Here is a 71230-nt window from a genome sequence, read left to right on the forward strand (position 1 = left end):
AGTAGCCTGAATTGGGACATAAAGCCATTGAAAGAGCACAAAAAAAAAACCAAAAAACAAAGTACAAACCACAGCAGCCACGACCCACACAGCTTGTACGTCGGATATGTTTAGTTTAAATGATGTAGACATTTTGACACTTAAAAAAAGAAAGAAAAATAATATATAGATGACAAGTAAATATATGAAAAAATGTGTGACAATAAATAGTATCAGAAAATTATAAATTAAAACAATAATGAGCTATTGTTACAAACTTCTGGTTGCTGTGTGCCTTCAGGTAACCCTGTAGGAAACAGTAGAATTGTCCCATAGAATTTCCTAGATTGTAATCCTAACAGGAGTAGATCGCCAGGTCTTTTCTCCTGCACAGCTTCTGGTGCATTCAAGCTGCTGATGTCTGGATTAGCAGCCAGGACTTAACTATTTGTCACCAATGCTTCTTACACACAACTATAAGATTAAAAAAAAAAAAAACCAACAAAAATCCCAACATCAAATGCTGATAAGTACGTGGAGCAACAGACACTCTCATTCATTGCTAGTGAGAATTCAAAAAAGGTAAAAAAAAAAAAAAAAAAAAAAAAAAAAAGGTAGTCATTTTGGAAGACAGTTTGGCAGTTTCTTAAAAAGCTAACCATAATTCTGTTACTAATCTTTTTACTTCCTTCCACCACCAAGGGAGGCCATTTCTCTTTATCTCCTTTCAAGGAAGAATGCTCATCTCTTTGGGGCTATAACTTTCTAATAAATCTATCATTACTATTTACCCTCAAAAAAAAATGAAGGGAAAGGCAAAACACAATGTTGGGTTGGTTAAATTTGGAACTAATGAATTATGTTCACATACTCACTCATTGCTGTTGAGTTGGAACCAACTCATATCTGACCCATCACTGGGCTCCTGAGGTGGTAAATCGCAACAGAGAAGATTGTCCACCTTTCTCCCTCAGAGACTCTGGTGGATTCGAACCACCAGACAAGAGCCACCTTTGGGTTAGCGGCTCAACTCCCTACGGGCCATGCACCAGAGCTCCCTTACTTACGTTAATCAGTGGTAATTAATGTTATAAATGTAAAATGTCTAAAATGATTGTATGAAAACCAGTATGATTTGTAAATCTTCACTAAAATAAAAAAGTATTTTTAAAAAAACTATGACTAACAAATAATTATAGTTATTTTAAACAATGCAGAAAAGTCATCTAACTCCCTTTTAAGACTTAAAAAAATAAACTTCTTTAAAAACCAAGAATAAAGTAAACAACTCAGTCGCAAAATGGGCACAGGATATGAACAGACACTTCACCAAAGAAGACATTCAAATGGTCAACAAACACATGAAGAAATGTTCTAAATCCCTAGCTCTAAGAGAGATGCAAATCAAAACAACTATGAGAAACCATCTCATCCCAGTAAGAAAAGTAAAATTCAACAGAACAGCAAATAACAAATGTTGGTGAGGTTGCAGAGAAATGGGAACATTTATTCACTGTTGGTGGGAGTGTAACTAGTACAACCACTGTTGAAGGTAGTATCATGCTTTCTCAAAAAGTTGGAAATAGAGATATCATTTGACCTAGTAATTCCACTACTGGGAATATACCTTAAAGAAACCAGAACTGCTACCCAGGCAGATATATGCATACGGGTTTATTGCTGCATTGTTCACAGTATCAAAGAGATGGAAACAACCCAAGTGTCCATCAACAAATGAATCAATAAGGAAGTTGTGGTATATTCACACAATAGAATACTATGCAGCACTGAAAAACAAGGAACTCATGAAATTATTATACAAAATGGGTGACCATGGAGGACATTATGCTGAGTGAAATATCTCTCACAAAAGGACAAATACTGCATAATGCCACTGTTTTAAAACAGGACTGATATCAGAGTTGGAAGGAACTAAGAAAATAGGGGATAAATAATGTATACTGCATTGAAACAGATGAGGGAGAGAATTGCTTAAACAGAATATGTGATAAGGTATTATTTGCATGACAATAGTCCAGAATAAGAGCTGCACAGAAAAGTGGACTGTAGTGGGGGTGGGAAAGTATACAACAATGAAAGAATTTTTTTTTCCTCAAAGAGAAAAGCAAACTAGGGCAGGGTGGACAGGGAGGGAAATGTGTAACAATGAATGAATGGAAATCCAAGTTCTCTATAAACGTTAATTAAAAAATAAATAAAAAAGAGAGAACCTAAGGAGCTAGTCTCACTTTAAAGTTTAGAGAACATCTTGGGACAATAGTCTGTAGTATTCCACTCTCAACAAGTCCAGTGACAGGTCTGTGTATATATATATTGATGTAATTATATATGTGTGTGTTTATAATTAAAAAAGTGTGTTATGTATTTTTTAAAAAATCAACCTAAAAAAAAAACAACCTAGAAATAGAGGGAAACTTCTACAACCTGATAATGAACATTGATGTAAAATCTTTAGCCAACATCATAAGCAACAGAGAAAAAAATGCAAATTTTCCCCCTTACGAACAGAAAAAAGACAAGAATGATTACTTTTCACTGTTTTTCAACATTCTGCTCAAAGTTCTCACCTGAGCAAAGAAAGAAAGCTTAAGATTCTATTCCCATCTATTAGGATGGATTTATTTTTCTTTAAAAAAAAAGCAACAATGAAAGAATCTTTTTCAAGAGAAAAGCAAACCAAAGGGGTAGGGAAGAAATTGTGCATCAATGAATGAATGCAAATCCAAGTTTTCTGTAAACTTTCATTAAAATATCAATTAAAAAAGAAAAAGAAAAAATCAAATGTTGGTAAGGATGTGGAGAAGTTGGGATTCTTCTAAACTGCAGGTGGAAATGGGATGGTGAGTGGTGGAGCAGCCTCTCAGTAACAATTTGGTGCTTCTGAAAAACGTTACACATAGAATTACCAAATGATCAGCAATTCCATTCGTAGGTACACACCCAAAGGAACTGAAATAGGAACTCAGATATCCAGATATCAATATTCATTACAGCATTTTTTTTACAATTGTCAAAAGATGGAAACAATTCATATGTCCCTCAGCAGGTGAACAGATAAACAAAATGTATTGCATACATATGGTGGAGTATTGGCCTAGTGGTAAGAAGCTGCAATGCAATCACAAAGGTACATGGTTCAAAATCTCCAAATGCTCCATAGGAGAAGGATGGGCAATCTCCTCCAATGTGATTACTGCCTCGAGAAACGTTCTGTTCTGACTTGATGGCACATAACAACAATCACAAAAAAGGAATGAAGTTCCAGTATATATACTACAAGACTTTGAAAATGTTGTGCCAAGTGGGATAAACCAGAACAAAGGGAGAAATGTTGTATGATTCCTCTAATGTTTAATCTCTAGACTAAGAAAATGCAGAGACAAAAATTAGATCAGAGGTTACAAGGGACAGGGGAGAGAGGAATGGAGATACATTGCCTAACAAGTACGGGGTTTCTGTTCGGGGTGATGAAAATGTTCTAGAAATCACGATGATGGTTGCAAACACTGTGAGTTGTCATTAATGTTACTGAATTGTACATTTTAGAAATGGTAAAGATGGCAAATTGTATGTTGTATATATATTACCACAATTAAGAACAGAAATGAAGAGAGCTCTGGTGGCCTAGTGGCAAGAAGCTGTGTTGCAATCCCGAAGGTGTGCTCTTCGAAAACACCAGATGCTCCACTGGAGAAGGAGGGACACTCTCCTCCTCTGCCAGTTGGATCCAATTGGATGGTAAACACACACACACACACATGGTGGGGGGAACAAAAGAACAGAAATGAGTTTCCTTCCAAGAAAAGACATGGAGGAATCTCAAATACATATTGCTAAGTGGTAGAAGTTAGTGGAGAAAGTCTGTGAATGGCCTTTCAGGAAAAGGCAAAACCATAGAGACAGTAGAAAGAGTAATGTTTGCTAGAGAGAGAGAAAAGGCAGGGGGAAATGGGTAGGGCACAGGGCATTTTGAAGGCAGGGCTTTCTAAGTGTACGCAATACCTATTTGATACCATGATGGTGGACACACGACATTATGCATTTGTCAAAATCCATAGGCCCACACAACATGAAGAGCGAAACATAGAATACAGAACCTACTGCCATCAACTCCTGCCCTCTCAACTCCTGGTGACCCTACAGGACGAAGGTGACTGCCCTGCAGGGTTTCTAAGTCAACCCTGATGAACGCTGACTGTGACATCTTTCTCCCACGGAGTAGCTGGTGGCTTCAAACCACAGATCTTTCCATTAGCTGAGTGCTTAATCTTGACACCACGAAGGTATGAAAACCAAACCCACTGTCTCCCAGTTGATGCCAGCTCAGACCGTCCATTGTGTCTCTGAGGCTGCAAGTCTTTATAGGAAGAGACAGCTTGTCTTAAGAGGAGGAACTAGTAGATTTGAACAAGCAGCCTCTAGGTTAGCAGTCCTACACACAATGCACTGTGCCACCAGGGATCCTCACCAGGACTTTAATTTCTACTAATTATTTATGGTTCATGAATTGTAACAATTGTACCACATGAAAGTAAAGTATTAAAAATAGAGAAAACTGTTGAGAGTAGGAAGAGGGTATGATGTGTTTTCTGTTCAGTTTTCTGTAAATCTAAAAATGTTCAGAGGGGGAAAACTCCTTTCGTTTAAAAAGGAGGGGAAACAACAATGAATGATTTTTTTTAAGTGAACTGAGGGAGGGGTAAAATGTGCAACATTCCATTCATTAATCAATGAAAATCTAACTTCCCTGTAAACGTTAAAATCACAATTAAAATAAAATTTTATTAAAAATAGAAGGAGAGGGGAAAGGTGCAGAGAGGTGAAGTCACTTGCCCGAGGCCACACAGAAAAGGCTTGGCAGGACAGGCCTTCTGGCTCCTAACCTTACATTCTTTCCACTGCCCTGCCCTGCCGCCTGCTCAGACGCCCATCTCTGCACACCCCATCCCAGGTTCTAAACAGGTGTTTCTAGTCTTTGTTTCAGAAGCCCCACAAAGCTGCCTGCCCCATGCTGGACCAGGTCCACTCATCAATCTCCCACGCAGACAGGGATGCTGTGCCCCTCCCAGAAGCTTCCACTGTGGCCAGCTGGATATTCATCAGTGAGGCAAAGCAAGGGTTAACAGCATGAACTAATATTTAGAAATAGCACAAACACAGGCGAGTCAGCTGTGGCCAGCTGGTCACAGCTACCAAAGACATGAGCCTTTATGGACATAGTGTGGAAGACCAGAGCCAGCTCCAAGAGAACAGAGGGTCCAAGAGAGGCCTCCACATCCCCAACTCCTGTCATCCAGCCCAGCTCAAGCACGGATTGTAGCCTGCCCCTGGCCACACAGAGCCCTACCACTGGTGTTCTGTCCACAGCTGGCTCCCAGGGGCAGCAAGCAGAACTTTGCAGCTCCCGAATTGTGTAATTATTGGGAGGAGCATCTCCCTTCCTTCCAGAGCCTGGCTGCTGGCACTTGGAGAAGCCCCACAAATGCTTACAGCCAGAAGCAGGAGCAAGATCACTCCTAGCTGAGGTCTTCCACCTGGGGTCCAAGGCTGAGACCCAAGCCTGGGAGCTGAGCTGAGGAGATCTTGACTACAGGGGTCTGAAGCCCAAGTCTCTCCCATAGTTGTAGCCCAGGCTCAGTGTCCTTCATAGCAGAGGGTTAATTCCCTAAGGACAGGGCCTGGGTGTCTGGAATGCACCCCTGCTGGGGCACACACCCTCCCATCTCGGGCACAGCATACACCATTTACCGGCAAGCTGGCTTTGGCCACAGGCTGCTTGGGTGGGGCCCAGTGGTCAGGGAGTAAAACACAGCTGCATTCAGTGTGCCAGGCCCAAGATCAGGCCAAGTCACAGCTTCTGTCAGAGCGAGCACTCAGTTCAGGAGGCCCCGTGGGTGACAGCACCCAGGAGTACCCTCAGCACGTTTGGCTGAGCCCTACTGGCTGGGAGGGGGTGTTACAGGGCTGTCATTGTCTTTTCCTCTCAGAAGCAGATAACGTGGAGAACCTGAGGTAGCACACACCACAGGTAGCTTCACCAACGTCTGAGCTCTCTTTTCACCCCTCTTCTGCATCCTTTTATCTTAAGGTGTATTCTCAGTCTCCCTCCTCCCCCACTCCAGTCTACCCTGTCCTGTGCTTTCCCTGGAAGGGTTCAGGGGAGTAGACACCCCCAGTCTAGGCGCCACAACACCTGAGCCAGTTAGAGAGTCCAGGAGACACTGGGAGTACTACAGAGATCAGTCCTCCCAGAAGCCCACTGCAGGAGAGGCAGACCAGGAGGGCTTCCTGGATGAAAGTCATTTCTTCTTGTCTGAGATGTAGGGGCAGTCAGGAGTGGTCCCCAAGGACACCCTGCCAGCACAAGCCAGGAAAATCATGGCAAAGGTCAGAAAGCAAAAGGGTAAAAGCCAGAGCCAGCCTGAGGATGCCAGGTCTTCTCAGGACTGGGCCTCATGGGAGTCTGCTAAGGAGGCTGGGAGGGGACCATGGAGGAGCAGGCACTGGCCATTCTTTGCTCTGAGACAGTGGGTGATGTCTGGAATGAGCTCCAGGACAATGTCAGGGCATTGACTTCTGCCAGTCAGCCTGGCACGATGACACTCCACAGCAGTCAGAGTTCATGCCCTGGGCTGCAGGGCTGAGCAAGGGCCAGGTCCCCAGAAACACTTTTACCCTGAGAACCTCAACTTTCTCATCTGTGAAAAGGGAACGCTGTCTCCCAACACACATACTCCTCAGGGTTGTCAAGAGACTAGCTGACTGTTTTGTAAACTGGGACGCTCCGGCAGAGAAGCGCGCGGTTATGACTGCCCGCCCGCTGGTTGCCATTATTTTTTCCAGGCCTGTGTTTCTCTCCCCAGTTAGCAACGAGGCGGGAGGGGGCTCCCCACTAATCCACACTTAACTCGGCTGTGGGCGGGAACTCCCTGTCTGGATGCTACACACACAAACGACTTTTGGAGGCAATGGTTCTGTGGGTGGGAGCAGGGAAGATGGGTGAAGAGGTGGGGAGAGTGTTTCCACCCAAGTTTTTGATTCATAAAAAAAGCAAGGCTTCCCCTCCCTTCTCTCTTCATTCCTAAAAAGAAAGAGGCTCTTTTCCTCCAAACATAGCCTTCCAAGAAGTTCCCCCAACCCTGCCTCCAGCCCTGAAAGCCCACTCTTGGCCAGTAATTAGTCCCTAACGAGGACCAGGTGCCTTGCTGACTGAAAAGTAGGAAAAACAAGGGACAAATGTGGAATCAATGGCTTTATTGCCATTGAGGCCAGCTGGGCAAAGCTCCAACTCCGGCCGCCTGAGGTGACCAGATGGGAGTACCCAGGTCTGCTAAAATCCCCTCAAAACACCAGCAACTGACTTCTTAGGCCCAGCAGGCATTTATTAAGCACTTACTGTATGCAGCTGCATCTGGAGGGGAATGTTCACTATTTGGCCCTCAAAGGGCTGACATTCTACCAAAGGAAGGAGAAGTGAGTGCAAACTGTGAACACTTTAAGGATGTCAGGTTGATAGGGAAGAGAGGGATAAATATTTATTGACTATTTATTCCGTAGGCTGACCTGGACTTGGTACTTTCATTTTCACAAACCTTGTTTCACCAAGGGAAGCTCTGATGGGCCTACCCCATAGCGAGTCGTGCTATGTCCAACCCAAAGGCTTGGGTCCACTAGCAGCTCCAAGGGAGAAAGTAGGATAATTTCCTCTGCAATTCATGGAGCTCGGGTGAGAGGATGAACAATCACTTCCTGCCCCATTAACTGTCTCTGAACACCCTCTGGATGGTCAGCTGTTAGTCAGCTCTGACTCCACAGCACACAACAAGGAGAGAGCTAGTGGTAAGAAGTTGCACTACAAGCAGGTGGTTCAAATCCACCAGTTGCCCTGTGGGAGAAAGATGGGCAATCTCCTCCCATACTATTCACTGCCTCTGAAAACCTGCTGGAGGGTCAGCTGAGTCAGTTCTGACTTGACAGTACGCAACAACAACATGTGATTTACAGTCTACAAAGCCTGCTGGAGGGTCAGGTAGGAGTCTTCAGTTTAGGCTTTATGGCAATGAGAGAATTTTACAAATGAGGAAGCTGAGCCACAGAAGTGAAACAACTTCCTCGAGGTTGGACAGCTAAATTCAGATTTGAATCCACATCTGTCTGGGTTCAAGAACAGTCCTGGTAGCCACCACACAGACCCTATACCACCCACTGCACTGAGGAAGCAACAGTACTGGGCTTGGGATCAAACATCTGATTCTGCTCCTCAGCAGTGCTGCAGATGTAATCAAGTTCCTTAACCCCTCTCGGTCTTGGCTTCTCCATCTGCAAAACAGACAGGGCTCAGTATCATGGCTAAGAAGAGCACTGTATACACATTATAGACCTGTCATCGGCCAAAGGGAGGAAGGAATTGGAGTGTGGATGTAGTGTGAGGGGTGACCTGCAGCAGACCAGCGTCAGTGGAGGGATCCGGGTGAAGACGGTGCATGGACACCCAGAGGTGCCTTCTACCCATTTGCTGGATAGAGAAACGAAGGTTAATCGAGAAACCAGCACTGAAACTGGGCAGAGCTGGGTGTTTGAAGCTCTGCAGTTAACAGCGCCCTTTCTCCTTCTGTTAGGACGAGGCTCATGTCGCCAGGGAAGGAGCAGGAAGGAGAAGGGCCCCAGCCTGAGAGCTGTTAAGGTAGGAGCTAAATCCAGGGCCAGAATTCCAGCCAGCAGCCCTGGAAGTTGAAACTCTCGCATTTAGAGACAGGAGACTGGGAGTTCCTGGCTCCGAGTGGCCAGAGACCAACTCCTAAACGGGGGTCTTGTAAGAACCACTGGCAGATCTGAGTCTCAGTTTCCTTCTCCATAAACTGGAAGAGGGCGCCTGGCTACCTCATTTCCAAGGTTCTTTTGAGACGAATGAAACCATGGAACTGAGAGCCCCTCTGTGGAGAAGTCCAGATCATCTCTCCTTGGCAGACAGGAAAGACTAAGTCCTGTGGGACGGCAGAGGTCAAGGTCGCAGTATTCGGCAGTCCTCCCCACTGGCATCTTGTCATAGCAACCTAAATGCAGCCCGTGGGGTGGGCGGGCATCTGCCCTTCTTTCTAAGCCAGTAGTGTTGCCCCATCCGGCAGAAAGAGGAGAGAGAGGGGCCCATCTCAGGCCTCCTCCCTGAGAGGTCTCCAGAAGTCTTTGGGTCAAAGCTGCGGGGGGTTTGTACCCATGACCTTCTGCTCAATTTACTCTGGGATTTCTGCTCCAAATCAGACTTGGGGGCCCCGTCCCCACTGTCCCAGGAGGAGCGGCCCAGCACTGGCCCTTTAAGGAGGTGGGAGGAGGTAGTGGGGGGGCGAGGTTGGGGGGTGCTGAAACCCGAGCGTCGGTGCCGCCCCGCCCCCCGAGCTAAGTACAGCGGCCGCCCCGAGCCCAGCCTGCGCCCGTGGAGCCTCGCGCTCTCTGCTTCGGCGAACTCACTCGGCTGCCTGCTTGGCGCGGCGACTCTCAAGTCCAGCTGCCCAGCCCGCCGGCGCGATGCGCTCCGGCCCACGGCCCCCGCCTCCAGTCCCCGTCCTGGCCCTGGCTTTGACCTTGGCCGTGCTGTTGGACCCTGCATCCACAGGTGAGTGAGAGGTCCGAGTCCCCCAGCCCCGCCTGGCGGGAACTGTGTCCCACTCCAGGCCGGGATCTCCAAGGGTTCGACTCCAGAGTGGACGCGGGGCTCCACCAAAGGCTCAAGATCCCGCCTGGTTTTCCTAATTCTGGCCATAGGGCTGTGGGTGCCCTGCACGCGTGGCCCGGGGCGCTGGGTCCGACTGCCTAGGGCGTGGCACTGCGCGCGGATTGTGTCCCGGACTCGCAGCGCACCCTCACCAACGCGTCAGAGACTACGAGCACTCTATGCATCCCTTAGCGCCCAAAAAACACCCCATGACAGGAGAGAACACGTACCCCTGCTTCAAGAGCCCCAGGACAAGCATGGGGTGGGGTGGTGCCAGGGCGGCAAATGGAGAGGGACCCACCCTGCCTCACCCTACAACAAATCCCAAATACACTGCCTCCTCTTGCAGCCTTTCCCAAGCCCTGATCCTACTGCTTCCTTCCTTATTACTAGTTGTCTGATGTCTGGCTGACCTTTGTCCACCACCATCTCTGAAGTCCTGTCATCCTCCCCTTCTCTCTCCTCCCTGACAGAGGCTCTTGTATCCTTTCTATCCTATTCTCTATCCTTCCACCCTTCAGTCAGCAGGAACTTGTTCCTCAGACAGTTTTGGGCGACCCCCTGCCTCTCCTTCCTGGCCCTAGTGTCAGTTGCCTGACTCCACTGGAGACTGAATGAAAGTCTGCAGGGCGCTAGGCTATGGCCCCCACTCTGTCACGGTGCCAGAAAGCCTACCATTACCACATTCTTCCTTTAGTTAGGGCATGGTCTAGTTATGCCGTAAGAACCTTGGCCTCAGGGCCCATCAGTCATTACTACCAATGTATGAATCAGTGCTTCAGCCTACATCTTTGGGCTGTTACCAAAAGTAACTGAGCAGTTGAGGGGCCTGAATCTCCCTTGCAGGGGCAGGGGCCACACCCTGCTCCCCATCAGATGGGGAAGCCACTTCTAATGGAGGGCATCACGAGGTACTCGGAAAGGAAATGAGTCAGTGCTGGATCCACAGCCTCTCAACTCCTGTCCCCCCAGGACCCTACTCCCTAATATCTGAGTAACAGGCTAGACTCTAGAGAAGTAGGGGAGATGCATCTAGGGTGACTAGGGAGGTCAGCTAAGGCAGTTCTCAACTCCTAGCCACGTGAAATTGCAGTACCCCCACCTTCAGGACTTCGAGAGCCATTCTCAATACCTGAGGGGCGAATACATTCTCAGCACACAACAGCGTGCAGGCATCGTGCTGGGCAGTGAGGGTTGTGCATAATAGGACAGGCCAAGTGTCGACTCATTCAGGAGGCAGTTAAGCGAAATAAAACTCAGAGAGCAGGTCCTGAACAGGTCATCAAAGATGCAGGTGAAGAGAACTGAGAAGAGAAATTCAGGCACAAGTGGGGCAGGGACAGGGCTGAGCCAAGGAGCGTCCTTAAACAAGCTGCAGAGAATGAAAAGGGAGTCAGTACTCCCTGTGGGTGACTAGCCCTGAATAAAGGCTCTGAGGTGGGTGTAAGCAGAATGTGGTGATAGAAAAACCAGCAGTCTGACTTGATGGTATATGTTGACCAGAAGAGGCCAGGAGAGCCGTTGGGCTGGAGCACGAAAACATGACAGAATGAAGGCTGTTGCCTGTGCCCTGTAGACTAAGTGGAGTCAACACAGATTTTTTTTTCTATAATTATATTTTATTAATTTTCATAAACATTTACAGAGATTTTGGGTTTCCATTCATTCATTGTTCAACACAGATTTTAAAGCAAGGGTGTGGCATGGCACCAGTGGAGTTTTGAAGCATTAGGCTTATCCCTGCCTTTGGAGGGATTTAGAGATAGGGAAGGAGGTAGGATGGCTGGTATCCTCACTCCTTCCCAAGCAGAGCTTCCATCCCACAACCCATCCTAGCCCAGCTCTTTGTTCTGGTCTCCATAGTTAGGGACCATCACCAGAAACAGACATCACTGCCACCCTCCTGGCAGGTCTCAGAGGCTCTTCCCCAGAGAGGAGCAGATTTTCTGCAAGCATTTATGTTCCAGAGCCTCCAGGTCATGATGCCTGGGAGCCAGGAACCCCTGGAGGCCATCTAGGCCAACCTTCCTATTGTACAAATTGGGAATCTGAGGTCCCAGAAAAGAAGTGAAGTGCTCTGAGTCCCACAGAGTGCCCGCTGTTCAGAGAGCCCTTAGACCTGCTCTGAGGGAACTTGAGCCTGCAGGGAGGGTTCGACTCAGGCTGTGGTGATATCAAGGTCCTTTCTGAACCCCACAGGAGGCCTTTGGCGGAGGAACAAGCCTTAGAGGAGACTGGATTTGAGTGGTCCTAATGAATGGGCAGAAGTGAAAAGAGAAGTTCTTTCAAGCATAGAGAACAGCATGAGTAAAAACCAGGAGTTGAGAATGGGCATGAAGCATGCTGGGAAAGTGGATCCTGAATCTCATCTCTTGCCTGGCATCGTTGACTCTGAAAGTAGGGCTCAGGCTGGGGTGTTGGGTTGAGGGGGTGCTTTAGAGCAGGGCTGTGGGTAATCAGGTACAAGGAATTGTACCAGAGTTTATTCTGCTGCCTTTCAGGATGGTTTAGGAGGCTCCTAGTGGCTACAGTGGGCTAAGTAAAGGATAGTCAACTAAAAAGGTCTGAAGTTTGAACCCATCAGTCCCTCTGTAGGAGAAAAATGAGGTTGTAGAGTCCATAAAGTTTTACAGCTTCAGAGTCCTGTGGGGAAGTTCTACACTGGCTTGCAAGGAATCAACTGCAGTGGGATATGATACTGTGGGTAAACTGAGCTTGTGTGTGTGCGCGCTCGCACACATGCTGTTGTCCTAGGCCTCTAGGGCAGGGCAGGGGCCAGCACCCTTGACCCAGCCCACCCAGACTGTGGAAAAGCTGTTCCAGAACCAAGTATAACTGAGCCCCCCTCCCCACATCCGCCCGCCCAGACCAGACAAGAAGGTCTTTTCAGTGCTGCCTGCCTGGGAGGCCAAAGAGGGGGCTAGGTCAAGCCAGGTGGGCCAGGCGATAGGAGTGGGGCAGTGTGGGGGGGGGGGGTGGAGGCACGTGTTGAGCTAGAAAAGGAACTATATAGGCTCCATCTGGGCTAGCTGCCCAGCAGGGGGCAGGCAGGGAAGGGGGAGTTGGAAATAGCCCTGACATACACTCTCCCTTTGAGTACAGAGTCCTTGGGTTCACACAAGTAGGGCAGGCTGCACAGCCGTTCTCGCAGCCCAGGACTTGGGCCTTGCCCCTTGCTCTCCAGTCCCCTGGGCTGGGTGGCGCCTGTCGGGCTGGGCAGAGCAGTATGGGGCGGGGGGGCGGTTACTGTTCTCTGCTTTGGCTCCTTTGCAAACAGCAAGTGGAGACCCAGACCTGGTGGTTCTTCTATCTGCTCCCTCCAGGTCCCTCTGCCCTGCCTACCACTCCCCCAACTCCTGCCCCCCTCCAGCTCTCCTGTCACCTCCACCATGACCCCTGCCCAACACATGTCTAGCTCTGTAGAGCCTTCCAGAGTAAGTATTCTTCCTTCAAACACAGGCTTAGAGTTGGGTTTCAAAATCGCTGTTGTTGTTAGTTGCTATCTAAATCTGATCCAACTCTTAGCAGCCTCATTTGTGCAGTGGAATTCCACAGGGTCTTTTTAGAAGCAGATTGCCAACCTTGTCTTCCTCGGAGCTTCTAAGTGGGTTCAAACCATCAACCTCTTGGCAAGCAGCCAGGTCCTTGACCATTTCTAGCTGCCAGGGGCTCCTTAAATGACTGTCAAACCCTTGAAATTGTATGAACGACTTTGTGCACAGTCACCTCTTGGGAAGGGCTCCTAGTTCCCTCCAACAGGAGAAGAGTTGGCACTGTATCATAACTCAACTCCTGCCATCAGCGTGGAGACCCCTCAGGTGGTCCTGCAGCTTCAGTATACCTTCAAATCAGGAAATATTTTACAAATGAAGAAACTGAGGCTCAGAGAAAACTCAGGGACTTGTTTTTATGCCCAAGAACCATCATACTCTTACCCCCACAATAACTGACTTTTCCAGGTCATCCCAGTGGGCAGCCACCCACCAGTGAACCTTAATGCCGCCAACAAGAGAGAAACAGGTCTTCAGGCTCCCTGACTTCCTGAGGATTACACTTCTGTTCTGCTCCCCACACCTGCTCCCAGCAAAAGGGCCACCCATGCCTCTCCCAACCCACCCCATTTTCACACAGCATAAGCAGATCTTCTCTTCAAGAAGTCTCCCACACCCCCTCTGACAACTGTGTGGCAGATGGAGCCATGTTTGTCTCAGATATAGGATGGTGGCTCTGGGGGCTGCCGGAGCCAGAGGCTTGTTGGCATGGTTCACCCACACTCTGGAGGTGGCACGAATGGGCCGGGCCAGGGACAGTGCCTATCCTGTTGACTATTCCTTCTTCCCGCTCTGCTCTTGCCCACGCCTGGGCTGGCTCCCAGCCTTACGAGGAGCCAACTCTGGTGTGTATTAGCCAAGTCTCTAGCCGCTGCTCCTACTGGACTGTTTGAGCCTGGGTTCCTTCATGGTCCAAGAACCATGGGGTGTCAGCAAAGCTGCCTTCTCTCTCAGCTTTTCTAATGGAGACACCCCCCACTCACCCATCTACTCAGGCTAGCCTCCAAGGTTCAAAGGCAAACAGGGCCTAGAGATGGGTGGCCACTTGTGCAGAGTCATATAGTAAGCCGTTAGCAGAATAGGGCCTAGACCTCCCTGGCCTTTGCCCTCATGCCCTGGTTTGGGTCATCTCCCATGGGACCATCTACTTTTCTCAGGGGTCTCTACCATCCTGCTGAGCCCAGGGCTGGGTCCATAGAGGGGCACAATGTGCCCTTTTCAAAATGTACCCTTAGAGCTTGCCATGACTTTGTACCTAGAGGAAACTGAGCTGAGAATAGGGGACACCTGCTCCCCAGCCCTAATTTGTGCACAGCCATTCCACAAACATCTTTATAGATTGGGATTTTGTGTAAAACGTGGTTTTGATAAAGGGGGCTATGACTTTATACTTTGAAAAAAAAACCCAAAACCAACAACCAGCAACTTTGAAAACTGGGGAAATTGTTTTGAGTTGAAACAAATTGAGATGAGGGGAGATACAAGTAAGAACTTTGTGGCTTCCAAAGAATCCAAATCAGGGCCAATGCCAAGGGACCCCAGAATATGCCCCTCCCTGAATAGATCAAGGCTTAGGAGCCTGAAAGCAGGGACAAAACCCAATTCCAGCTTCCTAGAAGCCAAGCCTGGGATGTCTATACTCTCCCCAGCTTCAGCCAGGACATTCCTGAGCATCCAGTGGTCAGTATCCCCCTGTGTCACCACCTGCAGGCCCAGAGCCACTATTGCTGTGCTACACCCTTCTCCTGCTTCTAGACCACAAGCTGGCCACCAGACAGCGTCTGTAAACTCCAGCACTCTTCCAACTTTGCTTACCCTGTTCTCTGCAACTGAACTTTCCTGTCTCACTATCCTTCAAAGCTTTGCTCCAGCACTGCCTCCCCAGGGCTGCCCTTCTCCTGGGACCTGCCTTTGTCTCCTCCAGCCTCTTTGCCCTAGTTCAGAACCTTCACCATATTGACACCCCATAGTTGTACCCTTGCACACATACACACACACACACACACACACACAAACACAGCATAGTGTTGCTAAATAGCCTGGCTGGAGCCTGACAAGAAGGGTGTCCAAACCTTAAATCAGCCAATGCAGGTGGGAAACCCCTTAAGACAAAGCCTAGCTCCATCACACTGCAGGGCCTCTGGCAAATCTAGGGAGAGACAGAGGAGACCAACTTCCTTTCCCACCTAAGAGTAACCTCTTCCCCCGCCCATATGGCAAGGGGAGCAGCTATGAATAGCAGTCGGCCCAGAATACTGATTCCCACGACACTGACCCTCCCTGCCCCACCTCCTTTGTGCACAGCCACTGCTGCTCTCCTGCAGCTGGAAGCCGACAAGGGAAGCAGGCGGCCAGACAGACAGACACACGCACACACATACTCTTTCCACTCTGCTCAGGAAAGGAACAAATCACCCTTTTTGGGTGTCTCAGAGCTGCTAGGAGTAAGCTAAATTCCTACCCCTCAGTCATGACTCAGAATCATGTCTCCCCCCTCTGAACCCTCTGCTCACAGATTAGGCTGCAGGGAGGCCAGAAGGGTCTCAAACACTCATTGCTGTCGAGTCAAAACCAACTCGTAGCTCATCCTCCATTGGGCTTCTGAGGTTGTAAATCACCTGGGAGGAGAATGTCCATCTTTCTGCCATGGATCTGCTGCTGGATTTGAACCACCATGGGGTATATTGTTAGGGAGCTCTGGTGGCCTAGTGGTAAGAATCTACACTGCAATGTCGAAGGCACGAGGTTCAAATCCACCCGCTGCTCCATGGGAGAAAGGTGGACAATTTCCTCTCATGCAATTAACTGCCTCTGAAAACCCACTGGAGGGAAGGTCATCTATGGATCCATTCTGACTCCATAGTACACAACCACAACAGTGTAGCTTTGGGGCTAGATGAGTCCCTATGGACTAGGCTACCAGAGCTTCTATAATATTAAAGAACCTGGAATTCAGCTCCGCCTCAGGGGCTCAATGGCTGGGTGACCTTGGGCAAGTGCCCTGGCCCTTCTGAGCCTCACTTTCCGATTCTCTAAAAACTCAATTGCCATTGAGTCAATTCTGACTCACCCTGTGGGGTGTGGCAGAACTGCCCCTTAGGGCTTTGGAGGCTGCAATCTTTATGGAAGCTGACTGCCACCTCTCCATCCCACAAAGCTGCTGGTCGTTTCTAACCTCCAAACTTCCCATTACCAACTGAGCACTTAACCACTGCTCCTTTCCTCCTCTCTAAATCGGAGGATAAATAGTTCTTTCTCCTATGTGTGTTAAGGATTAAATAAGACAAGGGCCAGCTCCTGGGGTGGTTTTCATTCTGTTGTTGCCATCCTCTTCCTGGGATAAGGACAGGACCATCCTCCTTGAGGGCTCCCTGCTTAGGAATGTTTGAAAAGGTTCCAAAGCAGGGAATTGTCAAGGTGACCCAGTGAAAAGGTCTGTGTGGGACCAAACACTATAGACAAGAGGAGCTACGCCCCAAGAGAGCATTGACCAGCCACGCTCCTCAGCCCACAGACCTTCAGAGAAGGGGCAGGTGGGGAGGTGAGCATCCACATCTGGCTAGCTCTCTGAAGCCCACACACCTCTCCCACTATGGGGGGAAGGGGGTCCCTTTCCCCAAAGCCTAATTGCCCGTCAGATGGAGATCGTTGAGCCTGGTGCACAGCAGGAATCAATAAGTGCACGACGATTGAATGAGCAGATGAAACTCAGCCCCTATCCCAAAAGCAGGTGGGTGGGAAGATTATAATACACAAACTCCAAGATGTTTTATGGAAGTGGAAGCTTAGAAGCCTGTCTTTCCCAGGCCAGCTGCATTGTCCACAGGCTCCCTGCTTTCTTGGGGGCCCCTCTAGAGGTAGAGCTGAATGCCGGGACCCAGTGATGTGAGATGACTCAACTCCCCAGGCAACCCAGGAGTTGTTAGCACCACACACTATGCAATGGTGGCTGCATTATGCAGAGAAGCAGCCCAGGCTGAGAGAGATGAGAGAATCCTGCCAGGAGCTACTGAAGCCATCAGGTGTGTTGGTGATGCCTAAGGTCCATGTAGTGTGAAAGCAGAGCAGGGAAGTGAGGGGAGCTGAGTCTGGGTAGTAGCTGCAGAGGAGGTGAGCCACCTAGAGGGATGGGACAGTGCCACCTAGAAGGAGGCTTTGAAGCACAGGGCTGGCCGGAGCCAGATCCCCAGGCCTTGACCCCGGATGTGACCTCCATAGTCTCAGAAGACTACTTGAACAGAGCCCGGCTGGCGCCCCGGATGTCAACTAATAGAACCCAGGTGTCCCCGTCTGAGGCAAGTCTCCAGGCTTCTGGGGCCCATGTGTTTCCGGTCTTCCTTCTGGAAGCCAGCTGAGGTCCTCCAGGGGTGGGTACTCAGATGAGAGCCTGTCCTTACAAATGTGGACAGGACTGTGGCAGGAGAGATGTTGTAAGGAGCCAGCAACTCGGTGGGGTGGGGGTGGGGGAGGTGTCCTTGGCCCTACCATGTGGCCTTGGGCAAATCCTTATCTCTCTGGAGGCCTCTGGGTAGGATCTTCAACCTCCAAAGCCACTTCTAAAATTCTGAGCTCAAGCCTCTTAGAGACAGGACAGGGGCTCTGCTTCTTTCCAGAGACAGTCAGCAACTTTTCTCAGGTGGGCTGAGCCTGAAGCAGGAATGACAGGTGGCCTAGACAGCCAGGGCTCCCTGGCATTGAAAACCCACTTCCTCAAGTTGGCACAGATAACCTCAGCTCTCCTTGGCTGAGTGTAGTGGCTCCTCTCCGCCCCTGGATCCCATCTTCCAACCCCTGGCCTCAGCCCCACCCTGCCAAAAATAAACCCAGACCACCCCGTTTTATACCAGCCAGATCCACCCAGCCCATCCAAAGCCAGTTGAGTCACCGCTTGGAGCTAGCTGCTCCTTTTTTTAACTGTCTGAGTCACCGGTTGTGGCTATGGTTCCATGACACACACACCACCCCACTGCACAGGCACAACAAAGGAACGGGTCCGGATAGAGGGTGGCAACAGGTGTGAGCGCGGGCAAGAGCCTTACCTTGTAATCCTTCTCGGCCTGGGGAGCTCACCCTCTAACAAGCCAGAGACCAAACCTGAACCAGAGTCACGGACACCCCCCCTCGACCCAGGACAGTCCTAAGGGATCTCAGTGATGCCTCCTCTCTGCATCAGCTCTGGCCCCATAGTGTTTCACTGCCTCCAAGCAGACCTGGGACCCCAAAACCTAAGATTGTGGGCAACAGTCTCCAGACCCTGGACCTGTGTGTAGGTGAATAAGGCCTGGCCTTCTGGAATGAAGGCCACAGAGATAACCTAATCTCTGCCCCCTTTACCGGAAGCCAACTCAGACTCTGACCACTGGTATCCAGGACACCATGAAAACTTTCTTTGGCATAGAAACCCCCATTTCTTTCACTCATATAGTCAGCTGACTGGGGATCCCCTCCCCATCCGTATCTCTCTTTCCATTTCCACCTCCCCAGCACTGTTCTCCCCGCCTCTCTGATCTTAATCTTTTCACTTTCCTTCAGCTCGGTCCTCTACCTCATGCTGGTGGCCGGCCAAGATTCTCCCTGGGCAGCTGGGACCCCACCCGCACCCCGAGCCCTCCTCTGCCTTCCCAGTAGACATAACAGGCCTTCACCTCCGCCCATTCCCATGAGGGACTCTAGGCCCCAAGAGACCAATCTTGGGAGAAAATTTTCCATCCCCCTTCCCCACGTCTTCCCCGCCAAAAAGCCAGCTACATCCTGTCCCAGGGAATGTCAGGATCCCACAGGCACTTCCTTGGGGGCTGAAAAAGGGGGGCAGGAGTAGGGGGCCTGGGAATGGCCCCAGCCTCTGCCGGAGCAAAGCAGAAGCCTGCAGAGCCTCAGACTCTGTCCGTCTCCTGTCTGTGGCCACAGCCTCCAGCTATAAATAGGGGCTCTCGTTCTATTTTCTTTAAAAACAAGCACCAGACTCTGTCACCACAGGCCCAGAAAAGCACTCTCGGGTAGAGGCGGTCGTCCACCCCACCCTTCCCCGGGCCTTCGTGTCTAGGTCCCTACCTGTGGACACCAGTGCCCTGGAGAGGAGAGGAGGGTCAAGCTCCTAAAGGCAGCCCTGGCCATCTGGTGAAGTGTGGCCAGTCTCCAGGCTGGTTGGTCTCTCCCTCCATTCTTCCTCTCTTCCCTTCACCACTTATAGCAGGCCAATGTGATCTCCGAGACTCACGGTGTAAACAGAGAGAGATCTAGTACCCCAACTATCCAGTTCGCACTTGAGTGTCTCTATATCCCAAATGCAAAGCAGGTGCTTAGGGCTGCAGGAAGGGTAGGAGGAAACCCCTCTCATGAAGGAGCATGAAAGCATGTCATGGGCAGAAGGTCCAGCCTGAGCAAAGGCCAGGAAGGGGGGACCTGTTGTGTACAGACGGAAAGCCTCTCCGGGTCTAGTGAGGCCAGCAAATGATGTTCAAGGGAGGTGAGCAGGAAAGCTGGCAGTGCAGAGGCACAGTGGCCCTGACGGTAATGGACGGTGACGATCCTCCAGCCTAATGAAAAAAATTGCTGTTTGCAAAAGGACCCAGGAATTCATTAAGCCAGGCAAGGGACAATGGGAATGGTGGTGGAGTTGAGAGTCAGGAGGCAAATTTGGAAAATTCCTGGATGGGATTGATTGGACATGGTGATTAGCAGACTGCAGGGTAGGAGGAGGGAAGGATCCAGAATGACTTTCAGGTTCCTGTCCAGCAGTGGGTAGGTAGGTGGTTGGTGGGGCCTTGCCTGAGACTGGGAGAGGAATGACATGGAGTCTGGTTTCTGAGAGGTTGCACTTGGAGGCTCTGCGGGAGTTCCTAATCCCCAATTTTACTGGATCTACAATCCACACCCAGGGAAACAGCAGTCAAGAAATCAAAAGACGTGTTGCATTAAGAAAACCAGCTGTCAGGGGCCTCTCCATTGTACTAGAGAGGAAGACTAAGGTGAGCTTAATTCAAGCCTTGATATTTTCAATTACTTCCTATGCATCTGCAAGTTGAACAATGGATAGGGATGACAGAAGAGTGGATGTGTTTGAGTTGTTGTATTAGAGTATTAAGTATCCCATGGATGGGCAAAAAAGCAAACAAGTTTGTCTTGAAGAAAGTGCAACCAAGGTGAGCCTTCGAGGCAAGGATGGTGAAACTTCGTCTCACATACTCTGGGTGTGTTACCAGGAGGGAGGACCAGTGCTCGGAAGAAGACATCACGCTGGGAAAGGGAGAGGGTCAGAGAAAGAGAGGAAGACCTTCAGCAGTATGCATTGACACTGACTGTAACAATGGGTTCAGGCATATCAGAGATGGTGAGGATGGCACAGGATAGGACAAGGTTCAGATCTGTTGGTGATAGAGTCACTACGAGTCTTAGTCAACTTAACATCTAACAACAATGGAAGGTCCTAGTGTTGAGGTACAGGGGGCATTGGCGGGTCAGCCCAGGGCCCTGGAGAGTTGGTCCTGGAGACCGAGATGGTTGTGCCATCGCTGAGAGGCAGTGCCCGAGGCTGTGGGAGACATGGGCAGGCGGGAGTGTGGCATAGGGGTGTCACAGGAGTCCAAGCTGTTGACTAACATTGGGAGTGCCCAGTAAGGGGGCTTTCAATCTAAAGATCTTGGAAGTCCCAACCAAGGCAAAGGACCACCAAAAACAAGGCCTCCTGTTTGTTCCCAGCCCACACCAGTGCCAGGGACTTGATATACCTTCTTGTCTGTAGTCAGACAGCTCAGCCTGATAGAAAACCCCTAGTGTGGAGCTGAATGCCACTACCACTTGATCCCTTTTTCTAGATATCAACGTTTCTTCTTCAAGTGCTTCCAGTTTGACCAGGACTAAGACCATTTAGGCCATACTGACCACACCTCTTCACTCTCTACCAGTTACTTCCGACTGGGCTGGGTTGGCTGAAGACCAGGTGTATGTCAATATACCCTTCCAAGTCCCCTTTCACAGATGGGAAAACTGAGTCTAGAGAGAAGATAAAAGCACATGAAGCTGAATGCAGTGTTTGCATTTGTGTGTAGGTGTTCTTTCACCTAAGCCTATATGTCTCTCTTCCCACTGCCCCTCAGACTCCTGGATGTGACACTTCTGTCTGGGCTCATGAACCCTTCTGTCTCCCTATATTTCTGATGAGAGAACTGACCCTGAGAGGCAGGGCTTCTAAAAGGCACATAGCCTATCTGCCCAAAACTGGGTCACTGGACTTCAAGTCCAGGCCTCTGTCCAGACCAACAGTCATTGCTTCCTCTGTCATCCTCCATTCCCCAGCTCACACACTCACTGTCTCCGGGTGCAGCCTGCTAGGTGGGGGGAAACCCTGTGACACCTCCCCAGCGGCCTGGCCCGTTAGTGATTGCTCATCGCACAACGGGAGACAGACTTGGAGATGAGCAATGGGTTTCCTGACTCTGGACTCTGCCCAGAAGAAGGTCTGGCCCTGGGAGCAGGCTTCCCTCACCTCTTCATCCTCCACCCTGGCCTCTATGCCCCCAGGCCCAAAGTCTGGCCCTTCCTGCTGGATTCTGAGACACAACAGCCAGGGAAGAAGGTCCTTCTCTATTCAGGCTGGCCCCAGAACTGGACAAGGCTGCCAAACCACCCATCGAAAGCAGATGCTCTTTCCTCCCTCCCCCACGCCCTCCCACTTCCATCCCGACCCTAATAGAGGGAGCCCCAGGGACAAGAAAGGAAGGAGCTAGTCTTCCCGGGGCAGGAGGCCAACTCTCACACCCTCCTCCCACCCGAGCCAGAGGCAGATGCTCTGCTTCCGATTCACACGCAGCCACCAAGCCCCCCACCAGCCCTCTGTGTGGACACTGACTCATGTCACCCGCAATACCCATAGCACCCAGCTCTGAGCCAGGCCTGCAGGGCTCGAGTCCCAGCCACTGGGACTGCCTTCTCTGAGCCTCAGTGTCCTCAGCTGTGAAATGGGGGCGATCTCTCCCTGCAAGTGTTGGGGAGCCCCACAGGTCCAGTGCCAAAGGGCATCCCACTCTTTCTCATCTGGGCCAGAATCCTCATCCCAGCGTGCACTTGGTAAGTTGAGGGTCCTTGTCCCACCTCAGGTCAATAAAGATGAGGAAGAGGAGGATGGGAGAGAGCCTGAAAATCCACCCACCCATCCTGCACAAGGAGGAAAATTATAAGGCAGGGAAAAGCCTCCTGGAATTGGTCCCCACCCGCAGCAACCCCACCCTGCCTTGCCTCAGGAGTAGTAGTGTTTCCACAAAGACTCCATTGAGGCCCCCTTTCCTTCTCCTCCCACCCCTCGAGCTTGGGTGGACTGTGGGCTGCCTCTTCCAGCAAAACCTCTCATTTTCCCTCCCGCTTCCTCTGTGCCCCACGTGGCCCCAGGGCTGGGACGCGTGGCTGGGAGCCCAGGGCGCCAACCCCACCCAGCCCCTTAGCTTCCCCCCCCCCTCAGTGTCTGTGGTCCATGCTCAGCAGCACATAGACCCTCTGCTTCCTCTGTAGGGCACCTACCTTCCAGAGAGTGCCCCTCAGTTAGAAGTTGTCCCCAGACTGTGCGCGTCCACATGGCCGGAGCCAGCAGCTGAGGCCTGTGGTGGGGGCCAGAGCTCAGCCAGCAGCTGAGGACTTTGTTTCCCTGTCCTGACTTCCTTGGCCGTGTGAGGGACCAAATGCTAACCAAACCAACGCTCTCCCAGAGTGAGCCCACTAGCTCGAGAGATAACCCCTCCCCAGGCCTCAGAAGAGAAGCCATCTGCCATGCGCACTTCAGGCCTGGCATTCCCCTAGTGAGCTTCCTCCCAGGATAAGGTGTCATCCCCTGAGAGGCGTGGCCGCTCTGTTAAATTTCCTGTGACCTGTCTGTATGGCAGCAGCTGTAGAGCAGGTACTCATTGGCTTGCTGGGATGGCCCTCGGCTATCGAATCTGAGTCTAGAATCAGGGACGCAGGATAAGGAACACCTGGTTCTGTAGGGCCGGCAGGCAGATGAGCATCTTCCCCCATCAGCCATCAAGCCTCACTGCAGAGCCAGATATCATGTCTCCTGGAACCTCCCCAGTGACTGGAGCTCAGGTCCTGGGCTGACCACCATTGACTTGTCCTTTCCACAAGTTTTAGTTGAGCCTCTACTCCTGGTCAGTCGTGCTGGGTAGATGAGAACACCACCATCCACCTCCTCCAGAGAGCTCCCCATCTACTGGGGAACACACACACACAGAGTGCCCACAGGCAGTCACTTGCTTCGATGGGAGACCACTGGGATGTGACAGGAGCATGATGATGGCAGAATGGTCCTAATATTAGCTAGTGAACGTGAGAGACCAGAAAGAGGTATCTGAAGTGAGAAAAGGATGAGGCATCGGGTGAAGGAAATTAGCATGCTCCGGGTGGAAGGAACGGCATGTGTGGCTGTTTGGGGAATGGTGGGTATAGAGACCGTGGGGTAGAGGAGAGCAGACAGGGCTTTCTCTTCTGTGTTCATGAGCCCACACCTTGTCCTAAGGGCTCAGGCAGAGACCACCCTTCAGCATGTCCCCTTGAACAACAACTCTGGCTGCCCAGTGGAGTGGGAAGAAGGACGATTGGAAGTTGGGAATCAAGAGGAGGTTACTGCAGCTGCCCAGGCTCGCGATGGCGGTGACTAGCGTGGCCCCAAGCAAGGTAGACCCCAAGTACGATAAAGAGGAAGGGACAGCAAGCCTTTGGGGCAGCCTGGCTATGAGGAAGGAGACCCTGGGACTGGTAGACAAAGCCTAGTTTCCAAGTTGGTGACCAGTGGCTGAATGAGGTAGTGACTGCTGGGTGAATTGAGGAGGGGGACAGGGTTGGGAGAAGGTGATGGCTTGCTTTGGGATGGTTGCTTTGGGATGGCTGCACCTTGTGGAGGGTATGTTGGGAAGGACACAGAGAGGAGACGCCTGCTTTTTTCAGGGAACCCAGAGAGGCAGAAGTGGCCAGAAGAGGGCTCCCAGTCGTGGTCCACTGTCAGGACTACCCAGTGGGTACCATTCACCACCTCCTCGCATGCCCACACTCCCACAAGCTACTTCAGGTTCCCTGCGTGTACCAGACATTGGCTCACACTCACCTCCTCCTGTGCTTTTGCACACACTTGTACACACATACGTGCTGACACACTCACCTCCATGCTGCCACTGTGGACCATGCAGGGGTCCATGGTGCTCCCTGGGGTCCAATGCTCACATTAGCACCTTGCCCAGCTTTCAAGGCTCTAAACTGGGAGCTGGCCATGCCCAGAGCTTTAGTCCTGTAAGCCCTACGGCTGCAGCTCTGGTTCTAAAGCAGAGAGAACTTTCCACCCAACGCTGGCCTCCTCAGGGGATACCTGGCTTGGGAATGAGAACAGAGCAACAGGGGCAAAGGGAAAGTGAGACCCTTAGAAGCCCTTTGGCCTGAGGTGTGAAGGCCTGGATGACCGCTGGGCGGCCTGGCCCCTTCCTGTTCACACACACCCACACGCCCAAGAGAGGAGACATAGAGCCCTTCAAGCCTGCCTTCACAGTCAGCATCCCTCTGGCTTCCTGGGACTCTCCCAGCCTCACCTCTGCATACCCAGCCCTGAAGCCAAGACCTGCTTAGAACCCCAGGGAACCATGGTGGAGAACTCCGGCCTCGCCCCAGAGCAGGATCCTTCCCCTCCCTGCTTGCTGGCTGGGCGCCCTCCTGTCCACAGCACTAGGCTTGCTGCCAGCATCCCACCTTCACTGTCTTGACTTATTCCCCCTCTTACAGCTCTTTCCTCAGACTTGGGCTGTATCCTGCACTCAATCTTTGTGGAGGAGAGGTTCTTTATTTCTAATTCTTAGTTTCATTATCTTTCTTCCTAGCCGGTTCTCCCTGTCCATCTCCATCTCAGCTTTATTATATTTCTATTGATTGAATGAATGAATGAATGAACGAACGAACTTGGGCCCTCCCTTCTCCCCTCTTCCTCCTCCACCTCCCACTTCCTGCTTCATCTCTGTGACACTATACGTGTCTCCTCACATACACTTGTACAGGTCTCCCACCCCAGCCCTTAGTTGGGACCCTGCGAACTCCACAGTGGCAAACCCACCCAGAAGCTCTGAACTCCCAAAATTTCTCCCTTATAAAGTCAGGCGGCAGCAGACACCCAGGAATGCTGCTGCTGCCCATGACGCATGCTGGCTGTGGGCCCGCCTGCCTGCCCCCAGGCAGCCTGGAATGTGGCGGGAGCCAGGCACACAGGAGAGGGAGGGTGCCTGGGTGGATGGGGCTCGGACAGGTAGCAGAACCTGGGATGGTACCTCTCTTTCTGCTTCTCCCCGTACAGTTACTTCTGCTTGGGAGCTTTAGTGTGTCTTTCTGGAAAGTGGAAACCAAGCACTTATTCTAGAGGTGGGCTGCAGAGAGCTTTGGCAGCTTGGGCTTAGCACTGGGGATGAGGAGGCTTGAGAGCTCAGACCTGGCTCTCTGGACTGCTCTAGAGCCAGTGATGATGTTCTTGGAATCAGCCAGGATGGGGCAGAGAGAAGGAAGACGAACAGTAAGAACAGGAGGGTAGGAGGTGGGGGAGAAGCAGAGGCCAGGGTGTTTGAGGACTCAGAAGGGCAAGGTCTGTGGCAGGACCCTAGATTGTTGGAGCATCTATGCCTGAGGTGGACCTCTAGCCAACCTGACTGGGGTGGGGGTGCTGACGGGCACAGGCGCTCCCAGCACAAGGGTCTCTTTCTCCAAGAACCTGCTAGTGGACAGAGAAGGTCAGACATCATGTTGGGAGCAAGATTCATGCTTGTGGTCTCCCTGGGCAGGGTGCAGGTCCCCTTTGACACACACTCTAGGAGTGCCCCCTAGGGGCCAGGAGGTGCTAGTGACACTGGTACCCTGCCAGAAGGTAGGGGGACCTTAACCTAGGCTCAAACCCCTCAGGGCCCATCTCCCTTTCAAAGAATAGGATTAGCAGAGACAGACAGGTCCTCTGTACCCCAAACCCAAGGTCTCAGGAAGAGAGATGGAGCTGCCTGCCCTGGGGCCCAGACAGCAGTGCCCTGTTCTCGGAGAGGAAGGGTGGGAGGCTGGGAGACTTCTCCACCTTTAGCAAACCTCTCAGATGGGTTCCAGGCAGGAGGGGCAGGAACTCTCCAAGAACACACAGCCCCTTTCACTGAGCCAGACCCAGCCGAGTAACGGCCGGCGGGCACCAAGGAGCAGGATAGGCCTGGGCACAATCACTGCTCTGTCCTGGCAGCTCCCAGCCCACACGCGCGCACACACACAAACACACAGCCTTAGAAAAACCCTAAGTGCACACCCACCAGCCACCCATACACTTGCACACACATGCATATATGCATGTCTACAGCCCTGTGTACTGTGTGCCCAGGCATGCTGGCACTTGGCACTCCCCTTGCCCCACCCCAAACCCTTGGGGCATCCTGCTCCCACCATGCTGAGGACTTGGCACTACCCAAACAGCCCACACCATCTGCCCACTGCACACCCCTACCTGAGAGCCAGCTTTTGCCCTCCAGGACCTCCAGGACTAATCTCATAGACAGAAAGAGGAAGGGATGGGGAAGACTGCCCATTTTACAGAATGGTGACACTGAGGTCCAGACTCGGATCTAGAGAACAGCCCACACGGCTTCTACAGGCCTGCCCTGGTATTGTGTGGAAACATGCATAGGTCTCCCTGACCCTGATGTGTGAAGAACAGGTATCCTGGCCTTGCTGTTCCCAACCTAAAAAAAAAAAAAAGTCAGGCCACTAAACCTGGCTTGGTTTATGCTACTTTTTCCTCTGTTCTTCTGTCTTCTAGCTATCCTGAGCCTCCAGGGGATGAGAGGCAAAAACCCTCCTCTAACCCTCCATTGGAACCCTCTCTGTGCCTCTTTGCCAGTTTCTTTCTCACCACCCTCCTCTGCGCCTGCCCATTCCCCTTTCTCTTTGCTCCTCTGCATGACCCTCACCTCTCCCAGGAAGCCCTCCAGGATTGACTCCTGGTGCATCTCTCCTCTATTCTGCATCCTCTCTATAACCATCCCTACCCTGAGGAAAGGGATTCTGAATTTTCACAGCCTAGTAAGAGAGGCCGAAGGAGGAGTCTGAGAGGTGGGGGAGTGTCGATGTCAGAGTTTCCAAAGCTCTGTCCAGAGAGGCGTCAGAGGCCTCTGCTGGGGCAAGGGGGCTGCCTGGCCTGCATACTCCAGCAGCACAACGCAGCCTGTGTACGCCCTTCCCAGCCTGGGCCCACAGGAAACAGCAGGGCCCAGCCCCTCAATGGGCCCATTCAGACCCCAGCTCTCTGGAAAGTACCTCTGCTTCCTGCCACCCTCCTCCGTTGGCCTCAAGAGCCAGCAGAACAGGCTGCTGCTCGCCTCTGTGGGGAAGGGGCAGGAGGCAGGTGGTCCAGTGGTTAGGGCAGCCCCCCACATCAGTTCCTGCCTGGTCTGGAGCCCTGACCTTAACCATGCTCCAAAAGTTTACATCCAGCTTTAGTGAAAGGGAGTGTGAATTGGTAGATGGGGGTCACCTCAGCCTTGGGGAGGGCAGGTAGGTAAATGTTTAATAACAGGCTTCCCTCAGGAGAGAGTGCCCTGATTTACAATGTTTGCTTTTTTCCAGGGTGTAAACATTTCCACTGTGGGCAGCATCACCTGGCTTACAGAATTCCTGGAAATTTAGCAAGCAGCCCTGGGAGCCAGCCCCAATCCGCCACAGTGGGGGGTCCAGGCCACTGGGCCATGTGCCCCTACCCTCCGTGCTGTGGCTGCCCACAGATCAGTGGTTTGTGGTTTGTTCCTGAGTCAGTGTCCTTGCAGATAAGAACACTCTGATAGTAGCCCGCTACCCACCAGTTCCTGGCTCTGTCCTTGCCTGGCATCGAGATGGTTCTGCAGTTCTCATTTGATTCTGTTTGCTCCCAGACAGGGTTCTGGGGTTGCCAGCAAGTGCTAACTTGAGGGGGTTTTCATTATCAGTCTTGGCCATCCTTCCCAGCTGTGTTGCTGCCCTTAGGAAATACAAGTCTCAGGCTCCCGTGCCTGCTGCTGCTTCCTCAGGCGGATGTCAGCTGGCTGGAGCTGGCCAGGGACCAGCACCTAGGTGGCTGCTGCCAGAGTGTCCCTATCAAAGCCATAAGCCTTGGCTTACTCACGTGCGGTTCGGGGAGAACCCGCAGGGATGAATCACCCTTTTAACCCGTTCCCTTCTGCCTCCCAGCCCTGGATGTCTAGGGCCAGAGTCAAAATTGTATTTAGCAAAAGAATGTGTCGGTGGTGCAAATGGCAAAGCATTGATGCTAGCTTAAAGGTTAGCAGTTCAAACCCAGCCAGAGATGACTCAGGAGACAAGACTGGCAATCTGCTTCCAAAAAGGCCTGAGCCTAGTGCCAAGAAGCTGCGCTGCAATCATGAAGGTGCATGGTTTGAATACACCAACCGCTCTGTGGGAGAAGGTTGGACAGTCTCTTCCCCTGCAATTAACTGCTTCGATATAACTTCATGGTCCACACAATAAAAGAAGGATTGAGCCTTGGAAACTCAGCAGTTCTACTCTGCATGTATTGAGTGACCATAAGGCAGTGTTGACTCGATGGCAACTAGCAATGAGCCACCGAGAAAGAATGTGGCCACCAAGCTGGAGGTTGAGGGAGGTTAATGTAGGGGAACTGCCTTGAGGGGATAGTAGTTTAAAAGACGCTTAGTGCATGGCCTTAGATAGAGGCCACATGTGGCCTCTTGAATGTGGTCTGCTGCCTTGTAAAGCCCTCTCTGCTCAGCCCAGCAGACCCCCTAGGCCTTCCCAGATCCTATTTTCAGCCTCAGGCTTGGTCCTGGGGAAGTGAGGACTCAGCTGTTCTCTTCCCTGACTTCTTGGCCAAAGTGGAAACAATGGGGTCAGATCTGACCGCTCACCAGGAAACAGTAATAGCACTGCAGCAGGAAACACTATGGAGAGATGTGGGGAGTTTCGGCTCCAGCACTGCACATGGTCTCCATCTGGTCTCAGAATCTTTTGCTTCTCAAGAGGATTCAGGCCAACTGGTTACCACACCCACCCCAGGGCTAGCTGGGAGCCTGGCCTGCAGGAGAAGCTGGGATGGCTGACTGATCATCTCTGCACAACCACTGGGCACTGTCCATGGCTCTATCCAGCCCATGGAGGTGGACATAATATGGCAAGTGTTGTCAGAAGGAATTTGAATGGGATCAGTTTGGGAGGAGAGTAAATTAGACTCTGAGGCCAAGAGATCAGACCAATGATGTTTCTCTGTGGGCCAAGGCACCAGACCTAGGACAGAGATCCCACTAGGGCCCAGAGGCAGAGAGTCAGAACTGGCCAAGATCTCTGGCCCCAGGGAGCACTCAGAAGGAAGCCTAAGTTGCTGGGAATTGCTAGACTCTGGCCTCCTTCAGAACTAAGGTTTGGCCTGCACAGAAGGTGAGGTCTTCGTGTGCCAGGACTGAGGAGGTGCTGGGATCTGGCCAATACCCACAGGGCAGCACCACATATGAGAACCAGGAGATGATGCCAACTTGGCACCTCCTCCCTGCAGCCCGCTGCCCATCTCACAGGCATCCTCTCTCTCCAGGCAAGGGTCTGAGCTTTGACCACAGCTCCCTCTCTCACACAGCCTCCTTCTTTGGTGAGAACCACCTGGAGGTGCCTGTGGCCATGGCCTTGACTGACATAGACCTACAGCTGCAGTTCTCCACATCCCAGCCCGAAGCCCTATTACTCCTGGCCGCTGGCCCTACTGACCACCTCCTGCTGCAACTCCACTCTGGATACCTGCAGGTCAGTGACATCATTTTAGGGATGGGATTCCTTCCCTAGCTTTCAGTGACCTTTAACTGGCCATGTGACATTGTGCAAGTCACTTTCACCTTGGGGTCTCAGCTCTTACCGGCGCAATGGACAATTCCAACACCCCTGGAAGTATAACTCCTTCTCGAACTAACTGCCCTCCTGTTTGCTCCAACCTCGTTGCTTACTAGCCCCCTAGCCACTGATGCTGTAGTCACACTGAACTACTTGCCATCTTTCTATTCCTTCTGCCTGGTGCACGCCTCACCTGTTCCCTTCACCTGCTAAACTCCAGCCTCGCCTGGAAATCTCAGCCTGAGTATCATTTCCTCCAGGAAGTGTCTCCATGGCACTCACCTAGCTAGCTCCACTCTGCTGGGCTCCTGATACCCCCAGTGCACCTCTCTGGCACAGGAGCAGTCACCCTCTGTCTGTCAATGATGGGAACTGTGTAGTATTGCCACTGCTTTCTGTTCTATTCCATAGTTCATGTCACCACAAGCCTCAGTATCAAGGAGTCTTCTGGTTCCCTCTTGCACCTTCCTTCTACTCAGGAGTTTTGAAGATTCTGAGATTCTGTTGTTGTTCGTTCATTGAATTGTTGAGTTGATTTCAACTTAGAGTGACTCCATGTGTGCAAAATCCACCTGAAAACCATAGAGTTTTCAAAATGGACCTTTCCTGTCTCCCAAAGTACCTCTGGTAAGTCTGAACAGCCAACCTTTCCGTTTGTAGACCAGAACCACCCAAGGACTCCTCTGGGGTATTCAACAAAAACTCATCACCATCAAGTTGGAATCAACTCGTGGCTGACCCTTCAACAGGTTTTCAGAGACTTTATGAAGACAAGTGTGACATCAGGATCGGAGAAAGACTCATCAACAGCCTGGGTTATGCAGTTAAGACACCTTAATTGCTGAGAGTGAAGAAGACTAGAAGCACGTGCTGCAGAAGATCAAAGACTACAGCCTCCAATATGAATTACAGGGAGGATGGACAGGGGCAAATCACGGGTCACACAGTTTGATAGGTGGAGGGAGAGGACAATGGAAATGGGAAAGATCTGGCCAGACTCTAAAAAAGACAGGGTAATGGTGATTCTATGGTGATTAATTTTATAAAACAATGAATGGGAATGATTATATGAAACAAAATATGAATGAAGGATAGTGTGAAACAATGTATACAACTTTTGTATGCATACAATAGAAAATAAATTTTTTAAAAAAATATTAATTGCATCTCAACATCAAGAAAACAAAAATTATCACCACTGGGCCAATAGACAGCACCATGATTGATGGAGAAAAGATTGAAGTTATCAATGACTTCACCTTGCTTGGATCCACAAACACCACCCTTGGTTCCAGAAGTTAAGAAATCAAAAGATGAGTTGCATTGAGAAAATATGCTGTCAGTAACTTCTCTAGAGAGTTGTTGTTGTTGTTGTTGTTGTTGTTGTTGTGTCTATTGAGCTGGAACCAACTCATAGCTGACCCTCCAGCAGGTTTTAAGAGGCAGTAAATCACACAAGAGGGGAATGCCCATCCTTCTTCTATGGAGCAACTGGTGGATTTGACCTACATGGCTTTGGGATTGCAGTGCAGCTTCTTACCATTAGGCCACCAGAGCTCCCTATCTCTAGGGAGTAATGAAAAGTAGTGATGTTAGCTTAAACACTGAGGGGCACCTGATCCAAGCTGTGACTGTTGCAGTTGTTTGCTATGCATCTGAAAGTTGAGCAATGACTAAGGATGACAAAAAAATCGATGCCTCTTAAGTTGTGGTGTTGGAGAAGAGTGCTGAATATTCTGTGGACTGCCAAGAGAACAAACAGGTCTGTCTTGGAGAAAGTAAAACCAGAATGCTTCTTGGTAACAAGGATGGCGAAGCTTCATCTCCCACGCTTTGGGCATGCTGTTAGAGAGGCCAGTCCTTGAAGAAGGACATAGTGCTTGGAAAGATAAAAAGTAACATGTAAGAAAAGAAGACCCTCGACAAGACAGATTAGCACAGTGATTACAGCAATGGACTCAAGTGTGTCAGAGATGGTGAGAATGGCACAGGGATCATCAGATTCTTTGTTCATAGGGGTGGTATAAGTCGTAGGGGTGGTATAAGTCGTAGTACTCAATTCACTAGGACATAACAACAACAAGAAAAGTTCATGGGAAAGGAACTTCTTAGCCACTAGGGTCCTAATTTGAAAGCCATCTACTTTCATACCCCAGTAGGCACGGAGGTGTGGTCTACCAGTCTACAATTGCCATTGTGGCTTACTGCCATGAGGTGTCACTGTTGAGGACTGGCCAGGTATAGCCTGGCACTCATCCTGTTCTGCTCTCCAGGTGCAACAATGTCACACCCTAAGTAGAGGCACTTCATACTGGAACTCCCATCATCATGGTCCTTAGCACCCTCCTAGGACCCACACTCTCAGCCACCACCTGGCTGTGGGAGGACAGGCCAGAGCCAGTGCTGGTGTGTCATGGCACCAGGACCATGTCGCACCTTCCTCCCTTACCCAGGAAGCGCTTCTCTACTAAGCCTTCAGAGGAGAGTGTCTGACTGGACTCCCTGGCCCTGGCTGCCCCGAGGAACCTACTCTGGGGTTTCCCAGGTGCCCATCATTCCCCAGGCATAGGATCTTCTGAATTCCAAGGTGCCTGTCTAGCACTGCTTACCCAAGAAAAGAGTGGAAGAATGGGGGGGGGGGAATAGGAGTTGGAGCTGCAAGAGGGCAGAGGGCAACTTGTTACATGTCAGTTCCTTGAGGACAGAAGCCACATTTGATTCACATTGGGGTCCCCAGAGCCCATCTGGACCTGACACAGGTTGACTTTGAGAAGTATTTGGTATTGAATTAAAGGGAAACAGAAAGGAAAAAGGGGTGCCTTGAGGGGTCCTTTCACCAGGTCTTCTGCTTTGGGGGCTCCAAGTGTGGAGTTCTGAATATGATTTAAAAGAGAAGCAATGGCTTCAAGTGTGTCCCCATCCCCCATTGTCCCTGTCTCTCCTCAGGTCAGACTCGTCCTGGGCCAGGAGGATCTGAGGCTGCAGACCCCAGCAGAGACACTGCTGAGCGACTCCGTCCCCCACACTGTGGTGCTCACCGTAACAGACGGCTGGGCCACATTGTCAGTTGATGGACACCTGAATGCCACTGCCTCGGCCCCTGGGACTCCACTGGAGGTCCCCTATGGGCTCTTTGTGGGGGGCACTGGGAGACTTGGCCTGCCCTATCTGAAGGGAGCCAGCCGCCCGCTGAGGGGCTGCATCCATGAAGCCACACTCAATGGCCGAAGCCTCCTTAGACCATTGACCGAGGATGTGCACGAGGGCTGTGCTGAAGAGTTTTCAGCAGGCGACGACGTGGCCCTGGGCTTCTCTGGGCCCCACTCGCTGGCTGCCTTCCCTGCCTGGGGCACTCGGGATGAAGGTACCCTGGAGTTTACTCTCACAACAAGAAGCCAGCAGGCGCCCCTGGCCTTCCAGGCTGGGGGTCGACGTGGGGACTTCATCTATGTGGACATATTCGATGGGCACCTGCGGGCCATGGTGGAGAAGGGCCAGGGCACCGTCTTGCTCCACAACAGCGTGCCCGTGGCCGATGAGCAGCCACATGAGGTCAGCATCCACATCGATGCCCACAGGCTGGAGCTGTCTGTGGACCAGTACCCGACACGCACATCCAATCGAGGGGCCCTCAGCTACCTGGAGCCGCACGGCAGTCTCCTTCTGGGGGGTCTGGATGCTGAGGCCTCCCGTCACCTCCAGGAACACCGCCTAGGCCTGGCCCCTGGGGCTGCCAATGCCTCTCTCCTGGGCTGCATAGAAGACCTCAGCGTCAATGGCCAGAGGTGGGGGCTCCGGGATGCTTTGCTGACCCGTAACATGGCAGCGGGCTGCAGGCTGGAGGAGGAGGAGTATGAGGACGATACCTACACTCAGTATGAAGCCTTCTCCACACTGGCGCCTGGGCGTTGGCCGGCCATAGAGCTGCCTGAGCCCTGCCTGCCAGAGCCCGGGCTGCCTCCAGTCTTTGCCAACTTCACCCAGTTGCTGACCATCAGCCCCCTAGTGGTGGCTGAGGGCGGCACAGCCTGGCTAGAGTGGCGACACGTGCAGCCCACGCTGGACCTGAGCGAGGCCGAGCTGCGCAAGTCCCAGGTGCTGTTCAGCGTGAGCGGCGGGGCGAAGCACGGAGAGCTGGAGCTAGATATCCCGGGTGCGCAGGCCCGCAAGATGTTCACGCTGCTGGACGTGGTCAACCGCAAGGCCCGCTTTGTCCATGACGGCTCCGAGGACACCTCTGACCAGCTGGTGCTGGAGGTGACTGTGACGGCTCGGGGGCCGGTGCCCTCCTGCCTGCGCAGGGGCCAGACCTACATCCTGCCCATCCAGGTGCACCCGATCAATGACGCGCCCCGCGTCGTCTTCCCCCATGGCAGCCTCATGGTGATCCTGGAGCACACGCAGAAGCCACTGGGGCCCGAGGTCTTCCAGGCCTACGACCCGGACTCGGCCTGCGAGGGTCTCACCTTCCAGCTTCTTGGCAACCCCGCTGGCCTCCCGGTGGAGCGCCGGGACCACCCCGGGCAGCCAGCCACCGAGTTCTCCTGCCGGGAGCTGGAGGCAGGCAGCCTCGTCTTTGTCCACCGAGGCGGCCCCGCGCAGGAGCTGACCTTCCGGGTCAGCGATGGGCTGCAGGCCAGCCCCCCGGCCACCCTGAAGGTGGTGGCCGTCCGACCGACCATCCAGATCCGCCACAACACGGGCCTCCGCCTGGCTCAGGGCTCTGCCGCGCCCATCTTGCCCGCCAACCTGTCGGTGGAGACAAATGCGGTGGGGCAGGAGGTGAGCGTGCTGTTCCGAGTGACCACAGCCCTGCGCTTTGGGGAGCTGCAGAAGCAGGGGGCCGGCGGGGTGGAGGGGGCCGAGTGGTGGGCTGCGCAGGCCTTCCACCAGCGGGACGTGGAGCAGGGCCGCGTCAGGTACCTGAGCACTGACCCCAAGCACCGCGCCGAGGACACGGTGGAGAACCTGGCCCTGGAGGTGCAGGTGGGTCAGGAGACCCTGAGCAATTTCTCCTTCCCAGTGACCATCCAGCGAGCCACAGTGTGGCTGCTGCGGCTGGAGCCCCTGCACGCGCAGAACACCCGGCAGGAGGCCCTCACCACGGCCCACCTGGAGGCCACCCTGGAGGGCGCAGGCCCGGGCCCCACTTCCTTCCACTACGAGGTAGTTCAGGCCCCCAGGAAGGGGAATCTCCAGCTCAAAGGCAAGAGGCTGTCAGACGGTCAGGGCTTCACCCAGGATGACCTGCAGGCTGGCCATGTGACCTATGGGGCCACCACGCGGGCCTCGGAGGAGATAGAAGACACCTTCCGCTTCCGCGTCACAGCCCCACCACACTTCTCCCCCCTCTACACCTTCCCCATCCACATCGGTGGGGACCCCGACGCCCCCGTCCTCACCAACGTCCTCCTCACAGTACCCGAGGGGGGCAAGGGCGTCATCTCTGCTGACCACCTCTTCGTCAAGAGTCTCAACAGCGCGAGCTACCTCTACGAGGTCATGGAGCGACCCCGTCACGGGAGGCTGGTGTGGCGAGAGGCACAAGACCAGACCTCCACGGTGATGTCCTTCACCAACGAAGACCTGCTCCATGGCCGCCTGGTCTACCAGCACGACGACTCCGAGACCACTGAAGATGACATCCCGTTTGTGGCTACCCGCCAGGGCGAGGGCAGCGGTGGCATGGCCTGGGAGGAGGTCCGGGGCGTCTTCCGTGTGGCCATCCAGCCCGTGAATGACCACGCCCCAGTGCAGACAATCAACCATGTCTTCCACGTGGCCCGGGGTGGCCAGCGGCTACTGACGACAGACGATGTGGCCTTTAGCGACTCAGACTCTGGCTTTGCTGATGCTCAGCTGGTGTTGACCCGCAAGGACCTTCTCTTTGGCAGTATTGTGGCTGTGGATGAGCCCACGCGACCCATCTACCGCTTTACCCAGGAGGACCTCAGGAAGCGGCGAGTCCTGTTCGTGCACTCAGGGGCTGACCGCGGCTGGATCCAGCTGCAGGTGTCTGACGGCCAGCACCAGGCCACTGCCCTGCTCGAGGTGCAGGCCTCTGAGCCCTACCTCCGAGTAGCCAATGGCTCCAGCCTCGTGGTCCCTCAGGGTGGCCAGGGCACCATTGACACAGCTGTGCTCCACCTGGACACCAACCTGGACATCCGCAGTGGGACTGAGGTCCACTACCGTGTCATGTCCAGCCCACGCTGGGGACAGCTGCTCCGAGACAGCCAGCCAGCCACAACCTTCTCCCAGCAGGACCTGCGGGATGGGGCCATCCTGTACAGTCACAACGGCAGCCTCAACCCCCGTGACAGTCTCACCTTCTCTGTGGAGGCAGGGCCAGTGCACACAGAGGCCACCCTGCAAGTGACCATTGCCCTAGAGGGGCCGCTGCCCCCACTGCGCCTGGTCCAGCACAAAAAGATCTACGTCTTCCAAGGAGAAGCTGCTGAGATCAGAAGGGATGACCTGGAGGTAAGGAGGGAGTGGGGATAAAGGAACATTTCCATACACAGCCACCATGTATGGGCACGCGTTGGTGTGTTAGAAAGGGGCTGATTGATCTACGCCAAGAGTGTCTGCATGTCTTGGGTAGGTACCGTGTGTGTGTGTGTGTGTGTGTGTGTTGTGTGCATAAGGACTCCTCAGGAGTTTATATTTGTCCACTTACTATGTGCACAGATATACATATATGCAGTGGTTAAACATGCAGATGTCTGGGCCTCACCACAACACACAGAACTCAAAGAAGAGCCTAAGAATTGATATTCTAATAAGCTCCCTGAGAGGTTCTCATAGGTCCATAGCGTTGAGGACTTCTGGCCATGAGGTAGTCTTGACTGAACCCTCAAGTCCCTGTGTCCTCATTCTTTAAACCAAGACTGAGAGGATCTGGCAAGCGCTACTGACCCCTCAGGAGCCTCACAGAACACCTATAGGCTGCTAGCAGGGCTGTTCACTTATGTGACCGTAAGCCCATCCATGTCCTCTCTGAACTTCACCCTCCTGCTGATTTCTGAGATTCTTCTAGTTTTATCTCTGGACTTCGGGGCAAGATGTTTCTAAGTGTCAGGAAGTGTCTGCCTAGGAGGAAGGAGGCAGATTTGAGCTAAGCTTTGAAGAGGCTCAGATATCAATAGAAGAGAGTGAGGTCAGGTAGCTCTGGTGGCCTAGTGGTAAGAAGTTGCACTGAAATCCCAGAGGTGCGTGGTTTGAATCCACCAGATGCTCTGCTGGAGAAGGAGGGACAATCTCCTCCTGTATCAGTCAGAACCAATTTGATGGTACACACACACACACACTCTAAAATAAAATTTAAAAAAGAAGAGGGGAGTGAAGGTGGTGTCCAGTCAAAGAGAACAGTGCAGACAATGGAACGGAAGCATGATGTGAATTTAAGGGTGAATGTGTAGACTTTTGTGGCTGGACCTTTATGTTAGGGAGCCCCAGAAGCATTTGGCTGAGTTCCGAGAACTGTAGGATTTGCAGCTGAAAATGATGGGGCGCCCTCTGGTGGTGTTAGGTGGCAACAACAGGGCCAGAGAAGGAAGGATCCAGGCAAAACAAGCAGCTTGAATAAAAGGGACAGCTTCTAAGTGTGTAGTGTTTGCACACATGCGATATACATACATGTACACTCCCATACAAGAGTGTAGGGAATTCAGGTGGCCTAGTAGGTAAAGAGTTGCACTGCCAACCTTATGGAACATAGTTCAAATCCACCAGCTGCTCTACAGGAGAAACGTGAGATTTACAGCTTCTGAAAATCTGCCTGAGGGTCAGTCATGAATCAGTTCTAACTCCACAGCACACAACAACAACACAAGAGTGTGTGGTGAGATTGTATGTATGTGTCTCTGAGTCTGAGAATGGGTAATGTTCCTCTCCAAGATCATCTGGGCAGGTGGCTGTTAGCCTTTAAGTTCAGCTAGGTGTGTGGGACCCTGACTGTGTGTATGTCTAAGTGAACAAAGGCATCAAGCACATTCTGGTCACTAGGGCCTGGGACTGCCTCCTTCTGTGACCCCTGTTTTTCACCTCAACACCCTGTTAACCAGGCAGCCCAGGAGACAGTGGCGCCCAGCGACATTGTATTCTCAGTGAAGACACCACCCCGTGCTGGTTACCTGGTGATGGTGTCACACGGCGCCTCCTCCATGGACCAGGCACCCAGCCTGGACCCTGTGCAGAGCTTCTCACAGGAGGCAGTGGACGCTGGCCAGGTCCTCTACCTGCATTCACGCCTTGAGGCCTGGAACGATGTCTTCTCCCTGGACGTGGCCTCGGGCCTGGGCACTCCCATCGAGGGCATCCGGGTAGAGCTGGAGGTGCTGCCGGCCACCATCCCCCTGGAGGCACAGAACTTCAGTGTCCACGAGGGCGGCATCCGCACCCTGGCCCCTCCGCTGCTCCGCATCACGGGGCCCTATTTCCCCACGCTGCCGGGCCTGGGCCTGCAGGTGCTGGAGCCACCCCAGCACGGGGCCCTGAGGAAGGAGGAAGACCCTCAAGACGGCACCCTCCAGGCCTTCTCCTGGAGAGAGGTACGGCTGGCAGGAAGGTGCGATGTGCAGCCCAGCTCAGGGTAGGGACAGCTCCAGGGAGGGGTACAGTGGGGCGGCAGGGTGGGTCATGCTTATGGAGCACTTCTGTTGTGGAGACCTCATCTCGGTTCTCCCCCACAAGCACTCTGGGAAATAGAAATGATGCTTCCTGTCACCCACCTGTGGAAACTGAAGCTGCGGATGCAGAGGCAGGGTGGTGCCTACTGGGTCTGACCTCCAGCCCTGGGTCTTCCTGCAGGTGGAACAGCAGCTGATCCGCTATGTGCATGATGGGAGCGAGACACTGACAGACAGCTTTGTTCTGGTGGCCAACGCCTCCGAGATGAACCGCCAGAGCCATCCTGTGACCTTGACCGTCACTGTCCTGCCTGTCAATGACCAGCCCCCTATCCTCACCACAAACACTGGTCTGCAGGTGAGAGCATCCCAGGGACCACCCAGCTCCCGTACCAGAGGGAGGACCAGGATCCCTTACTTCCCAGCATATGACTCCCCCTTGCTAAGCTTCAGTCTCATCCTCCTTTCTAAAATGAGCACCCTGTTGCATGCCTCACTGGGTTGTTAGAGGAGAGAGGAGCTATTGCTGTGAATGCACAATTCAAGTACAAGGCTTATTATTTTACTGTTACTTGTTGTTGGACATTTGCAAGTGCTGTGGGCAGCCTTGTGAATGACCACACTGATGTTCCCTGGGCTTCCACATAGCCAGAGAGGTTTTCTCCTGTAGCTTGGCACTAGAATTCCTAGAGAAAATTATCTCAAGCCCTTAAGGGTGGGTTCAGGTAACAAGTTATTAAGATCCCCACCTCACCCCCCAGCAAATAAAGCCCACAGCTTAGCTCCCTAAGTCTCCACTTCTGATAACACTGCCAAGCAGGATTGCCTCCGCTTGACAGAGATGGAAGTGGAGACCCAAAGAGATGATATAATATCTCCAGGTCACAAAAGTAGTCACTTGTGGAATATAAAGAGTGTGGCTCGATCCTATCTACACAGTACAGCAGTGGGTAGGCAGGATCTTGAATGCTGGCCTTTGGGTTGTGAACTCCCTGGTCAGTGGCAGCCATGGAAAGTTTCAGAAGACTGTTTTAGGCTGTCTCTGCCTTGGGAGTCCAGGCGTCTCTGGTGGTATAAAATGTAGGAAGTACCGCAGAGGGTGGAGGGATCTGCAGAGATTGGGCACCAGTGGGCTTAAGGAGTCCCTGGACCTACCGGTCTGACCTGCTATTCAGAAACTCAGCCACCAGATGGTGGTGTCTACCCGTGTTTGGTCAAGGAGCCTGCGCGGAAGCCCCGCCTAATACATTCTCCTAGAATTTTGCCTCAAGTCCCTGTGGAGTTGGGTGTGGGATACCCCATGAATCCCACTAGGCTTCATTTTCTGGATATGGGATCCCCTGTGCCACACTGACCAAAAGTTGCTGATGCAACCGGAAGTGGAACACGGTCCAGCGTTGGATCCTGTCCTGCTGGCAGATAAACGGCATAAGGGGAATTTCGTTTCATTCTGTGCCTGCACCTTGGCACTCCTTATCCGCTTGCTTGGGGCCCAGGACTGTACTGGAAACCCCTGGCCCTTATCCCAGTACTGCTTCAGTGCTGTGATTGAGGAGCGCCTCAGCCTCCAGCGCCCACATCCTTCCCTCACCTGGAAGGACAGTCCATTTCTCAGTATCCCAAGCTGGGCTAAAATTAAAATTCCATTTGTGTGCTAGCCCATGCCCAGATACACTGCAGAGGAGCCCAAAGTGGACCCAGCCTTGCTGGGAAGACAGTGGACTAAGCACTGTTGGTTAGGACAAGGGTGTTTGGAAGATGAAAGCTGCGTCTTCTGGACATGGAGACTGGCCTTGAGGCAGAGACAGGACCAAGGCAGGTGGTGAGGAGGGTGTTTAGGGGAGCCCTAGCATAACAGGGAAGTGGAATAGCATTCAGGGGGCTCTTCAATGACATTGGCCCCAGAAGCACTGTTGAAGCCGATGACAGTTCTAGGGGCCAGAATCTTCACAGGCCTGTGTCCCTAGATATGGGAGGGGGCCACTGCATCCATCCCCCCGGAGGCCCTGCAAGGAACAGACAGAGACACGGAGCCCAGGGACTTGGTCTACACCATCAAGGACTCCAGCAATGGACGGGTTGTGCTGCGGGCAGCTCCAGACACTGAGGTCCAGAGTTTTACCCAGGCCCAGCTAGACAGCGGGCTTGTGCTGTTCACACACAGAGGTGGGTGCTGAAAGGGGCCCCCTGCTTGTTTCTGCAACCTAAGGGGGGGTGCGCCGAGGGAGGGCAGCTGTCCAGGGGCTGCATGGCCCAACTCCACCTCATCCTCAGGAGCCCTGGATGGAGGCTTCCACTTCGACCTCTCGGATGGTGAGCACATGTCCCCTGGACACTTCTTCCGTGTGGTAGCCCGCAAGCCGCTGCTTTTGACCCTGGAGGGCAGCAGGACCCTGACCGTCTGCCCAGGTGGGTCCACCTTGGTACTCCCACATGACAGGGAGCTGGAGGGCTAACAGAAAGCACACCACAGCTACACCACCTTCCTGACATCCATGGCCTTGCTCAGGCTCCCAGTCAACGGCTGACCGGCTCTCTTTGTCTCTGGCAGGATCGGTCCAGCCCCTCAGCAGTCACAGTCTGAGAGCCAGCTCCAGCGAAGGCACAGACCCCCGCCACCTGCTCTACCATGTGGTGCGGGGCCCGCAGCTGGGCCGACTGTTCCATGCCCAGCACGGCAGCACAGCAGAGGCGCTGGTGAACTTCACACAGGCTGAGGTGAGGGCCAACACTCTGCTGGGAGCCTTTGTCAATGGATATCTGGGAAGCAGGAGGATATAGAGCTCAAGATCCAGCCCACTGACCCCACCTTAACCCAGAGCCTTGCCCACCCCGGCAATATGAAGGACCAGTCAAATGGCCACCAGGGGGCCAGAGTGACAGAGTGACCTGGAGAGGCTGGGAAGAGTGTGGCAGACACACACCCCAGGGTGGAAGAGGCAAGGCTGTGGGGTGTATCTCAACAGCCCCATTGTCCCACAGCACTGTGAGCCTCAGCAGGGTAGGGACCATTGGACCCATTTTGCAGATTAGGAAACAAGCTCACAGAGATCAGGTGACTTCATTCAGTGCAAGAGGGCCGTTAGGGATCTAACAATCTGATGGCTCATCCAGAATTTCTTTCACCAAAAGGTTCTGCTTGCTCCACTGGAGCTGGGGGACCCTCCTAACCTCGTCATGTTGTTCCTCACAAGACCACACACACCCCGTAGGTCTCATCGCACCCCCTCCACTTCAGAGAATCCTGATTTCCTTCCTGCCCACCCGTCAGCCTGGGTCAGAGGTTACAAACCACAGTGCTCATGGGCCCAAACAATGCTCTATGTTTACAATTAGCCCGTGTTCCCACTTAATGGCAGTTAACTGAGGAGCCACCACTGCCTTTTAGACCAGGCCCTATGGTCCCCTTTAGAGCAGGTGGGTTGCGGTCAGTCCCCTTTCCATCAGGAGTCCTGCTCCCCCTGAGGGCCCCATCAGACCCCACTGCTTCTTGACTTGCCTACATGTTATGACCCCAGGAAGCTCCCTTCTTACTATTGCGCAAGTCTTGTTTTTCCAAGAGAAAGAAAGCAGTTCTCTGTGTCTCCTGAAAAGGAGAAAACAAAAGACAAGCCAAGGGGACATACTTTGCCTAAAAGGAGGAGGAAACATCTTTCTCCCTAGAGGGGAAGATTAGGCCTAGAGGACAGGAAGTGGGGTTCAGCTGGCCAGGGGAGAGTGCAGGAGGTGAGGAGGGGAGCTCTCTAGGTCAGAAAAGGTGAACCTCGGTCAAGGGAGTAGCGTGACCTCACATCTTAAAAGACTCGCTCTGTTGAAAACAGACTATAGTGGGAGAGAAGGGCCAAAGCTGAGAGACAGTGAGAAAAAAGCTGAGGATGAGTGCAAGGTTTTTGTCAGAATTGCTGCAACGATGCAGCTGCCATGGACCCAAGCAGGGAAAGCTGTAGGAGGCGAGAAGTCTGGGAGTCCCAGGGCATGTTGAGTGTGACCATTTGCTCAGAGCTGAGGAGGGGCAGGGTCTGTGTAGGGCTGGACTCTGGAGATTAGATAACCCCTGGGATGGATGGTGGTAGAGCCCTGAGGCTGGCTGAGGTGTATGGAACCTGCTGCTTAAGAAGGAAAAGCGGGAAGTCCATGTGATATGATGCTGGAAAGAAAGGGGGAACGAGAGCCTGGAGAAGCTGCCAGCACGTGAACAATGAGAGTGGATAACTTGGAAGCAGGGAGGTCCTGGGGCTAGGAGGGGTGGCAGACACCCAGCAGCGCCACACAGCGGGGGACACCAAACAGACCACCACATCCAGTAACATGGTGGTGCTGTGGGTGGGCTCCTGGGAGCAAAAGCCTGGAAGGATGCTCTCTGGACAGTGCAGGAGGACAGTGCTGGAGGACAGGGTGGACTCTTCTTCAGAGGAAGCATGCTTCACAGGAGAAAAAAAAAGGAGTCTAGCTGAGAGACATTTAAGTCAAAAGAAGTGTTATCTTTCAAATGAGAGAAAGAACGGCAGACTGCTGGGAAGGGGTCCTAGTGGTACAGTGGGCAAAGCACTGAGCTGCTAACCATAAGGTTGGTTGTTCAAACCCTCCAGCTGCGCTGAGGGAGAGAGATGAGGCAGTCAGCTTCCATTGACGGCCTTAGAAACTATGAGGCAGTTCTCCACTGCCCCGTGGAGTCAGGTGTCCAAATCGACTTGACAGCAGTGGGAGTGGGCATATGGATGGAGGAAGCCCTGGGAAGTGCAAACTGTTGACACTTTCATCTGCTACCTGAAAGGTCAGAGGTTGGTGTCCACCCAGAGGTGCCTCAGAAGAAAGGCCTGGTGATCCACTTCCCAAAACCCCACCACTGGGAACCCTGTGGAGCACCGTTTCCCGTGACACGCATGGGGTTGCTGTGAGTCAGAACTGACTCAGTGACCACTGGGGTGTGCGTTATGCTCACTGGAATGATCCGTTAGCCAGGGACACGGATGCCTGAGGAGACAAGGGAGTCCATGGACAGTGGTGACACGTCAGCAGGCAGGACAGAATGAGACCCAGAGCAAAAGAGGAAACTTGACTTTAGACAGAAGCACAAGCAAATGACTGCTCTGCCAGAGGCTTGATATGGGGATCTGCCCAGGTCACAAAGCTGGGAGCTGAACTCTGGCAACTGCCTGCAGAGCCCGGTCCTTCACTGCCTTGCTGCTGAGGGGACTCCGTGAGCAGTGAGGGGCCCAGCCGTTACAGACTGGAGCTGGGCAAAGCCAAGAGCCGGGGCCTGGGGCAGGGTGGTGGGGGCTTGTCAGGGAGGCAGGGGCCCAGAGCTGGTGCTGGCCTGGGAGGAAGCTGCTCGGCCTGCCTCCCGCCCCCAGCAGAGGCGTTTTCTTTCAGGTGTCCGATGGGAAAGTTCTGTATGAGCATGAGATGCCCCCTGAGCCCTTCTGGGAGACCCACGACACCCTGGAGCTGCTGCTGTCCTCGCCTCCTGCCCCCGATGTGGCTGCCACCCTCACTGTCACCGTGTCCTTCGAGGCTGCCTGTCCTCAGCGCCCTAGCCGCCTCTGGAGGAACAAAGGTGAGCAGTGTGATGAGCAGGTGAGGTTGGAGGGACACCAAAGTGGGGGGGGGGGCCAAAGAGGAGATGGGAGAGCTGGTCAGTGGCTCCTACCTCCAGTCCCCAAGACCTGAGCTATGGGTGGAGGTCCCAGAGAAGACACAGTCGCACCATCCTGGGAGCTTGGTCTGAGAGGAGACCTCCAGGCCTGGTCTGTGGGGGAGCACAGTCCTGCCCTGGCAGCCACATCTGAGGGTCCATGGCCCAGCCCTGGGGACTGGATCTCCACAGCCTGTGTCTCACCCCCAGGTCTCTGGGTCCCTGAGGGCCAGCGGGCCGAGATCACCGTGACCGCCCTGGATGCCTCCAACCTCCTGGCCAGCGTCCCACCGTCCCAGCGCCCTCAGCATGACGTGCTCTTTCAGGTCACACAGTTCCCCACCCGGGGCCAGCTGTGGGTGTCCAGGGAGCCCCTGCACGCCGGGCAGCCCCACTTCCTGCAGTCGGAGCTGGCCGCTGGGCAGCTTATATATGCCCACGGTGGAGGGGGCCCCCAGCAGGACAGCTTCCGCTTCCGCGCCCGCCTGCAGGGCCCTGCGGGGGTCTCGGGGCCCCAGACCTCAGAGGCCTTCATCATCACGGTGCGGGATGTCAACGAGCGGCCCCCACAGCTTCAGGCCTCGGGCCCGCTGCAGCTCACCCGGGGCTCCCGGGCCCCCGTCTCCCGCGCCCAGCTCAGTGTGGTGGACCCAGATTCAGCTCCCGGGGAGATTGAGTTCACAGTGCAGCGGGCACCCCACAATGGCTTCCTGAGCCTGGCAGGGGGCGGCCCGGGGCCAGTGACCCGCTTCACGCAGGCCGACGTGGACGCGGGGCGGCTGGTCTTCACGGCCAACGGAAGCAGCGTGGCTGGCTCCTTCCAGCTGAGCGTGTCCGACGGGGCCAGCCCACCACTGTCCTTGACCCTGGCCGTGGACATCTTGCCCTCCACCATTGAGGTGCAGCAGCAGGCACCCCTGGAGGTGCCCCAAGCCTCGGGCCGGGCCCCGCTGAGCCGGCAGCAGCTCCAGGTGGTCTCTGACCGGGAGGAGCCGGACGTCTCCTACCGCCTCACTCGGGGCCCCCAGTTCGGGCACCTGTTAGTCAGGGGGCAGCCGACCACAGCTTTCAGCCAGCTCCAGGTAGACCAGGGCCAGGTGGTCTTTGCCTTCAAAAACTTCTCCTCCCCTCATGACTGCTTCGGTGTCCTGGCCCTGGCCCGGGGGGCTAACACCTCAGCCATGGTCAATGTCACCGTGAGGCCACTGCTGCGCATCTGGACGGGTGGTCCCTGGCCCCAGGGTGCCACTGTGCGCCTGGAACCTGCCATCCTGGACGCAGGCGAGCTGGCCAACCTCACGGGCAGTGTGCCCCGCTTCCGCCTCTTACAGGGCCCCCAGCATGGCCGAGTGGTCCGTGTACCACGGGCCCGGGTGGGGTCCAGGGATGACCAGCCTGTGGAGCAGTTCACCCAGAAGGACATTGAGGAGGGGCGGCTGGGGCTGGAGGTGGGCCGGCCCCCAGGTCCCACAGGCGACAGGCTCACTCTGGAGCTGTGGGCACAGGGGGTCCCACCTGCTGTTGTCTCCCTGGACTTCGCCACTGAGCCTTACAATGCAGCGCGGCCCTACCACGTGGCCCTGCTCAGTCTCCCCGAGGCTGCTCGGACAGAAGCCGGGAAGCCAGAGAGTGGCACCCCGACGGGCATGCCGGGCCTGGCAGCATCCAGCGCCGTGCCCACCGTGGCCAGGGCAGGCTTCCTGGGCTTCCTGGAGGCCAACATGTTCAGCGTCATCATCCCCGTGTGTCTCATCCTCCTGCTCCTGGCCCTCATCCTGCCCCTGCTCTTCTACCTCCGCAAACGCAACAAGACTGGCAAGCACAACGTACAGATCCTGACAGCCAAGCCCCGCAATGGCCTAGCTGGGGACACCGAGACCTTCCGCAAGGTAGAGCCAGGCCAGGCCATCCCGCTGACCACAGTGCCTGATCAGGGAGCCCTGCCAGGTAGCCAGCCTGACCCAGAGCTGCTGCAATTCTGCCGGACACCAAACCCTGCCCTCAAAAATGGCCAATATTGGGTGTGAGGCCTGGCCTGGGCCCAAATGCTGACCGGGCCCCGGGCCCCACTGCTCCCGGGCCCTGGGAGCAAGAGACACCTGGTGAGGCTTGGGGTGGAGAAACTGGAGGTGATCCCAGGGGTCCAGGATAAAGTGGGACCAAGAAGTGAGGTCTTCTCACTCACTCCATGTCTGAGAACTTCATGGTTTGAGGCAAGAGGCAGGCTTGAGATCAGCCCCCACTCTGGAGTTGGTTAGAGCTGTCAAAACAGGTTGCCTCCCACAAGAGTCAGGGCAGCGGGGAAGTCATATCCAGGTTACCAGGAGGCCGAGGAGAAAGTACTTGAAGGAGGAAGAGGTTAGATTTGAGAACTGCTGGTCACCCTTGTCTTTGCACAAGGTTGAGGGGAGAGTTCTTTCCCCCTGATTTTTCAGGGAGAGGGGAGTACCTGGAGCAGTAGGCAGGAGAGAACCCCTGGCTCTCTAGAAGGCATTAGCCAGTAGAATAATATATTCAGGGTGGGGTGGGTTGCTCTGGGCTGGGTTTATTTAAGGGAGGTTGCAGAGAAGCTATTTAATTTGGTGCTGAGCTGGCTGGGACTAATGGAGCCCCTGAGGGTGTGTGGGACGATGGCACAGCAGAGGCCACTGCATCCTCAGGACCACGCCTTGATGGACTAAGGGATGGGTGAGCATCATTCAGGGGCTCAGAGTGGGTTGGACGTGCAAGGTCTCCGAAAGGGCCACCACGTGCTGTGCACCCTAAGAGCTGGGAGCAGTGGTCAGGGGCACTTGGCTCTGTGGGGCCTCGATAAACAGTGCTTCAGGCTCTGAACACAGTGTTGTCTGTGTCTGCACTGAGATCCACTGTCACCTCACTCCTTACCCCAACATCCTGAGGGCTCTCCTGCTCTCCCTGGGCAACCATCCCACCGGCCTCAGCCAACAGCCCGTGTGGGCAGGTGGGGCAGTCTTTGATAGGCTAGGTCTTCTATAAGGAGCTCAGAAAGATAAAACCAAGAGAGAGGCTCCCAGCCCTACCGTTCTTTTCTTGAGGTTTTAGCCTCCACAGCACAGTCCCAACCCTGCCCCTCCCCCACTCAAGTGGTCAAAATAGCAAAATTAAGACAGTCATGGGGGGATAGGGGCCCTGAAACTGAGAGGACCCACAGGACCAGAAGAGCCACAAAACCTCACTCCCCTGGCTCCCTGGAGATGTTGACAAGAACTGTTCAGCTGAGAGGAACCCTGGTGGCACATCAGTTAATGAAAACGTTGAGAGTTCAAATCCCACAGCTCCAAGAACAAACACCTGACACTCTGTTTCCGTAAAAAGTCCAGCCGAGGAAACCCGATGGGGCTATTCTATTCCATCACATGGGGTCAATGTAGTCAAGCACCTAGTAATAGTTGCTGGCACTAGTCAGCTGGGAGGACACAGAGCAGCCAGTTCCTGGAAGGTGGTTGGGGTCCACCACGCAACCCCAGATGGGCTGTGAGACTGCTCACCTCTGGAAGATCCAGTGGCTGAGCTCACTCCCAGGCCCTTTCCCTTCAGGGTTGGGAACAGTGGGGATACATTTCTCGGAGACTCCAGCATGTCATGAGAGTGAAGTCTTTGGGAAGAAGCAGAAGTGCTAAGTTCTGGGGAAAGTAGAAGGGGGAGTTTGGGGGACTGAGCACAGCCAGCCATTGGGAACTGACCTGCCAGAGGCCAGACCCTGGTTCCCCTACATTCCAAAACCTGCAGCATCTGAAGCAGAAACTAGCATAAGTGAGATTCTCTCTTTTCCACTGTCCTGGGCCTGGACCACCCTCTCTTGTCTCAACATTGGTCTCCTAGGTCTTCCTCACACTACTGTTTGTGTCAGGAAACCCAAATCCCAGTATATCCTTGCTGAAAGGACCCGCCCCCCTCCATAGACCATGGGGAGACTGAGACGCTGACAAGAAGAGAAGGCTGCCTGGGAAGGCAGAGCAGAGCTGCCACACCAGAAACTGCAGCTCCTCAAGGAGGTGGCCAGGCTTCCCCCTCAGGCTTCCGGATCTCTGACCCCAAGGCCCTCCACAAGCAGAGCTCTCAGTCCTCGTTCCACTTATCTACAACAAGCCTGGGCCTCCTACACCTCATCCAGGACCTAGAGACCTAGCAGGGCTGTCTCTTCACCATGCCTCTCTTTCTGCCCTGCCTCCCAGAAAAGCTAGGGGCTAAATCCCTAAGGTCGTAATATCTGGGGCCAGTCTCCATCCAGGGCAACCAGTTTCCCTGGAAGTATAAGCCGAGATGAGGGAGACAGACTCACCAGGCAGGATCTGGCCTCATCTCGGATTTCCCCCAGAGGGCTGACGACACCCTCTCTGTTCACACGGCCTGCCCTGCCCCCAGTACGCTGGCACCAGTCAGCACGGCTCCAGTGTCTTCTCTGGCCTAGCTGGCTGATGAGCTGGCACTAATGCCAGGATCTGAGAGAGGGTCTTTCAATGGCTCACTCTAGCAGAGGAACCACCCGAAAGCTGTATGTGTAACCGCCTAACAAAATAATTCATCTCCTTCCATTAAAGAGCCCACTCCTCTCAGACAATGAAGTTAAGAACCAACCTGTATACAAGTAAATATTCAAGAGTCGTTAGTCTTCCCTGGTTCTCCTCACTCACACATCTGTGCGCACAGCCCTGGATATGAACACAGGCTCATATGTGCCCCTCAGGCAGTACAACAAAGAAATAACTAATTGCCTATGTAATATATACAAGCTCTCTGGTGGTCTAGTGGATAAGGAGTTGTACTGCCAACCAAAAGGCAAGTGGTTCAAATCCACCAGCAACTCCAATAAAGATGGATAAACTCTTGCTATGTGATGTATAGCCTCTGAAAACCCACTGGAGGACAAGCTAGGAGTTGGTTTCAACTCAATGACAGTGCAGTTGAGTTGTGCATAATATGCACATGCACTTAGAGAGATGCACATACAAATTTCAGGACATGGTTCTCCTCACCCATGATCCTCCCACAGCCCCAGGCTCTGGAAAGAACCAGGAGCTCCTGCCCAGCAATGGGCCCAGGTTGGTGTTAACACAGTAGGAAACCTGTAAGTGGACCCATCCAGGCAATGGGGGCAAAAGTGAGGCCCGTCAAGAAGGTGGCCAGTTGCAAGGAGCTGCAACTACAATCCCAGAGGCGCACGGTTCGAATCCAACCAGCTGCTCTGCCAGGGAAGGAGGGACAATCTCCTCCTGTACCAGTCAGATCTGATTTGACGGTACACGCACCCAAAAATAATAAAATTAAAAAAAAATAAATATATAAAAAGAAGAAGATGGTCAGGGCCACACAGACTTAGGGAGTTCTGTGCCCAAGTCCTCTCAAGTTCCTCCCCAGCCAGAGCTCCCAACCATTGCCCCACTTTCTCTATAAGCCCTGGAGTTCCCTGCACTTCCTACAGGGACTCTGCCAAGAGTTTGTCCAAGTCACACTCCCCATTCTGTCCTGCCTCTCTGAGGAGCCAGGGTCCCCAGTCCCCAACTTGGAAGGGATGTTTAGTTTTGCCTATAGCATCCATTTCCTAAAAGACATGCTTCCAGAAACTCTATGAACTATGATAAATGTCGATAGTTGTGGAGGGGCTTCAGGCCTTTTGTTCTGTGCTCCACTTGAAGGCAATCAGCAACAACATTACATATTAAAGAGGAAACCAAAAAGTGACACAGGAATGTCTCCTCATCCTGAGAGCCCCTGGTGACACTATTAACTGGAAGGTCCAGGTGGGCAGTCGGGGCCACTCATTGCTCTGAGGGATGAAGATACTGCAGGTTACTTCCAGAAAAAATACAATCTTGGAAAACATTTGGGGCAATCCTACTCAGTGCCAGGTGTAAGAACACCAACTGGATGGCATCAGGTTTGGTTTTCCCCTTATCCTAGAAGCTAACCCTTTAAGTGTAGCTGCTACAGTAACCATTGAACCCACAGAGCTGGAGTCATCATCTTCCAAAAGGGAGCCACTGAAGTGCTTCCAACCACCTCTCCTGACCACTGGGAGCCTCACAGATGCTGGCCTCTTCTTCTGGGCTCTGAAACGAAAAAATACTAAGTCACTGTCATCAAGTGGGAACCTACCCACAGCTGATTCTCAGCGAGTTTTAAAGGGGTTTTACCTAGGCAGCATCCTGGAGTTCTCAGCTTGAGTCTCCTGTTCCTGATCATAATATATGACAGAGTCCTGGCTAGTGGGCCATCCTGGATATAAACCAGGCTCAATGGACCAGAGGGTCCAATGGTCCAATTAGAAGGAGGTTCCACTGCCCCTGTCCTAGCCTAGGTCTACCCTAAGTAATACCTCCTTAGCTAATGTCATCCTTGTGTAGTTAATAACATCTTGTGTCTAAAAACAATGGGGATGGCGAGCTCTGGTGGCCTAATGGCAAGAAGCTGCACTGCAAACCTAGAAGTATGCAGTTCGAATCCACCAGATGCTGTGCTGGAGAAGGAGGAAAAATCTCCTCCTGTACCAGTCAGATCTGATTTGACGGTACACACACACAAAATAATAAAAATAAAATTAAAAAAAATAAAAACAATGGAGATGCAGATGGGAACCCATTCAGTGAAGAACCCAGACATGCCTTAGAGTAACTACAGACTGTAGCCCAGTGATGTGAGCTATTCAGGGAGGGGCAGCCCGGAGTGATGCCTCTCTCCCTGGGGAGTGCTGGGCTTTTCCATGGAATCGGCAGCTGTGCAGGGCCAGAATTGAGCAAGCTCAGCTACCTCCTGGTTACATTCTCCATTCTCAGTGTAATCAGTTACAGTATTTCATTGACAGCTGTTGTCTTCATTAAGGGCTTTTAACTCATGTCAGAACTAACAGCTCCTAGCTGACCCTCCAGTGAGTTTTCAGAGATTGTCCATCTTTTTCCTCCAGAACAGTTGATGGATTTGAACCACCTCCCTTTGGGTTGGCAGCACAACTCTCTACCTACTAGGCCATGAGAACTCCTTTTAACGGCATTAGCATCTCGGATAACCAGTAAGTTGTGCTGTGTTACTTTCCACTTTAGATGCATTTTAGCATAAGAAGAGACTTTTCTCCCCAAACACAGTCTCAGTTAATAAGCGAGATTTTTTTCCTCTCTCCTTTACTACCCAGCCTCCTGGGTTAAACTGTTAGAACTGTTAAATTTCTACAATGGTTAACCCAGAACCAGAAACCCAAGGATTCCTTCTGAAGCCCTGTAAGATCATAAGGGGTTCAAGTTCTCAAGTCTCTAAGATCCAAATTATATGACTCATCTAAGTCTTTGCTACTCAAAGTGGGATTCCTGAACCAAAATCATCAATATCTCTTGGAGACCCTGTTAGCAAAGTAAGCTCTGACCCCAAGCCAAACTTCCTGGATGAAGATGCTTTTGCAACTAATATACACCGTAAAGTTCAAAAAACAGTGATTCAGGTCATCCTACTCAATCACACACTGGAAGAGAGAGCATCTCAATGTCAAGAAAACAAAGATTCTTACCACTGGATCAATAGGCAACATCATGATTGGTGGAGAAGAGATTGAAATTGTCAACAACTTCATTTACTTAGATATATAATTAACATTCTTAGTTAATTATTTTTCTGACTGCTGGTAATAAGTCAGAAACAATCAGTCAGGAAATAAGGAGATGCATTGCACTGGGAAAGTCTGCAATTAGGGACTTCTCCAAAATATTGAGGAGTAATGATGTCAGTTTGAGGACTAAGGTGTATCTGATTCAGGCCACAGTCTTTCTGATCACTTGCTATGCATTTGAGAGCTAGGCCATAAATAAAGATGGCAGAAGAAGAATTAAACATTTGAGTTGTGGTTTTAGAGAAGAGCATTGACCATCCCATGGACAGCCAGAGGAACAAATAGGTCTTGGAGGGAGTGCAGCCAGAGTGCTTGTTGGAGGCAAGAATGATGAGGCTTCACGTCACATAATTTGGTCATGTTTCTAGGAGAGGCTATTCTTTGGAGAGTAACATGATGCTTGGAAGGGTAAAGGGTTGGCAAAGGAGAGGAAGACCCTCGACTAGGTGGATTGACACATTGACTGCTACAATGAGCTCTACTGTGTCAGGAAGGAAGATGCCACAGGATAGGACAGGGTTCATATCTGTTGTTCATAGGGTCACTATGAGTCATACTCATAGTGACTCGACAGCACCTAACAACAAGAAGCAGAAGACTCAATCTTGTAACTGAAAAAACTGAGGGGGAAAAACTGAGAAAAGCAAGAAACAGACCAAGCTCACATGCTAGAAGCGGGTTGTAAAAAGAACAAGAGCCATGTGAGGATGGCCATGCACGTCATTTATCAACTTCACTAAGGGTACTGTCCCCATCAACAGCATCAATAACAATGAATCAATTCCCATGAGGTCAAGCATGCCCCCAAACTCCCATGCCCCTTTTTACTCATCTCAACACTGGATCCAAAATCTGATGCAATAGTTCACAGACCACACAGAATCATATTGGGGTAATCAAAAGGTTATAATAAAGATTAATAACAAAATAAAGTCAAGACAGCTCCTAAAATATGCATGCATGCACCTCAGCCTCAAGCCTTGTGGCTTTATGCCAGTGTTTCCAAGTTCTCAGGCCTGCCAATATTGGCTCTCTACCTGCCAAAATCTCATGTCAGGTCTCGAGTTCAACCATAGTTGTTGCTGCTGTAGGTGTATCTGGAACAAGAAGGGTGTCCTATATACTATTGTTTCTTTTTCAATGGCTCCAGAAAAATCTATCTCCTTGTGAAAAAGTAGATAGCTAATCCCCTTGTGGATATGCTAACACTCCTCATTTGCTAATTCCTGCCTATCTACATAGCAAAGTCAAATGAGGGCTAGAAAAAGCCATACTGAAAGGTAAACTCCATGGGGTAAAACTTCATGGTCTGTCACTCCTCAAGGCCATATCATACCAAATGCACTGCTCCCTACATTCTCACACATCCCCAAAGACTCATGGAGTGGGATTCTTTGGATGGCTAATGGGCTCAAACCACCAACCTCTTGGTTAGCAGATGAAAGTATATGCAATAAAACATATTAACTACTTGGATCCACAATCAACATGCATCATAGCAGCATTCAAGAAATCAAATGTGTAACTTTGGGAAAATCTTCTGGCAAGGGCTACACTAAAATGCTCAAGAGCAAGGCTGTTAGTTTAAAGAGTAAGGTACACCTGAGTCAACCCATGGTATTTTTTATTAATTCCTATGTATCTGAAAATTGGACAATGACAGAAGACAACTCAATACTTTTGAATTGTGGTGCTGGAGAAGAAGACTAAATATCCCATGGCTGCCGAAAGAAGAAACAAGTCTGTCTGGGAGGAAGTACAACCAGAGTGCTCCTTGAAGGCAAGGATAATAGAAAATGTCACCTCACATACTTTAGACGTGTTGCCAGAAGGGACTAGTCTATGGGGGGAAAACCAAACAAACCTTATGCTGGGAGAAGTAGAGGATCAGAGAAAGAGAAGAAGACCTTCAACAAGATGGATTGACATAGTGACTCTAACAATGGGCTCAAGTGTGTCCGAAATGGCAAGGATGGCACAGGATAGGGCAGGGTTCAGCTCTGTTGTTCATAGGGTTATTATGAGTTACAACTCAATGACACCAAGCCACAACTACAACATGTATAGTCAGCCTAGTGGTAAAGAGTTTCACTGGCAGTCTGAAGGCAGGTGGTTCGAATCCACCAGCTGTTCTAGGGGGAAGGATGGTCAAGCTCCTCTTCTGCTATTTACAGCCTCTGAAAACCCACTGGCGAGTCAGCTGTGAATCGGTTTTGACTCGACAACACATAACAACATGTATAATTCAATGATATTGAAAACATTTCTCATGATCCTTTTCCAAATTCTTCTACCACCATTAACATAAACCTAAAGCCCCTGAGCAAAAGGGGAGAAGGTTCTGACTGTGGAGCTCTTGCTCCAGGAGCCTCCGGTGAGGACAAGAGAGAAATTCAGGAGAGCAAAGGTGGCAGCCAGGTCTGACTGGGTGGGAGGAGCTGCAAGAGGAACCCAGTCCCACCCTTGTCTCCCAAAGATCGGCCACTCAAACGTGCAGCCTAACACCCTTTCTGCTGCAATCCATTTAATCCTTCCTTCTCTGTCTCCTCCCTGCTATTTGAGTTCCTTCTCTCAGAGGGAAGGATGAAAGGTGGTATCCAAGCTTAGGTCACCAGTCTGTGCCTATGTCATATGTGGGGCCTTCCCCGAGGAGGAGTAATAGCAGCTGGGAGAGTAGGACAGGAAGAAGGAATGAGTCTCCCAGAGCTGTCCACCTTGCAGAGGCTGCAGATAGATGGAAGCTACTACATGGCCCCATCTGTCCCTTCCCTCAGCTCTTCACTAGCAGCTGGGAAGGAATGCCAGGCCATGGCTTCCAGCCTGTGTGCTTCGCTGATACTGGGAGTGCCCTGGGGACACTTGTAACACTATTCAGTGTTGTGTGCTCTATCAGGACAGCATCCAGCCCCTGCTGTGTCCTGTACTGGGTACCTACTAGATGCTCAATAAAAAAATTATTGAGCCTTCAAGCCAAGTGACCTCAGACTACCCTTCCCACCTAGCTCCCTCTCCTGGGCGCCCGCTCTGGCTCCTCTGACTTCTACCCTTCCCATCTGGTTTCCCAACTGCTGCTCTGGCCCCCAAATCCTTGCCAGGGGCCCAGGCAAACTTGGCCTCAGGCCTTGTGTATCTAAAATGCATTGCCATAAAATCAATTCTGACTCATATTGGCCCGATAGAACGATTTTTTGTATAGTTGCCATTTATTTTATTTTTAAAGAATTTGCAATGAATAAATCATTACTTGCATAAAATTCTATCATGCAACCTCCAGCCTCATTTCTTTCACCAAGGCCATATTTTCCAACTATCAGTTCTCTTTCTTGTTTCCAACTTTTGCATTCCAGTCACAAATTATTATTAATGCACCTTGATTGCATGTTTTGCACTACAAAAATCAGTAGAAATCCTCAATTTCTTCATCATTGGCTTTAGTAGTTGGTACATATATTTGAATAATAATTGTATCACAGAGTAATTTTTATGGAAACAAACTAACTGCCTGCTTTTCTCTTGCAGAGTGGCTGGTAAGTTCAAACCATGGACCTTTTGGTTAGCAGATGAATGCTTTAATTACTGTACCACCAGGGCTCCTTAAGTTTCTGAAGAACAGGTTTAATTTATCCCTCTCAGACTCATCAGAACTCACTCTCTCTTCCTGTACACTCTTCCATGGTTCCCTCACTCCCAGACACCTGGAGTCTCCCTGCTCAGAACCTATGGCACAATCCTTGCACCAAATATATGGAAGCCCATCTCAGATAAAATCAGAGTTGCTACAGAGGGGCAGGAGGAGGCGAGAACCCAGAACTCTCCAAATTTGTAGCAACTCCCAGTCTCCCAGGCCCTACTGGCCCCTGAACCAGCTAGTCTAACCCATTGCAGTGCCCCCCTGCTGCCAGTCTTCAGTGGCACAACAGAAGTCTTCTCTATCCCATCTAAGCAGACCAGAGTCCCAGCCTTAGGCTAGAAAGGAAACGAGACTTGTCCACAGCCAGTTATTTACAAACCTGGGCCTCCTGGAAGTATCAAACCCTTCTAGATGTGAAGGATCTCAGCAGTGGGCTTCTAGGCACCTAGAGAGACACCAGGGAGCTCTGGTGGTATAATCCGTGAGTAGTTGTGCTATTAGCCTAAAGGCTGCACCCATCTAACAGTTCAAATCCACAAACAGCTCCTCAGGAGAAAGATGGGCATTATCCTTCCATGTAATTTAAAGCTTCAGAAATCCAGTGGAGGGTCAACTATGAGTCAATGGCAGAGAGAAGCATCAGGACAAGTGGGAGTGAGTTGGAGTCCAGACAGGTCACCTGGGGCAAAGGCCTCCAAGAACAAGAACCCTGCTGGATCTTGTCAGGGAAGGTGGTGCCGGGCTAGGGGATGCCTAAAGGGCATTTGAGCAGACAGGTATGTGGGTGAGGCTGGCAGAGCCTGGGTGCTCCTGGGGGACGAGTGACTCAGTGTGCAAGGGCCCCTCTGACTCAGTCCTCCTAAAAGATTGCCTTGTGGGTCAGGCTCCATGATCCCAGGAAGGTTCTTGGCCCTAGAACATCAATCTTTCTGTCTCCTGATCTACTCAAGTTCTAGGAAGAGAACATCAGGGCTAAAAGAAAGAGGGAACTGTGTCTGTATGATGAATTCATACAAGTCCACCCACCTGTTCAACTCAGGATGGAATAACAGGCCCTTTAGATTTGGAAGCCAGACCAGGGGGTCTCAGAACCTGCTTTGTGCTTGGAGCCCTACCTCCTTGTCTTCATCTCTGCCTCCCTTCCCATCCCAACCCAGAATCCATAAAATGAATCTGGCTGGCCAAAAGCCCCCAGCCCAGCTCCCAGTTTTTGCCTTACTTATGACCTATCCAGGGAGAAAAAGCAGGGGGAGTAGAGAATTAATGCTATATAATAAACACTTATAAAGATGGGTGAACAGAAAGACAATATGGAATTAATGGATGGTCAGACATTGTGTGCATTGTAATTGATGTTATGTAACAAATATGCATGAATTATTGATTGAAAAATTCAAATCACAATTTTAAAGAAAAAATTAAAATGCTACTAAGGTTTCTTTTTAAAAAGTTGGTATTGTGGTAAAGCTCCTAAAACAACACCCAATCCAGTAAATGACCTATAAATGTTGATCATTTTTATTAAGGACGCTCTGGTGGCCTAGGGGTAAGGAGCTGCCCTACCAACCCAAAGGCATGTGGTTCGAATCCACTAGTTGCTCTGCAGGAAAAAGATAGCAATCTCTTCCCAGGTGATTTACTGCCTCTGAAAATCCATTGGCTGGTTAACTACAGGTCAGCTCCAACTTGACAGTACATAACAACAACATTATTATTAGTGGTGTTATATCAGTTATTACTATTAAATTGCCTAGCATATTTATAGATGCTTAATGAAGGTTAGAAGCTGACACTTTTGTTGGATTTTATTACAATGATCGTAATACCTAATTCTGAGTGTTTGCTTGGTTATCTAGTGCTGCTATAACTGAGGTAACACACGGTGATGATTTTAACAAACAAGAAATGTGTTCTGTCACAGTTTGGAAGGCGAGAAGTGCATCCTAGGGTCCCAGCTCTAGGCAAAGGCATTTTCTATTAATTCAGGAGAAAGGTCCTTGTTTTGCTCACCATCTGTAGTCCTGAAATTCCTTGGGGATCTCCCTATGTCTTGACCTTATTCTATACTAAGAAATTTCCCACCACACAGACCTCAGTCCAAACGACATGTTTCCTCCCCTCTCTGCTCTCCTGTCTCTCTCATCCTGGGGCTCCCCAGCTCAGCTAGTTTTCTCCAGGAATCTCACAATTGGACCAGAATAGAACATTTGCACTCCCATACATACCCACACCCCATCCAGCTGATGATGCCAGCCGAACTAGGCTGAGCTTCGGTATCAGGGAGGAGGAAGTTGCTTGGTCCACAGGCTGGGACAGAGCGGGAAGGGCAGAGAGGAGTCTCCAGGCTGTGTCTAGCCTTGATCCAGCCCTCCAGAATGCTGAGCAGGGGATGGTGCACACCTCCTCCCACCCTTTCACACCGCCTGCCTTGCTGAGCTAAAGGAAGACACTCTCAGGAGTGAGTCATTGGGTCCTGGGGGTGTGGGAGATGACATCAGGGAGGAAGCATGCATCAGGCCGCCCAGCTGCTGTGGCAATACACATGTACACACACGCATGCTTTCATGGGACTGCCACATGCAGCTGTACACAGAGACATTCAAAGACATCTCCCTGACACAGCAGCCAGACATGCACACATGCCCTCCCCAGAGAGCTGCCGGCACACACGGCTGTGCAGCCATCTCGAGTAACCTGGTCTAAGCTAGGCACTGTGCTAGGCTCTGGCGTGGCACCAGTACTGAGCAAGACAAATCAGTCCTCTGAAGGCGGCCTTAGACTGGAGAAGACAGACTGGAAACAGACACATTGCAAATGCTGAAGTGTTTGAATAGTTCTTTAGTGAAGTATTCCCAAAAGAGAATGTGTGATGACAAGTTGACTGGAAGGCAGTGGATGGATATGGAGAATATAAAATTCATCCAATGTAGATAAAGGTCTATTGAAGCTGACATTTGTTACAAGCTGCTGTTATATACCCTCAAATCCAAACCAACTCAAGCTGACCTTCCAGAGAATTTTCAAAGGCTGTAAATCACACAGGAAGAGACTGCCCATCTTTCTCCCACAAAGCAGCTGGTGAACGACTGAAATTGTGTGACTTTGCGTTGGCATCACAATTCCTTACCACTAAGCCACCAGAGCTCCCTTTATTACATCAATTTCTATTTTGGGCTATGTTTTCAATATTTCATAATAAAATAGTAAATACATGTTATTATTGTTGAGTTCCACCAAGTCAAAAACAACCCACAGTTGACTCTCCAGGGGGTGTTCAGAGGCAGTTAATCTCATGGGGGATTGCCCATCCTTCTCCCACAAAGCAGCTGGTGGATTCAAACTGCATGCCTTCAGGATTGCAGTAATTTCTTACCAGTAGGCCACCAGAGCTCCTTGTTAAATACATATACATATGTAATTGACAATTGGTCATACATGATAAGAAGAAAAATAAGGAAGGATAAAGATTGAGGGACTATGAAGACTCAAGATTAGATTATATACCTCCTATTGGGATCCACAATCAATATCCTCATACTAGCAATGAAGAAATCAAGACTTGTTGTATTGGGGAAATCTGCTGTCAAGGACCTCTTCAAAGTGCTAAAGAGCAAGGATGTCAGTTTGAAGACTTCTGTGTGCCTCATTCAGATCATGATCTTGTCAATTACTTGTTATGCATCTGAAAGTTGGACAACGAATAAGGATGATGGAAGAAGAAGTGATGTCTCTGAGTGGTGGTGTTGGAAAAGAATACTGACTATCCCACAGATTGCCAAAAGAACAAACAAATATGTCTCAGAGAAAGTGAAACTAGAGTGCTCCTTGGAGGCAAGCATGGTGAAAGTTCCTCACAAATATTTTGAGCTTGTTGGTAGCAGGGGCCAGTCCTTGAAAAAGACATTATGCTTGGAAAGGTGGAGGGTCAGTAAAAGAAAGACCCTCAAGAAGATGGGTTGACATAGGGATTGTAGCAATGGGCTCAAGTATATCTAATAAGGGTGGCACAGGCCAAGGCAAGGTTCTGATCATAGAGTTGCTATAAATTGTAGTCAACAGCACATAACAACAGGGAATGTGAGGAGAGCTCTGGTGGTGTAGTCAGTAGGGAGTTGCACTACTAACCCAAAGGCCACACTTCTCTGGCTGTTCAAATCCACCAGCCTCTCCAAGAAGAAAGAAAGAGGAATCTCCTCTCATACTATTTTCAGCCCTAGAAATCCAATGCAGGGTTCTAACTCTATGGCAACAGTGAGTGAATGTGAATGTCGCATTTTTTTATTTGATAAAAATATTTTTTATTTTATTTGATGCTTCCTGCCTCTTTCACTATTTTGTCCTTAGAATGCTTCAATATTGCAATTAGAGGCTTGCCATTTTCTTTTCAGCTCTTTCAGTGTGAGGAATGTCAAGTGTGTTGGGTTGTTTTTTCTTTTTCTTTTGGTTTTCTCACTCCTGGTCTTTTTACATTTATTTATATTTTACTCTGTCTTCTCCAGTTGTCCTTTGAAATCATCTGTGCAGCTCTTTTACATCATTATACCTTCCATTCACTTTAACAAATTTCAGAGTCTTTTCTGATACCTGGTTTAATCCTTTCTTTATTTCGTGTCTGTATAATAAACTTTTCGTTTCTGTATGATGTCATTTCACAACCTTTCTGGTCTTGGGCCATTATCATTCATTGTGTCAAATCTGTTCTTTAAATAGTCTCTAAATTAGGTGGGATATGCTCAAGTTGTATTTTGGTTCCTGTAGACTTGTTTTATTTTTTTTTTCAGGTTCAACTTCAACTTGTATAGAGCAATTGATAGTCTCTCCTGAAGTTGGCCCTTGACTTTGTTCTGACTTGATTTCCATCAGGTCTTTCCACAGATGTAATTGACTGATTCCTATGCATTCTACTCAGTGAAAACAATCACAAAATAATTCATTGAAAACAAAACATAAAAGAAAAAATAATTGGTTGACACTCAACCATTTCAGAAGGTAGCTTATGACCAAGAACAGATAGTATTGAAAGAAGTCTAAATTGCAACAAGGTGTTATGAAAAACAAGTTTCTAGGGATTGTTGTAAAACCAGTTGAGGTTTTTAAACAGCTAGATGCATTGCTTTAAGAACTTTACTCATCTATACCTAGAAAAGTAAAAGACAACTTCTTGGCCAATTCCTGCTTGGTAAAGTAGAAAGTCAATGAAGAAAGAGAAAGATCTACAACAAGACGGGTTGACACTGGCTGCAACCATGGGCTCAGTGCAGCAACAACTGCAAGAATGGCACAGGACCTAGTGGTGTTCCATTCTGTCGCATGTAAAGTCTCTGTGAATAGAAACAGACTACAGCACGAAGCAACAAAGTGTGAAGAGGTATTGCACTGTGTTGTTGATCTGCATTTCTTGAATGACTAATGATTGGACTGTGTTTTGAGATGCCAAAAAAAAAGGTGGGATGTAGAGTTTGAAAAAGAGGACTTAAACATGATGCCAAGGGTGTGCCTGAGCTTCAAGACAGTAAGTGACCATTTCCAGGTTGAGGAGCAGACAGAAAAGTGTGTGGCACTACTGAGAATATACCCTGAAGAGACCATAGCTGACATCCAAGCAGATATATGCACACCCATGTTTATTGCAGCTTTGTTCACAATAGCAAGGAGTTGGAAACAACCTAAGTGCCCATCAACAAACGAATGGCTAGAGAAGCTGTGGTATATTCGCACAATGGAATACTATGCTGCATTAAAAAACAAGGAACTCATGCAATATTATTCAAAATGGTTGACTCTGGAGAACATTATGCTGAGTGAAATATCCCGGTCACAAAAGGACAAATATTACATGATGCCACTGTTGTAGAATGGGACTAACCTCGGGTTTGGGGTGAGACTGAGTAAGATGGGTTCAATAATGTATACTGCACTGAAACAGAGGAGGGAGAAAACTGTTTAAAAGAGATATATGACCAGGTACTTCTGTCATCACAGGAGTCTAGAGCGAGGGCTACATGGTGGAGGGGACCTGGGGGAGGGTTTGTAAAACAATGAAAGAATCCTTTCTTTTACTTTTCCATAATTTTTGACTCATGTACTTATAACTTGTTAGTCAAATTTGTGTCTTCTAGGTTGCAACACCCCCATGATACATCTTCAAGGATATGAACATGTACGGCCAAGCACAATCAATAAGAGTGCATCTAAATTCCAAAATCAATCTCCATAATAGTCTATGTGTTTCCTACTGCCAAAGGGGCCCTTTAGAGCAGTGAGAGAAGATCTTCACCCTGAAACCCACAGCGTCCCTTTTCAGCAGGAAGTAGCTAAGAGAATATGCCATCCCCTTTTCCTTATGAATCAGGGTGAAGTCTCTCTCAGGGAGGAGTGATAGGGAATGGCAAAGGACACACCGACAAAGGAGATTAATCAGAACTGACTTTGACAAGCACTGTGGCAATTGGACAATTAAAACAGACATTCGGATGGCGGGGGAAGAAGAACAAACTGGGGAGGAGGGTGGAGAGAATGGTGCAGCAATGAAGGAGTGAAAGCCCAGAATCCCTGTAAATGTTCATTAAAACTAATAAAATTTAATAATCATAAAAAAAAGAAAAGTGTGTGGCAGAGGGTTGCCCCCATAGAAGGGCCCTTAGCCCCTCCCGCTGGGACTGACACATACACACATGCACACACACACACACAACTGGTGGCATTGATTCACATAGAGAGGAGTACACATATTACAGACTACAGATGGGAACACAGACCCCATAACTCCACACTTACTGACCCATCCTACCAAAAGGCAAGAGCCTCTCTGGCCTTTATAGCTCAGCATTTCCCTAACAATTCTCACTCCATCTCCATCATATTGTATCTTAAAGCAAGGCAATATCTGACTCAGTTTTGTCTCAGAGACTAGAGTCCTGCCTTTGACCCCAATTCCCTGCACTTGGTCTCCTCTCCCTCCCCCATGAGCAGATTCTGCTCCTACACCTTAGGCTGAGGACCTGCAGAAAATTATCATTCAACAAATATTTGCCTGGTGCTCTCTATGGGGCAAGCCCTCTGTCCTCCCACTCAGTGAGCAGAAGGCACATAGCCACCTCCACCCAATAGCTGCAGCCTGTTCCCTACCTGCCAGATGGCCTCATTGCCCCTTCCTTTCTATTCCTCTCAGTTTTCTATTCCCCTCAACACTTAATATCCATTCTGCAGCAGAACACTTGCCTCAACTCTGCCTCACTCGCCAAACCCCAGCCCAATCTGGCCACTCACTGAGCAGTTGCATCTTGACTCGATGCTTCAGCCTTCTGTAAAATGTTCACAATTAGAGTTCTTATCTTCCAGATAGATGTGAACAACAAGGTAATTATTGAGAGGTAGACAGCGCAACATGTAGCAAGTCATTCACTTATTACTCAGAACGCACTCATAATTGACCCTCCTGGGAGTTGTCATGGGCTGTAAATCACATAAGAGGCAATTGCTCATCTTTCTCTCATCGAGCAACTAGTGGATTCAAACTGCCTACCTTTAGGTTGGCAGTGTAACTTCTTACCCACTAGGCCACCAGAACCGCATGTGCAGCACATACTAAGGCTTGAAAATGTGTGGCTATATTATTACACATTTTAATCAAAGATCCTATAGAAGAAACCTGACTGAAAGGTGAAAAACGTGGAGCATAATCTTAAATTCTAATGGATTCTAGACTTTCTGGGACTACGGAGGGTAAGTAAACCTCTAAAACTACTGCTTTGAAATAATGTGCAACCTTAAACCAAAAATATGAAGTCTTCTTAAAACCAACCTGTAGTTTAGCTTAGTAGTAAAGAATGTTTGCCTTGAGCATTAAGCTCTTTTAAGAAATATCCCTATGGAATCAGAGTAAAAGCAGTAAATCAAAATATGATAGAGGAACCTTTCGAACAGTGCATTAGTACTTGTTCTTAGGTGCTGTCGAGATCACAACAATTCATAGTAACTCTGTAGGCAAAAGATCTGAGCCTTCCTGGCCCAACACCCTTCATTATCCTCAAATCTCTCCCATGTCCCAGCCCATTGTGATAGTCACTGTGTCCATCTATCCTCTTGCGGGTTTCCTCTATTTCACTGACCTTTCCTAGCATGATGTCTTTTTCCAAGGTCTGGCCCCTTCCTGATAACATGCCCAAAGTTTGTGAGACATGTGATTGCTGAGCCCTCCGGGTGCACTTTCTCCAGGACAAGTTTGTTTGTTTGTTTGTTCTTCTGGCCATCCATGGTACACTCAGCATTCTTCCCCAACTGCACAATTCAAGGGCGTCAATTCTTCTATCTTCCTTATCCACTGTCCAACTTTCTGATGTATAGGAAACAATTGAAAATAGGCTCCCCTCTGTCTTTAAAACAGATAACCTTGCTCTTCAGTATTTTTTTTTAAAGTATAATTTTTCTCTTTGGAGGGGGAAGGGAGCTGGTGGGGAGGGGTGGGCAGGGAGAAAAGTGCGGCAATGAATGAATGGAAATCCAAAACCTTTGTAAATGTCTATTAAAATTAATAATAATAATTAAAAAGGGGGGAAGTATAATTTCCATTTTCTTTTCAGATGAGTTTTTCCTTAAGCCTCTAAGGAATCAAATCTTTACATGGGCTTTGGTGGTGGTCGTGGAGCAGCACCTGCAAGTCTAAATCTAGGTGGAGGTGTTCAGTCCTTCTGTACTTCACAAGGACGGTTCCTCACCACCTTGTTGTGAATGGCACAACTCACACAGTAGTGCACTTTCACATAGAGCTTTGGAAGCACATATGCGTCGAAGACACTCGCTTCGGAAATGTCCCTGATGGTAGCTGCCTCTACTATATTTTGAATTACGAACTTCTTAATTGCCTTGTCTTTGGGCACACACCAGGCGCAGTTCATGTAGCGAATAAGCTGCACGTGGCCACAGCCCTTTTTGGCACGACCAAGCTCTCAGACACTCGGTTCCAATATGACAAAGAAAAGGAGAAACAAAGCTCTTCAGTATTTTAAAAAGGTCCTTGGTTAAAAAAAGAAGAAGAAGAAGGTCCTTGGTTGCATATTTTCCCAGTGCAATATGTCTTTTGATTTCTTGCTTCTAAATGAGTGTTAATTGAGGATTCAAGTAAAATGAAATCATTAACAACTTCCATCTTTTCTCTATCTAGCATGATGTTGCATATTAATCTAGTGAGGATTTTTGTTTTCTTGATGCTTAGATGAAACCCATATTGAAGGATATAGTCTTTGATCTTCTATAAGTGCTTCAAGTCTTCAGTTTCTACAAGCAAGATTGTATGCGTTATCTGCACAATGCAGATTGTTGATGAGTCTTCCTCCAATCCTGAAGCCTCTTACTCATATCATCCAAGTTGTCAAATAATTTGCATAGTATATAGATTTAATTGGTATACAGACAAGATACAGTCCTAACACACACCACTCCTGATTTTAAACCATTCTGTGTCCCCTTTATTTTGCTCTTGTTCTATTAATAATTTTCACATGAGCATAATTAAGTTCTTTGGTATTCCCATTCTTCTTGTTGCTGTTAGGTGCCATCGAGTACAGCTCATAGCAACCCTATGAACAAAAGATCTGAATCCTATTCTACCCTGCATCATCCTCACACTTCCTGACACACAAGAGCCCATTGCGGCAGTCACCGTGTCAGTCCATCTAGTTGAAGGTCTTCCTCTCCTTCACCAACCTTCCACCCTTCCCAACATCAGGTCCCTCTCTAAGAAATAGCCCCTCCTAGCAACATGCCTAAAGTAAGTGAGGCAAAACCTCATCATTCTTGCCTCCAAAGAGCACTCCAGCTGCACCCTCTCCAAGACATATCTATTCATTCTCTTGGCTGTCTATGGGATATTCATTGTGCTTCTTGTAGTTACCCATGATTTGTTATGATTCTTTCAGCAAAATCCATCTGGCATCACCAATTATATTCCTCATTCCACAGCCTCTTCTGAATCCAGCTTGAATTTCTAGAAGTTCCTTGTCAGTTATTCCAGCTGTTACTTAATAATCTTCAGCCAGCTGTTACTTGCCTGTAATGGTAATGAAATTGTTTGATAATTTCCATACTGTTGGATCATCCTTTTTTGGAATGGGAACAAACTGGGATCTCTTCCATTTAGTTGGTCAGGTCATCTAGATTTCTTAGTATAGACTAGAGAGAACATTTAGGGCTACATCTATTTCCTGAAGCACCCCAACAGGTATGCCATCAATTCTGGGGGCCTTATTTTGTGCCTATGCCTTTAGTGCATTTTGGAAAAAGTTTGGACTTCTTCCATCAGTACTACCGGGTTTTGATCATATACCACTTCCTAAAATGGTTCCATGTCGACGAATTCTTTTTGGTGCAAAGATCCTGTGTATTCTTCTATCATTGTTTGATGTTTCCCATATCATTCAAGATTTTGACCATGTAGTCCTTCAGTTGTTGTCATAGAGAGAAACCAGTTGGCCTAGTGCACTGAAAGTGATGCTACCAAGCCAAAGGTGGGTGACTTTTAATCTGTGACCCTCAGGCCTGTTTTTCCTTGTTTTTGTTCAAACATTCTTCTAGGCTGTGTAGCCCTGGTGTGTCCACTTGCCATACAGAAGTAAGTTGTGTTTGCTGTGAAGCTGAACACTGTGACACAAATGTGTCAAATGTGTTAATGGTTACCCATAGCAGACAGTGTTTGGTGGAGCTCCCCAATTAAAACAAGCTTGGAAGCAGGAGTGGCATCCACTTTCATAATAGTTTGCCTTTGGAAACCCAGGGAACCTAGAGAGTGGATGAAAGACACCCAAGCATTGAGGACTCTCCTTCATAGGGTTGCTATGAGTTGCCTGCGACTCGACGGCACTTAACGACAAATAACAGTCCTTTGGTATTGCAACTAAAGGCTTAAATTTGTTCTTTAGTTCTTTCAGCTTAAGAAATGCTGGGCATGTTTTCTTTTTTGTTTTTTTAACTCCACTTCTTTGCACATTTCTTTATGAAACTTTGCTTGGTCTTCTCAAGCTGCCCTTTAAAAGCTTCTGTTCTGCTGACTTCAGCATTTCTTCCCTTTGTTTTCATTTCTTTACATTCTAGTGCAACTTTCAGAGTCTCTTCTGAGTCTATTTTGGTCTTTTCTTTGTCTCTGGTCTTTGCAATAACCCTTGGGTTTCATCATGGATGTTGTCCTTGATGTCCTCCCATAACTTATTTGGTCTCTGGTTATTTCTGTTCAAATGCATCAAATCTTTTCTTTAAATGGTTTTTTAAAATTCAGTTGGGATAGACTCAAGGTCATATTTTGGTTCTCATGGGCTTTTTTTTTTCACTTTCTTCAGCTTCAGTTTGAACTTGCACATGAGTAATTGATGATCTGAAACAGAGTCAGCCCCTGGTCTTGTTTTGACTGCAGCTGTTGAGCTTCTCCATTGACTCAAAAAATGCAGTCAAACTGATTCTTTTGTAATCCCTCAGGTGAAGTTCATGTGTACAGTCAGTATTTATGTTTTTTAAGAAAAAAATTATTGAAAAAATTTAAAAATGAGTAAGTCATTGATTGTACAAAATTCTATGGTTCAGTCTCATTTCTGCCGCTAGAATCATATTCTGCAACTACCTTTCCTTCTTTGCTTCTAACTTTTCCATCTCAATCCATTTTAGACTGCAAACATTGGTAGAAATCTTCAATTTCTCCATCTTTGGCTTTAGTGATTGATGAGTATATTTGAGTAATAGTTGTATTAACAGATATTCCTTGTATGTGTATGGATAGTATCCTACCACTCACAGATGTACCAAAATGAGCTAATGGTACAGTAATGTTAACAAGAGAAGAAAGACTCAGAAGAGGAAGATGAGAATGCTTGCAGAACCCTTAAAAATGTAATCAAATATCCTTGAATTGTACATCAGAAACTTTTTTGAAATGGAGTATGTTTTCTTTTGTATATTTTCAACTATGACACTTTAAAAAAAAACAACAAACTAGTAACTGTTTTATACTAGGTCCCTTGTGTTGCTGACATGTGTGGCATGAGGACAGAGCACACCTGGGTGGTGACAATGTCTGTTATCTGTAAACTTGTACCTTTGTGTAATCATGATAACCATCACTCAGGTGATGTTGGGGGAAACTCAGACAGTGACTTCGCCTGAGTTCACCCAGTGAAGAGAAACAAAAAAGGGACCAGGCCCAGAGGCTTCAGAATGAGGATCAAGGGAACATGTGGTGGGAAGGCAGGGGCTGAGGGTGAAGGGACAGTGGCCAGTGGGGCTCACTGTTAATCTAGGGCCATGATGGACACCACTGGCCCACTAGTAAGATCCAGAAGCTCTGCAAAGAACCCCAACAATGTATTCAGACAGGGGAAAAAATGTAGTTGTGCTCAAAAACTAAAAGAATGTAAAGTAGCAGGCTTTTGCAAAGACAAATATATATAGCTGTGCTCCTATTTATGCTACCTCACAAAGCTCTGGTGGCCTAGTGGATAAGGAGTTGTGCTGCCAACCCAAAGGCACATGATTCGAACCCACCAGCTGCTCTATGGAAGAAAGATGGGCAGTCTCCTCCGGAGTCACTTACAGCCTCTGAAAGTCCACTGGAGGGTCAGCTGTAGGTCAGTTTTCACTCAACAGCACATAACAACCACAATACTTTGCCTTGTTAATTCACTGTTCTGTGACACTTGCTAGGGTGGTCTTGGAGGTCTGGGGCCTTGGCAACATTCCACATTTGCTCAGCAGAGATATAAAAGCCTTCTGGCATGTGGAATCTTGAGACTAGCCCTGCAGCCACCCAGGACATCATTTCCCTAAGTAACCCCTCAATAAACACTCATTATGAAGACACCAGTCTCTTTTAGTCTCTCAGCATGTGAGGGAATGTTTCAAATTACTGGCCTCATATTTTGCGCCAAACCTTGGCAAGCCAGGCTGGAGACCAAAGAAATGATAAGGGAGGGGGATTTGTCAGGGGTAAACAAGGGTCAATGGCCTCCCTATGGAAAGATCTGACCCACATTCTAGGGCTTAATCCGGGGAAGCAAGGACGTCCATGTGAAGGGAGAGATCGGCTCATCTGCTGGGGGAGAATCTCAGTGGTTAGCGACCTTTATGTGGAGAAGTCTAGTCGATCTACCAAGGGGACTCCTAAATTCGTGTAGCTTACCCTATCAGTGATGTCCCGGGATGCCCTCAAGTGTGCAACATGATTGTGGGAAAGCACAGAGGGAAAAATGAGGAGAGCAGTAGCAGGTGTGTGAGAGCCACTAACTGGTCATCAACACCCAATCAGCCAGGAAAACATTGGTTAAGAACACCACAAAAGGAGTGACAGTCAGAAAAAGATAAAAGACAGTCACTGGTACAGCCTCAACTAGTGTTCTGAATAGATGACTCCATGACCAGGGTGAACATCGAAGTTTCCAGAAATGGAAGTGGAGGAAGATGCAGTTCAGGGAGCATGATCCTGAACATGGAGAGTGAGGAGTGTGAAAATCCAGCGACTCACCTGTCAACTGCCTCCCTGCCATCGCCGGCCCCTTCATAAGCTGGGACCCGGCCAGGCCCTGCCCCAGATCTTCTCGACCACTCAGGCTTGAGCGGGTCAAAGGTGAGCAAGGAGACAGAAAGAGCATCAGGAGGCTCCTGGACTGGGCAGGCTCCCGAGTGTGGCATGCAAAGAAGTTGCCTGCCCTTCCCTTCTCTTTCACTTCTCCCCCTTGCTCGCAGAGCCGCACCATTTAGTACTTTCAGTCAAAGTAAAAAAAAAAAGAGCTTAACTCCCATCACAACAAGGCCAGACATATACACAGATATGAAAGATGAAAAAGGGATCTCACAGGGTCCCACCCTCCAGCAGGCCCTACACACAGCTCATAGCTGGTAGATGAGGCTGACCCAGTCAGAGCTGAAGAGGAAAAAAAAACACAACAAACCACACAAAACACAGAAACTAAAGAGAAGGGAGTGTGAGTCCTTGGGGAGGGTGGGGAAGGAGGAGCTGAAGAAAATGTGCTGCCTGGCTGGTCACCCAGAAACCCCTTGAGACTCTCTGAAAGTAACCTGAGAGTGGGTTGCCGAGGAAGACAGTAAAAAAGATAAGCAAAAAAAAAAAAAAAAGATAAGCAGCCAGCTACAGTTTTGGATCAACTTTGGGAAAAGGTGAAGACAGAGCCAACAATCTCTCACCTTTTAGATCCAACTGCCCCTCTTATCAAGGAAATGCCCCTTGCATCTGAGTTAACCCTACCAGCTTGTGGGGTCTAAGCATTGGTGGATCCCTGGTCACCAGCAGGATAGAGCCCTGCAGAGGGACCAAAGGCCTTGTGTAAACTTTACAGTACACTGGTGAAAAATGAAAACAAACAGCAGACTGGTTATCAGAGTGCATCCTAATCTTTGGAAGCTCTGAGCAGTTTCAAGGCCAAACACCTTCTAGGGCACAGTCTCTGTGATAAAATTCCATCTGCAAGTAAAAGTGGTAAAAAGCCGCCCCAAACACAATGTTTCTACTAGAAACTGTTAGTTGTGGCCTAGGTACATGTCAGGCTGTGTTAGAACTTGCTATGTGTTCTTTAGCATCTCCCTAGTCCCTTTCCTCAGGACCGATGTCTCTTCACCCAGGACAGGCGGTGCTGGAGAGATACCCCCTGCACATCCTGTTTGCCGTGGTCTGGCTGTGAGGGACGTGAGTCTCTTGCCCCCTGCTATATGTTGGTTTCATTACACTAATGACATATGTTTCTCTGCTAAAAGAGTGCTGCTGGTTGGTGTTACGTGCTGGTGTTGTTGTTAGGGTGTTGTGTGAAGATGAGTTGGAATTGACTCATAGCTGACCCTTCACCAGGTTTTCAGAAGCAGTAAATCACTTTCTCCAGCAAAGCAGCTGGTAGGATTGAACATGCCTTTGGGTGGCAGTGCAGTTCCTTACCACCAAGCCACTGGAGCTCTCACAGGAGCATCGTTTAGATGTCATAATAACCCACATGGGGGGAAGGGGTGAAGGGAGCTCTGATGGGGTGTAGCTGCTAACCCAAAAGGAGTTCTCTGTTAACCCAAAGCTGGAGCCTCTGGTGGTCTGAACGCACCTGGGGCTCCACTGGAGAAAGATGGGCAATCTTCTCCCATGTGATTTACAGCCTCTGAAAAAGCACTGGAGGGCCAGCTATGAGCTGGTTCTGACTCAAAAGCTGTGAGTGAATGAGTGACGGGGGAAGGAGGAGTTATCAATCTCCAGGAGTTTCAGAGACCAGGAATTTTGCTAAAATTCTGAAAGTTGATCTGGTTGAGCAAAACCCAGATTGGGTTGACTGAAGCTTGCCCTACTCATAGGCCACCAAAGGAAGAATAGGCCTTTGTGAGTCTTATAGAATATTAGATATCCTCCACCTAGTGCAGTGCTTGATACAACTCTATCAAATGATTTGATGTTGTTGTATGTGCCATCCAGTCGCTTGTGACTCATAGCAACCCTGTGTACAAGAGCCCTAAATACTACTCTATCCTGTGCCAACCTCGCAATCTCCAACACACTCATTCCTACCATCTCAAAGAATCGATCCATCTCATTGAGGGTCTTCCTCTCCTGCGCCTTCCCTCCA

General features: G+C 50.3%; 1 protein-coding gene across 1 annotated transcript; it reads left to right on the plus strand.

Moving 5' to 3' along the window:
* Window positions 1–9522: 9522 nt before the first annotated feature.
* Window positions 9523–46418, plus strand: CSPG4 (chondroitin sulfate proteoglycan 4). The gene is made up of 11 exons (XM_006888375.1): window positions 9523–9610; window positions 9760–9867; window positions 29879–30042; window positions 33073–36609; window positions 38193–38678; window positions 38938–39114; window positions 40724–40922; window positions 41031–41165; window positions 41308–41474; window positions 44130–44313; window positions 44602–46418. Exons 1-11 carry the CDS (start codon window positions 9523–9525, stop codon window positions 46416–46418), a joined length of 7062 nt encoding a protein of 2353 aa, XP_006888437.1.
* Window positions 46419–71230: the final 24812 nt, after the last annotated feature.

Source organism: Elephantulus edwardii, unplaced genomic scaffold, assembly GCF_000299155.1.
Source record: "Elephantulus edwardii isolate Elephantulus edwardi_28Jun2011 unplaced genomic scaffold, EleEdw1.0 scaffold00066, whole genome shotgun sequence".
Taxonomy (NCBI): domain Eukaryota; kingdom Metazoa; phylum Chordata; class Mammalia; order Macroscelidea; family Macroscelididae; genus Elephantulus; species Elephantulus edwardii.

Excerpts from the sequence above, each read along its gene's own strand:
- CSPG4 (XM_006888375.1), top strand. The coding sequence starts at position 9,523 with ATGCGCTCCGGCCCACGGCCCCCGCCTCCAGTCCCCGTCCTGGCCCTG. Across the intron at positions 9,868-29,878 it reads CAGCGCACCCTCACCAACGC|CCTCCTTCTTTGGTGAGAAC; the intron begins GTCAGAGACTAC and ends TCTCTCACACAG. Across the intron at positions 41,475-44,129 it reads TGAACTTCACACAGGCTGAG|GTGTCCGATGGGAAAGTTCT; the intron begins GTGAGGGCCAAC and ends GTTTTCTTTCAG.